Here is a 72,089-nt window from a genome sequence, read left to right as displayed (position 1 = left end):
TCCAACATTCTGGCGCCTCCGTGAGCGCTGGGGCGCCCCGAGGTGAGCGCGCGTTTGTCCCAGGAGGCTGGGCCCGGGTGAGCAGAGACGCGGGGGGGGGGGGTTGGGGAGCGGGTAGCGCGGGCGAGTGGGGGCCGCGGCCGCGTGGAGTCGGGCGCTTTGGAGCCTTTTCCTCCGCGGAGCGCGCGTGGGGGGCGGGGCAGGGCCGTTGGGGAGAACGTCCCGGCCTTTTCAGGGTGTCCCAGGCGCGGCTGCCCGGCCCTGACCCCGGACGCTGCCGGCGTCTTCCCCGGGCGGGGGGACGGTGTCCCCAAGGCGGGGGCCCTGGGGAAGTGCGGGTCCGCCTGTGCGCATGCGTGCTGACTCCTCTGGGCCCCCCAAAAGTCGGGCGGTGAGGGAGGGGAGAGCCGGGCTGCATTTCTGGGGGGGTTATTGCGCCCAGGGCCAGATTCACGGACCCAGGGTGGGCGGGTGACGTCTCGTGGGTTGCCGGGGGAGGCGGTCCCTGTGGGGGAGGGGAGGTCAGCGGGAAACTGGGTTTGCAGGGCGGGGATGGGGGGTGGGGGGTGGGGGGGCATTCCTGGGTCATTAGAGGCTTGTTGTCTGAATTTCCGGGTGCTCTTTGCTTTCCCGCCCCCAGGCGGCGTCCTGCTGGCCACTGCATTCTGGCCTCCCACCTGGATGTGCTCACCCCTGGGGACTGCATCTCTGTTGGGTGTCCATGGAGGGGTGGGCGGGAAGAGGCACCGAGCCATTGCTGGGGTGTCCTGGCAGAACAGTGTTTCGGGGCGTAGTCTCCTTGGAAATCGTGTCCACACTCAGAAGTGACTCATCAGCTTTGAGACTGTTGTTCTTGGCGTGACTGTTGATCAGGCAGTGGGCAGTGTCACGTTTTACTAAGTTATGGTGAACCATCAACCCACGTTCTGCCGCTCATGGACTCGCGGGGCCTCTCCTGCCCCTGCTAGAAGTGTCACACGGCCGTCACCCGCAGTGACTCTCTGGTGTCCCCAGGTAGCTTGTGGGGGGCTCTGGACAGGAGACTCCAGGACCCCGTGCAGCTGCTTCCGTCCTCTGTGCTGGACCCATCGCCCCTCCAAGTGCCGCCTCCAGAGCCCTGGCACATCTGTGAGAGCAGCGACACTGGACCAGTCTCTGGTGAGTGCTGTGTTTGCTTCAGCTCGTGGTGCATTGACTTTATGGGAGTATGTCAACAAACACGAAAATTAGAAACATAGTTTTCTCCAGGGACACATTCCTCACCAGAGAAAGGTGTGGCATAGATCCAGGCACTTCACATTTCCAGCATGTGTGAAGATGGGGCTCTGCCCTGGTGCTCACGCAGCACAGAGTCTGTGCCTGGGTCGCGGTTGATGACGCTGAAGGTGTGGCCTGTGGCTCTTCACCCCGCTGGACAGAAACACTCCCCAGCTCTGCGCTGGTCCAGTGCGGGGTGAGGGAGGAGGGGGAGGATGGGGCTTGAGGACCTGAGTGCAGAATGGGGGTGAAGGAGACGCATGCCTTTTGAAAAGGACAACTGATTTTTTTTCAAGATTTGTTTATTTATTTATACATACACTGGGTACAGTCAGAAGCCAGGAGGGTGAGAGAATTCACCAGAGTCAGAGTGGGGAGCAGAGCAGGCAGAAGGACCGAAGTACACTGCTGAGGGGAGCAGCGGGCAGCAGGAGAGGTCTTCGCGCCATGTGGGACCCTCGCTGGCAATCGAACTGGCGCTGCAGAGGCTGCGGGCAGCTTCACAACCCAACGCTCAACCCCTTGCACCCCCCAGGAGGCTCCAACTAAATTTTTAAGGTTTCTGTGCAGTAGCTAAAATCATACTGTGTCCTACACAACTCTCGGAGACTTTCATGCAGGCATCAGTCTTGGCATGTGTGCCGTTGAGTCCAATGGGGATCCTTACATACCTGTCCCTGCCTTTCTCTCAGGTGGCCTGCAAAGCGAAGGTGCCCAGTAGACTCTTCAGAGTCCTTTTTTCTGGCCGTTGTTTCCACTGCTCCTGCGCATTTCTCCTTGGTGTGGTCTGAATGCATTTCTAGTGACATTCACTACACCCTAAGTTGCTCTCCAGTCCAGTTACACTCTTCAAAAGTTCCTGCCATGTTTGAGAACACCATGTGTGACCTTTGGGAAATATCATTTTTTTAAATTGTTTTAAAGCTTCTTATACTTTTTTCTTATTATTTTACTTATTTTCCCTCCTCGATCTGTCATTGACATGTGTAGCACTAAAAGCCTTCTGCTGAAATAGTTGCCAGTTTTTTCCTACAATCCTAATGGGTCTTGCCCTACCCCTTGTTTCCCCTCTACCAAACCACTCTGGCCCATCTACCGTCTGCCTCCCTCCCTAACTTCTCCACCCATTCCCCTGTTCCCTCTGGTGGTCATCTTTACTTCAAATGACCCTGTTCAAGTTTTATTCAAGTATTTGGGCTGTAAATGTTTTTTGGGTATTTATTTTCCAGAGATGAGTGAAGCTATCTCATATGTGTCTTTACTTTTTGGCTTATTTCACTCAAGAATAGCACCTCCTGGGGCCTCCCTGATGGCACAAGGGGTTGAGATGCAACCGATGGGGCTGTCTGTAGTCTCTGCAGCACAAGTTCCATCCCCCGGCCAGCCAGGGAGCTACCCACATGGTGCAGCGGACCTACTGGCCTGCTGCATCACTCGACAGTGTATTTCGGTCTATCTGCCTGTTCTGTTCCCTGCTCTGTCTCTGGTGAATCCTCTCACCTTCCTCCCCTGCACCTCTGGCCTGTACCCCAGCTCCTGTATGCATAAATATATAAATATTTTTAAAAAAAGAAAAAAACAATATCACCTCCTTGCCCACCCATTTTTTCCTCAGTGTGGCCCTTTGCTCCTTCCTCCCAGCTCTGCAGTGCTCCTCTGTGTGTGCTCCACCTTTCCTGCCCTGCCTCTGCCGAAGGGATGTAGATTGGGCATGACTGGACAGTTGGAAACACAGCTGCTCTGCTCACAAATGGGATAAATCTTTCTGTGTTTGAGTTTTCCCGTGAGGATAATGTATAGAAATATTGCAGATGATATGGAATTTCCGTTTTTATTTCCTTAAGAAACCTCTGCACCCTCATCCACAGGGTCTGTTCCGACTTTCTTGGCCACCAGCCGTGGTTGAGAGCTCCCTTTTCTCTGTGCCCTCTCCAGCGTTGTTCATTCCATTTTTTTTTTTAGTGTTTCACTTTTTTAAATACTATTTTGCATCATTTTCATTTTTGCACAGTGTAATCATTTACATCTTCGTTATAGTCCCCATAAAATTCTCAACCCTCACCCCCCGATTTGTATAAATCCATTCGTTTTCATTTGGGCCTTCTCAAGGGGTGAGGTGGCATCAAAGTGTGCCTTTAATTTACATTTATCTTGAAATAAATTAAGGTGAACATTCCTATTGTCTGTAGGATGTCAGAATTCCCTCTCTAGAGAAGAGTGTATGTAGTTCCTTTGTCCATTTTTTAATTAAGAATTATTCATTTATGCATACAAGAACTGGGGTACAGGCGAGAGGTGTAGAGGGTGAGAGGATTCACCAGAGACAGAGTGGGGGGCAGAACAGGCAGACTTACTGAAACACACTGCTGAGGGGAGCAGTGGGGAGTCAGGAGAGGTCTGCTGCGCCATGCGGGTTGCTCCCTGCCGGCCAGGGATCGAACTTGCGCTGCAGAGGCTTGCGCTGTGGAAAGCTTCATAGGCCGCGTCCCAACCCCTTGCGTCACCAGGGAGGCCCCCCTTTGTCCATTTTTAATTGAGTCATCAGTTGGTTTCTCGCATTGTTTGGAGATGTTATAAATTTTGGAATGAACCCCTTGTCATATGTGTGGCATGCAGATTCTTTTTCTGTTCTGTAGACTGCCTTTCAGTTTTTGGGCTGGTTTCTTTTAAGGTATGAAAGCTTTTAGGTTTAGTGATGTCCCACTTGTTGACTTTTGCTTTTGTTTCCCTGGGTGTTGGGGTTGTGTTCCCTAGAGCACTTTGGGGCAGCTGTCCTTAGTGTGTCCTATGTTTTCTGTCAAGTACATCACCAAATATTTAATCCATTTGGAATTTTATAGATTGATTTATTTATCCATATAAGAGCTGGGGTACAGTCCAGACATGTGGTGGGTGAGAGGATTGACCAGAGACAGAGTGGGGAACAAAACAGGCAGATCTGGTGAAGTACATTACTAAGGGGAACAGCAAGGAGACAGGCGAGGTCAGGTGTGCCGTGTGGGTGAGTTCCCTGACTGGGGATCGAACTCATGCTGCAGAGGCTGTGGATAGCTTCATAGTGCTTTGCCTTAATCCCTTGCTTCACCAGGGAGACTCCATGTTGCTGTATTAAGTCGGTTGGAATTTGTTGAGGATTTTCGCTTCTCTGTTCTTTGTGGTGTTGGTCTATTTTTCCCTTTTATGCTGTCTTTTTTTGGGGGGGGATCAGGGCAATGTTGACCTCATTGTATGTGTTGGTGAGTTTTCCTCCGTCTTCAGTGTTTTGGAAGATGCAAATTTCTTTGTTTTTACTTCTGTCACAGTCTCTCTGATGATTTCTTTTGTGTGTCCCTGAATGCTTGAGTATCTTGTGCTACTGAATGTAGCTAGTCCCTGTGTTCCGATCTGGTCTCCCGTCTTCAGTCTGCACTTCTCCTTAGTGAGTCAGTCAGCTGTGTTTTGCCATTTCTGCCAGTTACACTTGAGCGTGGGCCTCCTGCCCAGGCCTAGTGCCACAGGCTCGGCTCCCACCTTACTGTGCTTGGAGCTGTCCCGATGGCACCTGCTGCTCATGCAACATGCAAACCTCGTCCTGTGTTGTGCCCTCCCGTGTGGAATTAGATCCTTCTCAGCCCAGGTCTCCTGCCACCAGAAAGGGATTTCTCTGTTCCAGAGTTTAGTCTCACCCAATGCAAGTTACTCTTCAGTATTACCTGATATCTTAATGGTTGCTAACAACAGCACCGCATTGCGTGCGTGCATGCGTGTGTGCGTGCATGCGTGCATGTGTGTGAGTGTGTGTGTTCACTTTCTTTCACATTACAGTTCTCATTCTTGGCCAAACCTGATGGATGCATTTTCTCAGTGATGAGGTTGCTCCCTTTTCTGCCTCCGACTGGCCAGGGTGTGGTGACACCTCAGAGTTCAGGGGGAGAAAGTACTCAGGGGTCAGTGGGACATGTTTGAACAAGGGTCATGACACAGACACTCTCTGAGTAAAACCAGGTAGCGCAGATGTTCATCATTTGACCTTTGGTTGTTGGGAGTTTATGTCAGTGATGCTCAATGTACTTTTTAATAAAGAGCTTCAGGTTTCTGTCATTGAGTCTAGAGTATAGTAGGTGTGTTTGCATTTGTCATACGTATGATTCTTGCTGAAGTTACGGTTAATGGTAGTTGTTTTTATTTTGATAGATGTTTATAGAATATTGATAGAATGAATATATTTTGCAACCTAATTTTACCAGCTCTTCTGTCACCTGTGACCATGCAAGTGTTTCATTTTATAAACCTTTGCACTGTGGGGAGCAGCAGTGGCTGCTCTTCTGCCCAGCATGACAGTTGCTTCTTTTTTCTCCCTTTCCTAGAAAACGTGGCCCTCCATTCATTCATTCATTCATATTTTAAAAGATTAATTTATTTATGCAAAAACTGATGTATGGGCCAGAGTTGTGGGAGGGGGGAGGATTCACCAGAGACAGACTGAGGAGCAGAACAGTCAAATCTATTGAAATACTCTGCTGAGGGGATCAGTGGGCGAGTCAGGAGAGGTCTGCCACACCATGTGGGTAGCTCTCTGGCTGGGGATTGAACTTGTGATGCTTTGGCTGCGGGACAGCTCCATAGGTAGTGTCTTTACCTTTGAGCCACCAGGAAAGCCCCTGACCCTTTATTTAAATGTAAAATAAAAAGTCTCCTTTCGCTGTTATTGCATGTGGTGTTCTTTGGCTTTTAGTATCTGACAGTGTTATACAGCCATCACCACCTTCCAGATTTTTTCATTTCCCAGTAATAAAATACTGTACTCATTAAACTCTTGCTCCCAACTGCTCTGTCCCTCAGCCCCTGTGTCCACCATTTACTTTCTGTTTTCAAGAGTTTGACAGCTCAGACCTGTATGAATGGAGTCTTATTACACCTTGTTTACTTGGAGAATCTCTTATTTTATTGCATTGTTAACTGTTTTATCATTTCATAGGTATCGTACAGGAGTGCATTCATATTTTAGTGTGTGTCATTGTTTAGTTCCATTGTGAGGCTCATTAATAATCTCTTATGTGTATTTTCCAAACTTATTTATCCATTAATCCATCACCTGGAGCTTGGGTTGATTTTGCTTTGGGCTGTAATGACTGGTGGTGCAGTGACAGTAGGTGAGCAAACATCTATGCCCGTTCCTGCTGTCCCTGCTATTGGTGAACACCCCGGGGTGGGGGTGGGTCCTCCTGTCATTCTGAGTTCCCTTTTCCCAAGAATCACCTTCCTGTCTTCCCTCCTGGCTGCATCATTTATGCTTGCCACAACAGTGCGCAAGGGAGCCAGGTCCCAATTTTTGCCAGTACTTGTTTTTTTCTTTCTTTTTAAATCATTGTGATCCCAGCGGACGTGAAATCTCATCTCTTGTACTTCTGATTCATTTTTCCTTTGTGACTGATCGTATTGAGAACGTTCATGTGTTAGGACCTGCTTGGGTATGTGATTTGCAGAGCTGTGTATTCCAGTCCTTTACTCATGGCTGCACATTTCCATTTTGAACAGGGTCGAAAGTGCAAGGGGATTGTATTGTCCCATTTCATCATACGGTCCTTTTATGGCATCCTGAGCCCACTCCTGCTGGGAGGTCCCCGTGAGTTTCTGTGCACAGACATGAGCCATCCACCTTCTCTTTACTGTTGTTTTATTTCTCGTATTAGTGTTTTAATCAATGAGCCTGTAAATAAATGCATTTTTGTTTTCCAAGAACTGGGATGTGCCGGGTTTCCTTGCAAGAGTTGCTGTCAGTGCAGCAGGCTCATCGTGTCCTGGATGCTGTTGTGTCTTTGCATTTGTTTAATTCATTGTTTAACCCTCTGGGTTTTTTTATTCCAGCTCAGTCTCTGCCCTTGGTTCCACTATATGTATCGCTTACTGTTTTGTCATTTCACTGGCAGCGTACAGGAGCTACTGTGTGTGTGAACACAGGTGTGTGTTATAGTCTGCTCACTGGGTTTTCCTTTGCAGAGTTGCTTTACTGTGGCTTTCATTAGTTTTCCAAGAATGAATTATAACTAGTTATGACCATTTTTATGTATGTTGTCTTTTTGTTGTTGTTGTTACGTAGCGTCACCCAAACCCATTGTGAATAGGGGACACTGAGCGTCTTTGTTAGTCCTACTCTCACTGGGAATGTTGATGTCACCTGTGGCTGTCAAGGACTTGTTTTGTGTTGAGGAAAAATCCTCTGAATCCATTTTTAGCTAATACAAATGGAAATTTATTTTAATGTGGAGGTGCACAGGATTTACTACATAGCAAAGGAAATGATGGAATAAATTTACGGATTTCTTAAGATATTTGTTTTCTTATACCGTGTATCTTATTTTTCAAAACTCGTTCATTGCTATGATCTATTTTTTTCTTTCTCCAAAAGAAATATTTGTCTCTTAGTTGTTTTTCCTCTTCTTTCAATACCTTTTGTTCTGGTCACCATGTTCTCCCCTACGGTGATGAAAACTATCAATAATATCCTGGAGATTCCCAAATTCTTTCTTTTCTTTAATATTTATTTTATGTATGCATATAAACGTTCGGGTGTAGGCCACAGGTGCAGGGGGTGAGAGGATTCACCAGAGACAGAGTGGGGAACAGAACAGGCAGACTGACTGAAATACACTGCTGAGGGGAGCAGTGGGGAGACAGGAGAGGTCTGCTGTGCCTTAAATTCTTGCTGCAGCAGCTGCCGATAGCTTCATAGTGCTGAGACTTAAACTCTTGTGCCACCAGGGAGGACCTGATTCCCAAATTTCTGTTTTCACCTTAGACTTCCTGATCTATCAGACACATGTCCAGTTGCGTGTGGAATTCCAGTGTCTACCAGCCCGTCATGCAGACAGCATATTAGGAAAACATTCCTCATACCTCAGCCGCCAAGTTATTACCAAGTTCTCCTCCCCTTTGTCCTTCCATTTTAGAAGTGATGACCTGATCTGTCTTCTTCTGACTCTGTCAGCTGAACATCTTTTCTTAAAATTTTATTTTATATATATTTTACATCATTTTTTATTTCTGCACAAGTTATGCATTTTTCATCTTGGTTATAGTCCCCATACATCCCACCCCCCTTATTTTAACCCTAATCTCTCCACCCCCCAATAGTGCATCTCTGGTTTATACTTGCTTGTAGTTGAACATCTCTTACCTTTGCTTTTTCCCACCTCATTGCTTGAACATCCTGGTTTTGGGTTCAGTTTTTGTTTACTGTGAGTTGGAGATAGCAGGCTTTGAGGTCACGGGAGTAAAATATTGGCACAAAGTTGCACATGTTTTTAATTTGTTATGAAGCTCCTTTAGCACATGATTCCGTGTGTGAGTCTGTTACACCTGCCAGCCAGGCTATCAGCTCCTGAAGGAGCCAATTTTATTCATCCTTTTATTCTTAGAATCATAGACACTTCCAAATATATAAGGTAAGCTATAGTTCTACTTGTAGGACCAAAGGGGTGAATGTAGAGGCGAGGCTCTTTCAACTGCAAATTCTATACAGGAGTGAAGACCCACAAAATAAGATGTGTTTGCACTTGCTCTGTCTGACCCAGGCTGCCGGCCCTGAGATGAGAAATGTTCCCTCAGAAGGGACAGTGTCATTTGAAGATGTGGCTGTGAACTTCACGTGGCAGGAGTGGCAGTACCTGAGTGAAGATCAGAGGACCCTGTACCGGGATGTGATGCTGGAGACCTGCAATCACCTGGTGTCCTTAGGTGAGGAAGCTCCAGTGTAACACTCTAGTGCAATGCTGTCTTCTGCACTGACAAGTGTGCACTTGCTTATGAAACTGAGTGTTGGTGAGGTTGAACATGGCAGGCAGTGTACATTGTGGGTGTTTCGGTTTTCGTTTGGAAAGATTCAGATTGGCCTCTTTTGCACAGCTCTTCACACTGCATTTGTTAGTTTTCAAAGACTGAAGTTGAACTTGATCGAAGACCACCACTGTTTCTCATCACAGGGCACTGTGTTACCGATCCTGAGGAGAGCATCAGGTCGGAGCAGGGATTACAGCCGTGGACTGTGGACGATCCCCCAAACAAGGACCTGTCAGGTCAGTCAGTGCTTGCCAGGCCAGGGGGCTGAGAGGAGGCTGGGAGTGTGGCCAGTGATATTGGCCACACTGAGGTGCTTTTTCAGTGTCCAATCTTGGAGAGTGTTTCTGCATATATCAAACTGATTCTTTATTCAGTTTCCAAATACTACTCTCTTGTGAATTACGTCCTGCTCTTTTAAAAATGGCCGTCTATGTTCTTAAACCAGTATGAAGTCCCTGATACATGGGGATGATTCTACAGTAATCACATATTTCTATTCTCTCTCTTAGTGTATTCTCATAAACTGTTTTCTTTAGATTCCTGTTAAGGAATTTTTTTTTATTATTTCTGTATGTTTATGGGGAGGTCACACACGACATAAAAACAGGAGCTGCTATGAACAAAGCAGAAACACAGGTTCCAGCGAGTGCGTTGAGAACACCAGGGTGTTGCTTTCAGAATGATGTGGGAAAAGACTTTAACACTGATAGCCACTGGCTGGATGCAGAACTTTTTTCCTATCAGCAGGAACGTGGGACACAATGATGAGGCGGAGTTTGCTGCATGTATTAGGATTCTGAGCCTTATGTATTTAAATAAGAACTGACAGGTCTCTGCCATGGAGGGATGTGCATGCCTCTGAGAACCTCTGCAGGTGACCGTGGCCAGGGCCGGGATCGAAAGAAAAACTAAGGAAATGGAGAAGCAGAGTCCTTGTGTCTCAGCAGGCCTCTTGCTTAAAGTGCCTGGGCAATGACTGGGTCACTCAGTCCACAGGTTTCCGGGAAAGCCATGGCCTCTGCAGGGCTTGGTTATTCAGAATGTACCTGCAAGAGCTGCACAGGGTCAGTCTAAGAAAGAAGGTGTGTAGGATCTATTTTGGATGAAATGCTTCTGGTTGAAATCAACAAATCTAGTTAAAGGACTATTTTCACCAAATATTTATGATTTACAAAGCAATTATTAAATTAGTTTTACTGCTTTGTTATCTTGGTTTGGCATTAGAAAATCTGTTAATTGGGGCCTCCCTGGAGGCCTAGGGTTTAAGTCTCTTAGTTCTCACTATTATGGCCTCAGTTTGATCCACAGTGAAGTAGCTCACCCACTTTGTCACAGTAGACCTCCCCTGTCTCACCTGCTGCTCCCCTCAGCAGTGTATTTGAGTCAGTCCACCTGTTCTGTTCAAAACACTGTCTCCACGCTCCCCTACAGCACCCCCACTCCTGCACTTCTGGCCTACACCCCAGATCTTCTATGCTAAAATAAAAAATACCAAAAAATCTAGTCTCCCCATAATTTGCTATGGGAAAAAAGCATGAATCAGAAAATCAATACCTGTAAATTGTGTTGTAATACAGGAGCTTTTGTGCCACTTAGTAGTATTCACTCAAAATGCTTAGAGACATGGCCATTTTTATCTCACTTTAGATGTCCATACTGTGGATCACCTGACTCAGGACAGCCCTGCAAATCAGGGCAGACATGTGTGGCAAGTTCTTACCACCAGCAGCAAAATAGCATTCAACGAGAGAACTGACTTAATGGAAAAAAGCAATTTGCTCTCAATTCATTGTTTGAACCATAGTATCAAAAATGAAAACAATTCAGCGATGATGGCTGTGAACTTTACTATACATAGGACCATGATGATCCCTGGTGAGCCTCATGAAGGGCATGCTGGAGAGTACAAGGAGGTCTTTAGTAGAATGAGGGAGCCCATCAAGTATCCTGAGCACCTTAGTCACCAGGTGATTCAGAACTTTCAACAGCCTTTTGAATTTCGTGAACAAGGAAAAGTTGTGAGTGAAGAAACAATATTTACACCTAAAGGAGCCCTTCCAGAAGGGGCTGCCCATAATTGCAATAAGTGCAGGGACACCCGTGATGAGGTACCTTTTGTTGCCCGAGACAGAACCCAAGGAGGACAGACTCCCTGCAGTTGTAATGAAAAGGGGAGAGCTGCGGAGATGACTCCAGTGCATTTGAATCTTCCTAGGTATGTTGAACACGAGCAGCAGGAATGTTGTGAAAGTGGGGCCAGTCTCAGCAACACATTTCACACCTATCCGCGTGAGAGTACCCAGTTAGGAAAGAATAATTTGGGATATAAGAGATATGGTGAAGCGGCCTCTAAAACCTCTGTTCTGACTGAACATCAGAAAAAACAAGCAGACGATCAACCTGATGAGTGTGGGGGCACCGCTGAGATTTCCTTACAGAGGGGATACCAGAGAAATCTCACTGCAGTGAAGTTGTTTGGCTCTAACGATTATGTGAAAACTTACTCATGGAAGACTGCCCTCACTTTACATCCACAATCTCAAACGGGAGTGAAGCGCTACCCATGTCAGGTATGTAAGAAAACTTTCAGGTGGAAATCTGCTTTTAGTGTCCATCAGAGAACTCATATAAGGGAGAAACCCTATGAATGTGAGGCATGCAGGAAAGTGTTCTCCTGTAAGTCAGTTCTTGTTCTACATGAGAGGACTCACACTGGAGAGAAATGCTATGAATGTGAAGGGTGTGGGAAAGCTTTTTCTAGTAAGGCACACCTTATTAGACATCAGAGAATTCACATTGGAGAGAAACCCTATGAATGTGAAGGGTATGGTAAAGCTTTTTCCAGTAAGTCTTACCTCAATGAGCATCAGAGAATTCACACTGGAGAGATCTCTGCCTTATGAATATGAAGAGTGTAGGAAGATTTTCTCCTGCAAATCATCCCTCAGTAACCATCAGAGAATTCACACTGGAGAGAAGCCTTATGAATGTCAAGAGTGTAGGAAGACTTTCCACTGGAGACCATCCCTCATTCACCATCAGAGAAGTCACACTAGAGAGAAACACAATGAATGTCCAGCATGTAGGAAAGTGTTCTCCTGTAAGTTAGTTCTTGCTCTACATAAGAGGACTCACACTGGAGAGAAACCCTATGATTGTGAAGAGTGTGGGAAAGCTTTTTCTAGGAAGTCATTCCTCAGTCTCCATCAGAGAAGTCACACTGGAGAGAAACCCTATGAATGTGAAGAGTGTGGGAAAGCTTTTTCCCGTAAGTCTTACCTCGGGGAGCATCAGAGAATTCACACTGGAGAGAAGCCTTATGAATGTCAAGAGTGTGGTAAGACTTTCCACTGGAAATCATCCCTCAGTAACCATCAGATAAGTCACACTGGAGAGAAGCCTTATGAATGTCAAGAGTGTAGGAAGACTTTCTCCTGGAGATCATCCCTCAGTCACCACCAGAGAGGTCACACTGGTAAGAAACCCTATGATTGTGAAGTGTGTGGGAAAGCTTTTTCCCGTAAGTCAAACCTCATTAGACATAAGAGAAGTCACACTGGAGAGAAACCTTATGATTGTGAAGGGTGTGGGAAAGCTTTTTCCCAAAAGTCAAACCTCATTAGACATCAGAGAAGTCACACTGGAGAGAAACCCTGAGTGTCAAGACTGTGGAAAGACTTTCTGCCAGAAAACATCCCTCAGTAAACATCAGAGAAGTCACACTAGAGAGAAGCATTATGAGTGTCAAGAGTGTGGGAAAATTTTTTTCCAGTAAGCATGCTCTCACTGGACATCAGAGATGTCACTGGACAAAATCCCTATGATTGTGAAGAATGTGGGAAAACTTTTCAGGAAGTCAGCCCTCACTAGGCATGACAAAATCCACACTGGAGGGAAATGCTAAGAATGTGAAGAGTGGGCAGGCAGGCCTCCCCCGGTGGGTGCAGATGTTTGAGCGCAGCACTATGAAGCTGTTCGTGGCCTTTGTGGTGGGAGTTTGATTCCCTGGCCGGCCAGGAACAACCCCGTGGTGCGGCAGACCTCTCCTGTCTGGGCCGCTGCGTGTATTTCAGCAGTGTATTTCGGTCAGTCTGCCTGTTCTGTTCCCCGCTCTGTCTCTGGTGCATCCTCCCACCCTCCCACACATCTGGCCTGTACCCTGATTGTTGTATGCTTGAATAAATAAAAATCTTTAAAAAAAATATTCAAACTTAGGAGCTCAAACCACATCATTCAGTTGAGAGCAATGGGAACTCACATATAGTTTCACTCCTAATTGCGTGGAGTTACCTGGTTCACTCTTCTCCCAAGTTCATGCAGTGATGATGTCTCTGTTCCTGTTGCTGTTGCTTCTAGTATCCTTTTAAATTCCTGGTGATGCTATTCATGTTCATGGTAGCTGTCTATCTACATGGCACACTGCATGTTGTGTGGGTAAGTGATCTCTCTGGGTTTTCTAACTTAGTCGTCACGTTCTGTCCAGTACTCTTAAGTCTCTGTGGTGCCCCCCGATGCTGGAATTGCTCACCACCAAAATGTCCTCCTCTAGAAGGAAATGTTGAAATGTGTGCTCTCGGCTATAGGTTGAGGTCTGCAGCTGTCCTTCACCTACCTTTCATGATGAAAGTTTCTCAGGGCCTCCCTGGTGGCCTTGGGGTTAAGTTTCAGCGCTATTGCCTGCTCTGGCCAGGGTTTCAGCCTTTGCTAGGGAGCCGTCCCACATATGCTAGAGGCCGCAGCAGGTCTCTCCTGTGTCACCCGCTGCTCCCGTTAGCCAGGTATTTCAGTGGTTCTGCCTGTTTGTCGCCACACTCAGTATCTAGTGAATCCTCTCACCCCGAACCTCTGGCCTACTCCCCAGTTCTACAAAATGAGGGAATTTTTTTGGAAGATTACTTCTGCATACAAACAAGAACTGGGGTGCAAGCCAGAGTTATGAGGGGGTGAGAGGATTCTCCACAGAGAGAGTGGGGAGCACAACAGGTGGATCTACCGAAATCCACTGCTGAGGGGTCAGTGGGGAGACAGGAGAGGTCTACTGTGCCATGTGGGTCACCTCCCTGGCCAGGGATCGAATTTGTTCTGCAGTACTGAGAGCAGCTTCATAGTGCTGAGACTTTCACCCCTGCGCCACCAGAGGCTCCTGTATTATTTTTAAAGGAAAGGATTCTTGCCTTTTAATTTTTTTTTATTAAATTGTTGTTCATCTTTGTGCAATATTGAATCGCTTCCCTTCTTTATAATTCTTGCAAATGTCCTGTCCGCACCACCCCTGTGACCCGTCACCCCAGGCCCTGGTGCTCCTCCTTCCCTCCTGGCCCCTCTTCTGCCCTGTCCCCTGCTGGCGTCTCAGCTCCGTCATCTGCCTGCTAGATTTGTCTTTTTCCCCTGACCCTTTCTTCGTCTCCCTGTATTCCTCCTGGAGGTGATGATGTAATCCAGGTCTTTTTCCTTCTGTTTATTCTGAACATAATCCCTTCCGACGTTGCTGGCCGTGCTCTGAATCTGGTCTTTGTCTGAGTCAGTTCATACCTTGGGGTGAGTAGTTGGCGTGGAAGGTCGTGGCCGAGGAAGTCCTTGATGTCACTCTCTCTACCCCTTTCCCCCAGCGGCCCCGGGCACCTCCTGGTGTATTTTTTTGGCGCTGTGGTGATGCCGAGCAGAGAGTTTGAGCAGCAGGCCCGGAGTCTGAGGCCTCGTTGTGCTCTTTCTTCTTTTTTTCTCTTTTGTGTGAAAGTAGTTCTAAGTGGAGCCCAGAGTTCCAGAAGAGCCAGATATTTACTCATAGGAGTAAGGACAAGAAAGCTCCCTGAGCAGAACGGTCCCAAGGGGTGGCCGCTGGGGCCGAGCAGCAGGGGCTCCCATGGCTGTGGCGGGCAGGGAGTGGGGGCTGGTCGTGAGGGTCTCAGCCGCGTGTCTCTTGCTGAGGGGCTTGGCCTAAGGGCTCTCCTGAGGCACCAAAGCCTGCTGAGTTTGCCCCTGTTACTCACCTGCATGTCCACACCTAGCCTCGTTCTGTGGATTTGCAGTTGTGCCCTGTGTCGTCTCCGTGGCATCCTCTCCGCAGGGCTGGGCTCAAGGCCCACCCGTCGGGGATTGTTTCTCTGATCATGGATTTGGGACTTGGGCGCCTGCTCCTCCCTGCCCGCGCCCTCTACACAGCTTCCTCCGTCAGGAACATCTCTACAGCCAGAGCCCCCATCCTGTGTTTCCAAGTCAGTGACTGACGGGGTGTCTGCCCCCTGAGAGCATCCTCCCTGATTCAGGGTGAGGTACATTGGTCCCTTTAAACTACACCTGGCATGTCGGGGCCATGGGCCATATTCCTCAACACGCCATGGGAGGTCGCTGAGGTTTTCATCCCTAGGCTGCAGGCCACTTTCCATAATGCTGCAGGCTCCTAGGTGTCCTCGAGCGCCCATTAAAGATGATATCGGGCCCCTCAGCCTTCACCTCAGACCTGGTCCAAAGAGGCCTGCAGGGTTTTATAAGACAGCGCTCCTCTGCTAGTGCCACGTTTTCTGGAAGTGTTTGTTGCTGTGACATTACCCATGTGGGCTGTTGCAGCAAGGGTCACTCTCTGCTCTGAAGGTGAGGGGTTCAGGTGACTCGTGTCACATCCACCTGCAGGTGTGTTGGGGCGTCCAGGGTGTGGCGGGTGAGGCTTCTGTGGATGGTTGGGTGGCTCAGGTGGGTGGTGATGCTGTCGGCGGAGGCCCGGGAATGGCCTCCACCGTGCTCCGTGGGGACCTTGCCCAGCTCAGCCACATCCTAGGGTCAGGACGTGCAGGATCAGCACAGCCCAGAGACACTGTCCACGCTCCAGCGGTGAGGACACTACAGGAACCCTGAGCTCCAGGGGTAGGGAATGGACCAGGGCGGGGGAGGACTCCCCAGAGACGAGTGGGGAGCAGAACAGGCAGATCCACTGAAATCCACTGCTGAGGGGAGCCGCGGGGAGACAGGAGAGGTACTGTGCCCTGTGGGTCAGCTCCCTGGCTGGGGATGGAGTTCTTGCTGCAGTGGCTGTGGACAGCTGCACGGTATGAGACTTACAGAGCAGGGAGGGTATGGGTCCATTCTTGTGTGGGGCGCTTATCCTTCGGGTATGGGGACAAGAGGTGTGTGCTATGTGCAGGTTTGTGCCATCTCCCTTTGTCGCCCCCACCTCTAAGTTCATCCCCAGGATGAAAGGGAGTGTACCCATAAGACCAAGGTGGATGGCTGGTCTTGGGCTGCGAGGTTCTCTTTCTCTGGAGAAGCAGAACTGCTTGGGAAGAACATGTTCATCTTGGTAATGTAGCCAGGCTAGAAGACAGAGAATTGTTTGACTTTGTTAACAGTTAAGCAATGAGCAGAAAGAATGCAGGTCTATTTTGGGGGTGTATGTGAGCCTTCAGGGACACCCTGGTTTCAGAAATGAGAGTTACACGACAGAGTGAGTGTATGTAATGCCACCAAACTCTGCATTGAAAAACATATGCCTTCCTAAGTACAAATAATGAACTAGAAGAGGAAATTAACAAAGCCATGCCACCTACAATTGCACACGCAAAAAATTAACTGGGAATAAACTTAACAGAGGAGGTAAAAGACTTTTACAAGGAAAACTATCAAACATTGTGGAAAAAATAATAGAAAGCATAGAGAAATGGAAAGAGAGACCCAGCTCATGGGTTGGAAGAATCAACATTGTCCAAAGGGCCATCCAACCCAGAGCCTCTTCTAGATTCACTGCAACCCCAATAAATATCCCAATGGCATTCTTCAAAGGAACAGAACAAAGATTTCTGAGGTTCATATGGAAACACAAAAGACCCCAAATAACCAAAGCTTTCCTGATTAAAAGCAGGGGGAAATGAAGGAGTCACACTTCTGACCTCAAACTAAAGGTAAGGGGCCTCCCTGGTGGCCCAGGGGTTAAACACAGTGCTCTCAAACTACTGACAGCCACTGTGCACAAGTTGGATCCCCAGCCGGCCGGGGAGCTGACTGACATATGCCTCAGACCTCTCCTGACTGGCCTGCTGCACTGCTCAGCAGTTATTTTGTCATTCGGCCTGCTCTGTTCCCTGTTCTGTCTCTGGTGAATCCTTTCAACCCTGGCATCTATGGCCTGTACCCCAGCTCTTGTGTGCATAAATAAATAAATCTTAAGTATTCGTTAAACAAGTATTTTGGAAACCCAAATAATTGAGCTAGAGTTACCTTATCAAATCCTTAGTTATAAATTAATCTGACTTGTGATATTTTGAAGAATACTAATAATATGTGTAAATTCATGAAACAAATCTGTAAAAACTTGGATGTTTGCCAGATTATGTGGAACATTCTGAGAGACAGAAAATACATCCCAAGAGCAGGCCAGGATGAGCTGCTCACCTTCTCACAAGCAGGGATGAGCATCAAGCAGTCTCGGGCGGGGAGAGGCCGCGTTGTTTCCAGCTCGTGTCCTGAGACTTTCCTGGGCTGGGCTGCGATGACCCACATGTCGGCCAAGGTGAGGTGAAGTGTGGACTCTCTCTCCGTCCTGAGGAGAGAGTGATCGGGGCCGTCCTCCTGTGGAGAGCTGGGGTGGAGGACGTGGACGCCGCTTGGGGCGCTTGGGGCGCCGTCTCGCTGTGACTCTGCGCACCCTGCTCCTTGGCCTTTCAGCGTGAGGTGAGGAAACAGTGTGAAGGACACGTGAAGTCTGTGAAAAGGCACCAGCGCTCACCGCGGTCACTGCTGAGTAGCCCGGGAACGTTTTCCCTCTGCAGCGAGCCCTGTGCTGGCTCTGACTGCTCCCGGCCCTCCAGGGAAGCCCTCGGGGAAGCCGGAGCCGCCGCCTCCAGGGGCCTGAGTCCCTAACTGGGGGGGGGGAGTTGGGGGGGTGTTCCTGGGGAGGAGTGGATTCGGGCTGCAGAGGCAACGCGGCCCAGAACCTGTGGTGCAGGGAATGGCCCATGGTGGGTGGAGTCCTCCATGGGGCGCAAATGTCCTCAAGGCGCTCACTGGGGATTCTCTCCACAGCGACCGGCAAGGCCTGCGGAGGAAATGGGGTGACGAGAAGCCACTGGCGGCGGTGGGCGGGGGGACCTGCACCAGCCCGGGCAGATGCGGCCCTGGCACCAACACCCATGGGGGCTCGCGCCTTCGTGGCGCGCTCTGCGGGGGTTGGACCGTCCCGGGTCCCCTGCGGGACCGTCCCCCCCACCTGCGCTCCTGAGTGACCCACGTGTCCTCCCCGCCCGCGACGGTCTCAGCTCCTCCGGAGAGTCAGCCCGGCCAAGGCACGTCCTCCCTGCATGCCGGGGTCCGAGCTGGCGGCGCCTCCTCCAGGTTCTCAATCCTCCCTTGACTCTCCCGGGGCGCTGCTCCTCCAGCCCCACTGGACACAGGGTGTCCCCAGGGGTCGTGCGGGTGGCTGTCCTCAGAGTGTGGAGAGACGTGTGCGTGTGGGGGTTGTTCTGTGTCTGTCACTCACCTCCATCGTCTTCTGGAGGGTGTAACGTTGAAATTGGGAATTTAAAAAGTCATATTGTTGGGGGGGGACCGCAAAGCCCCCAGAATATCAGCTCTAGAAAGGGTCTGCCATCTGCTGCATCAAGAAAAAGCATAAAAGGGGGCCTCCCCAGTGGCACAGCGGTTGAGCGCTGGTTTGTGAAGCTGCCCGCAGCCTCTGCAGCGCCGGTTCGATCCCTGGCTGCTCCCCGGCCACCGGTGAGGGTCCCACATGGCGCGCAGACCTCTACTGCCGCCCGCTGCTCCCCTCAGCAGTGTACTTCAGTCCTGCCTGTTCTGCTCTCCGCTATGGCTCTGGTGAATTCTTTCACCCTCCCGCGCTTCTCACTGTAACCAGTGCTTGTATAAATAAATAAATAAATCTTAAAAAAAAGGAATGAAATTCTGAGACCTGGATGGATTTTGAAAGTCTTATGCTAAGTCAAAGAATTAAGACACAGAACATAACTTCTTATAAGATTCCATTAATTCCAAAAACCCGATGAGGGGTATCTACAGAGAGACAGAGGAGATTGGATTTTGCCAAGCCCAAGGGTTGGTGCAAAAGGGAAGTATCTGCGTATCTGCTAATGGTCTAGAGTTAATTTGGGGGTGATGAAAACTTTCCAAATTTATTTTGGTGATGTTTGCACAACAGTGAAGTTATCATTTATTTGTATGTTTTAACAGGTAACTTTTATGGTATTTGTATTATATCTTTAAAAACTTAAGAAAAATAATGACTATCACCATTAGGTTATGCTAAAACAGCAGTACTATGTAGTGATTTTAAACTTCAAATGAACAAAATTGCTGTAATGTCTGAATGTTTATGTGCTGTTGCTCATTTTGTTCTTCACTTAGGAAACATCCTTCAGGCTACATCATAAAATTTACTAAGAAGCACCCTTTGATAGCTATTATTTCTGTTGCTGAAGTGTCAGAGAATGGAGAGACAGAAGAAGATGTTTTGTTTTGTTTTGTTTTGTTTTGCTAGACCAAAGTCACACTGTGTGTGACCATTGTGCACCTCCACGTTTGCTATCTGGAGTGAACCCACCACCACTGTCTTTCTTCAGGCCACTCTATTTTCAGCTCCCCTGAGTGGGCTTGCTTGCTTCATGACACAGAATCCTCATGTGATGGCTGCCTGGAATGGCTGCCTTTCTTGGCAATGAGACACCATGACATATTTGCAATCAGTGACCAAGGGGCTTAGACTTCAGCATGTCTGTTCATGACATGTTTCACTTGTTCAACACCTTTCTATTGTTCCTCGTGGGTTTGTTTGTATTTCTTTTATTTGCCTATCAGATACTATTTTTGTTTGTGTTAACATTAGTGCAAATTTCAGTTCCATCACAACTATTCCAGTTTGCAGTGAGTTCTCTGTTGTCTGAATTCTTTTCTTTTAAAGATGTATTTATTTATGTATACAAGAGCTGGGGTACAGGCCAGAGACACGGGTGGGGGGACAGAAGAGACAGATCGACTGAAATACACTGCTGAGGGGAGCAGCGGGCGAGGCAGGAGAGGTCTACTGCACCATGTGAGTTCGGGCGAGACAGGAGAGGTCTGCTGCACCATGTGAGTTGCTCCCTCGCTGTCTGGGGATCGAACTCGTGCTGCACAGACTGTGGACAGCTTCATAGTGTGGTGTTAAACCCCTTGCACCGCCAGGGAGGCCCTATTCTTTGAATTCTTATCATGTGCATTAAGTGTTTCACTTCTGTCACAGACCACAAACTACCTAGCACGTGTTAGCTTTGTTGAGCATATACTATGTGCTAAGAACTGCACTAAAAGCTTCCTGTTTTTTCAGCGTATTTAACCATGCAATTTAATCTTGTTTACTTTATTAATAGGCACAACCATTCAGTGAACTTTCATTCTTTTCTGATTGAGTATTTATCTAAATGTCACACAAATTCTATTACAGAAAAGATAGGGCTTGATAAATACTGGTGAATTACTTATTATTTTCTCGTTTCTGTTTTTTTGTCTTTAATTAAGCTACTGAAGAAAACTTACTAAATGTGGTAAAAATATGCTTTGTTCACTCACTGCCACGCCACATCTCAGTAAATTTCAATTATTTATTTTGTAGTTTTTAAATTAATAGACTTTATTTTATGAGTTAATATTTGGAGAAAAATTGAGTGGAAATCTCATAGTTCCCATACATCTCCTCAACCTCCCCAAAAAAGTGTTCCTTCTTATTAATATCTTGCATTGCTGTGGTTCAACTGTTACAATTGATGAGCTATTATTGATACATTATCTTTAAGGTCCATATTTTACATTAGGTTTTACTCTTTCTGTTGTTTATTTTATATCATTTGATAAAGGAATAGCTTACACCAAAATAACTTACACACACATATATGTTTTCAAGGCACAAGTATATGTATATATGTATGTGATAACTTATTTTTTTTGACCACTGAGCTATATAGCTCATTGTCTGAATATACTACAGCTTATCAGTTCATCTGTTAAAGACTATCTTGGTTGCTTCCAAGTTTTAGAAATTATGAATAGAGCCTGTACAAACATTTCTATGCAGGTTTTTCTGAAGGACTACTTTTAAAAATTTATTGAATAAATACCAGTGAGGAAAATTTATGGATCATATGGTAAGAGTATGTTTAGTTTTATAAGAACAAATCAGTTTGTTTAGATACAATTTCAAATCATCTTCCCAAGTGGCTGTGCCATTTTGCAATCCCGTCAATAATGAGGAGTTAATGTCGCTACACAGCCTCACAAGAACTTGGGGTTGTTGTGCTTGGGATTTTAGTTATTTTAATATTAATGTGATATTACAATTCTCTTTTAATTTTAAATTTTCTGATGTCATATTATATTTAAAATATTTCTGTGCACCTGTTTATCATGTGGATACTATGGTGAAGTGTCTCTTCAGATCATTTGTATATTTGGTAATTAGGTTGTATTTTTTAAAAATATTTATTTTATTTATCCATGAAATATCGGGTACAGGCAAGAGGTATGGGGGATGAGAAGATTCACCAGAGACAGAGTGGGGAGCAGAACAGGGGATTGACTGAAATACACTGCTGAGGGGAACAGCTTGCGAGACAGAAGAGGTCTGTGCTACATATGGCTAGCTCCCTGGCCAGGGAACCAACTCAGGCTGCAAAGTTGAGAGCACTGAGGCTTATCCTAGGCCACCAGGGACGCCCTAGGTTGCATGTTTTCCTATTGATTATTTTTTAATAAGAATGTTTTGTATTGGGCCTTCCTGGTGGTGCAGCAGTTGAGTGCTGGGTTGTGAGGCTGCCCGCAGACTCTGCAGCGCTGGTTCGATCCCAGGCAGCTCCCTGGACACCTGAGGAGGGTCCCACATGGTACGCAGACATCTCCTGCCGCCCGCTGCTCCCCTCAGCAGTGTACTTCGGTCCTTCTGCCTGATCTGCTCAATGCTCTGGCTTGGTGAGTTCTCTCACCGTCCCGCATTTCTAACTGTACCCAGTGCTTGTATAAATAAATAAAAATAAATCTTAAAAAAAGAATGTTTTATATTTATACTGCTCTTTTTTTGGCTTTAATACATTTTATTTTATTTTATATGTTTTAATAATAAATTTTATTTTTATATTCCCCATACAATTGCAAACCCCCATTCTGAACCCAATCCCTCCCCTCCCGCTCCCCCACCCCCCATAGAGTGTCTCTGATTCATAGTTTTTTGTTGATTTTGATTTTCACTTTCTTATAGTTATTCATTTTCCTGGTCCCTTATTTAAGTTTTCTAGATTCCTGCTATGAGTGAGACCATCCGGTATTTTTCTTTTTCTTTCTGGCTTATTTCTCTGAGGACGATCCCTTATAGCGCCATCCATGTTGCTGCAAATTGCATGTTTTTATCTTTTTTGAATGCTGAGTAATATTCCATGGTGTATATGTACCACATCTTCTTGATCCAGTCATCTATTTTTGGGCATTAGTGTTGTTTCCAAAGCTTAGCTATTGTAAATAGTGCTGCTATAAACATAGGGGTGCAGGTGTTCTTTGGAATTGATGTTTCTGTGTCCTATGGGTAAATAACTAGTAGTGGAATTGCTGGATCATATGGAAGCTCTATGTTTAGTAGGTCCAGAAATCGCCACACATCTCTCCATAGTGGTTGGACCAGTTTGCACTCCCACCAGCATTGCAGGAGAGTTCCTTTTTCTCCACACCCTCGCCAACATTTGTTGTTGCTAGTTTTTTTTAATATGTGTCATTCTCACTGGTGTAAGATGGTATCTCATGGTAGTTTTGATTTGCATTTCCCTGATTACAAGTGATGTTGAACATTTTTTCATATGCCTGTTGGCCATTTGCATTTCCTCTTCAGAGAAGTTTCTTTTTAGCTCTTCTGCCCATTTTTGATGGGATTATTTTCTTGGTTGTTGTTGAGTCTCATCAGCTCTTTGCAGATTTTTGTGATCAGTCTTTTATCATTAGTGTTGTGTGCAAAAATGTTCTCCCAGTTGGTGGGGTTTCTCTTTGTTTTTGTTCTTATCTCTTTTCCTGTGTCTCTTTTCCTAATTAAGCTCTTTAATTTGATGTAGTCCCAGCTGTTTATTTTTTTCCTTCACTATCACTGCTTTGGGTGATGTGTCTGTAAAGATGTCTTTGATGTGAATATCACATAGTGATTCTCCTATATTTCCTTCTATGTATTTTTATGGTTTCAGGTCTTATGTCTAGTTCTTTAATCCATTTTGAGTTGATTTTTGTGTATGGTGTGAGGTAGTGGTCAAGCTTCATTCTTTTGCATGTAGCGACCCAGTTTTCCCAGCACCATTTATTGAACAAACTTTCTTTGCTCCAATGCATAATCTTTTCTCCTTTGTCAAAGATTAGTTGACCATAAATCTGTGGGTTTATTTCTGGATTTTATATTCAATTCCATTGGTCTGTATGTCTGTTTTGTTCCAATACTATGCAGTTTTGATGATTATGGCTTTGTAGTATATTTTGAAGTCTGGGAGTGTGATGCCTCCATTCCCTTCTTTTTTTTTTTTCAGGAGAGCTTTGGATATTTGGGATTTTTGGTGATTCCATATGAATTTCATCAATAATTGTTCTATTTCTTTGAAGAATGGCATTGAGATTTTGATTGGAATAGCATTGAATCTGTATATTGCTTTTGGTATGATGGCCATTTTAATAATGTTTTTTCTTCCAATCCATGAGCAGGGGATGTCTTTCCATTTCTTTGTGTCTTCATCTATTTCTTTTAACAGTGTTTTATAGTTTTCTTTGTATAGGTCCTTTACCACTTTTGTTAGATTTATTCCCAAATATTTGATTTTTTTTGTTTCAATAATAAAAGGGATTTTTTTTTATTTCTACTTCTTTAGATTTATTGTTTGTGTATAGGAAAGCTACTGACTTTTGTGTGTTGATTTTGTATCCTGCCACTTTACTGAACTGATTGATGAGTTGAATTAGTTTTTATGTGGAGTTATTGGGGTTCTCTATGCATATTATCATATCATCTGCAGATAGTGATAGTTTGACTTCTTCTTTTCCTATTTGGATTCCTTGTATGTCTTTCTCTTGTCTGATTGCTCTGGCTAGGACTTCCAGTATTATATTGATAAGCAGTGGTGAGAGTGGACATCCTTGTCTTGTTCCAGATCTTAATGGAATTGCTTTCAGCTTTTCACCATTGAGAATGATACTGGCTGTTGGCTTGTCATATATGACCTTTATGATGTTGAGGTATGTTCCTTGTATCCCAAGAATTTCAAGGGCTTTTATCATGAATGGGTGTTGCACTTTAGCGAAAGCTTTCTCAGCATCTATTGATATTATCATATGGTTTTTATATTTCTTTTTGTTGAAGTGTTGGATAACATTGATTGGTTTTCGGATGTTGAACCATCCTTGTGTCCCTGGAATGAATCCTACCTGGTCGTGGTGAATTATCTTATGGATACATTTTCAGATTCTGATAGCTAAAATTTTAGTGAGGATTTTTGTATCAGTGTTCATTAGGGAGATTGGCCTGAGTTTTCCTTTTTTGTTTTGTCCTTGTTCAGTTTTGGTATTAGTGTAATGTAGGCTTCATAGAACGTGTTTTGTATTGTCCCTTCCTTCTCAATTTTTTGGAAGAGTTTGTGAAGGATAGGCACTAATTCGTCTCTGAATGTTTGGTAGAATTCATTTGTGAATCCATCAGGTCCTGGGCTTTTGTTTTTGGGGAGGTTTTTGATAAACATTTCAATTTTTCTGTTTGTAATCAGTCTGTTTAGGTGTTCTATTTCTTCTTTATCTAGCTTTGGGTGATTGTAGAGTTGTAGGAATTTGTCCATCTCCTCTACATTGTGGAACTTGTTTCCATATAACTGTTTGTAGTAGTTACTGTTTATTCTTTTGATTTCTGCTGTGTCCGTTGTGATTTCTCCTCTTTCATTGATGATCCTGTTTATTTGTGCTTTCTCCTTTTTTCCTGTTTGAGCCTGGCTAGGGTTTTGTGTATTTTATTGATTTTTTCGAAAAACCAGCTCTTAGTTTCATTGATCTTTTGGATTTTTTTTTTTTTAGTTTCATTTTCATTTATTTCTGCTTTGGTTTTTATTATGTCTTTTCTTTTTCTGGTTTTGGGTTTTTGTTGTTGTTGTTGTTGTTCTTTTTCTAGATCTTTGAGCTTTGAGATTAGGTTGTTTCTTTGAGTTCTTCCTTGTTTCTTGATGTGAGATTCCATTGCTATGTATTTTCCTCTTATTACTGCTTTTGCTGCATACCATACATTTAGGGAATTGGCGTCCTCCTTGTCATTCAATTTAAATAATTTTTTAATTTCTTCTTTGATCTCCTCATTAGTCCAGTGTTCTTCCAGTAGTGTGGTTTTTAATCCGCATGATGTAGGAGAGTTCCTTGCCTTCTTTTTATGGTTTATTTCTAGTTTGATGCCTTCATGGTCAGAAAAGATGGTTGGTATGATTTTAATCTTGTTGTATCTGTTGAAGTGTGTCTTGTGTCCCAGTATGTGATCTATCCTGGAGAATGATCCGTGTGCGCTTGAGAAAAATGTGTACTCCGTTTTTTTTTTTTTTTTTGGGGGGGGTTTAGTGTTCTATAGATGTCTGTTAAGCCCAAGCACTCTAGATCCTTATTTAGAGCTTTAGTGTCTTTACTTATTTTTTGTCTCATTGATCTATCTATTGTTAATAGTGGTGTGTTGAAGTCTCCCACTATGTATGTGTTTTTTCTGATGTCTGTTTTCAGATATGACAATAGTTGTCTGATATACTTTGGTGCTCCTTCGATTGGTGAATATATGTTAATGAGTGTTATTTCTTCTTGAAGTATGTCCCATTGATCATAATATAGTAACCATTGGGGTCTCTTTTTAACTTTTTGAGTTTGAAATCTATTTTATCAGATATAAGTATAGCTGTTCCTGCTTTCTTTTTTGGTCCATTTGCTTGTAGGATTGTTCTCCATCCTTTAACTTTGAGTCTGTTTTTATCTTTTGTAGGTAAATTTGTTTCCTGGAGAGAGCAAAAGGTTGGATTTTGTTTCTTAACCCAGCCTGTGACTCTGTGTCTTTTTATTGAAGAGTTTATAACATTTACATTTAGAGTTAATATTGATGTGTTAGCATCTGTATTTGCCATTGTGTTTGTCTTTCCTTTGATTTTATTTATTTATTCTTTTAATAACTTTTTTTTGGCCCTCTTACATTGTCATTAATCCCTCTGAAGTTCTGGCTTTAGGATTCCTTCTAGTATTTTTTGGAGTGGGGGTGTAGTCATAATGAAATTCCAGAGTATCTCTTTGTCTGCGACTGTCCTCATTCTTTCTTCATAGAGGAAGGAGAGCTTTGTGTGATAGAGTATTCTTGTTTGCAATCTGTTTTCTTGGAGTCGGTTGCCTATGTACCTCCACTCTCTCCTTGCCAGTAGTATTTCTTTGGAGACATTTGATGTCAGCCTGATTGGTTTTCCTTTGTATGATATCTGTTTCTTCCCTCTTGTCAGCTTCATTATTTTTTTCCTTCTCCTGGATTCTTGGGAGCTTTACAATTATGTGCCTTTCTGTATTTTTCTTTTCATCATGGAAGTCTGGTGTTCTTCTTGCTTCTTGTATATCAATTTCCAGCTCCTTCTTCACGTTTGGGAAGTTCTCTTCAATTATCTCCTTGATTATTTTCTTTATTCCTACATCCCTCTCCTCTCCTTCTTGGATTCCTATAACTCTTATATTTCCTTTCCTCATGGAGTCAGATAGTTCCCAAAGTCTTTCTTTGGTCTTTTTCCTTTGTACTTCTCTTTCCTTTTCTGTTTTGGTTCTTTATATTTCTGTGTCTTCAAGAGTACTTATGTTTTCTTCCATTTCATCTATTCTGCTTTCATTGCTTTTCGCAGAATTCTTTAGTGCCTCCATTCATTCTTTGATCTCCTGCATTTCTTTTACTTCCCTAGTTAGGGACTCAATTTCATTCTTATGTTTGTTGATTATTTTTGCCTTATCATTGTTTTCCATTACGACTTCTGTCATTTTTTTAATCATGGCAATTTTAAATTTTCTTTCTGGAAGGCTCAGAAGTTCTTCCAAGTTACTGTCATTGCAGTCTGGGGGGTAATTTTCATTTTGTGGTGTGCTTTTTTTCTGAGGAGTTGCTGGGTTGCATGTGGTTTTTCTTTTCCCTACTGCCTGTTTTCTAATTTGCCGTATGCATTGGGACACTGTGTTGCTGGGATTGGCCGGCATCTTGGGCGAACTTCCCAGCTCACCTCTGGCTCTTCCAGGAGCCATCTGCCGGTTTCAATCAGGCTTTACTGAAGAAAGGTCCCTGTTCTAAAAAGGCAATGAGGTTTCACACTCCTCTGTATGCCTGGTCTGCCCCTGCAGTGGGTTCCCGCTCCCCCTCTGGGCTGGGACTGCAGGCCAGAAGGGGCCTGGCATGGGTGAACTTCCCAGCTCACCTCTGGCTCCTCCGGGAGTCTTCTGCCAATTTCAAGCAGTTTTTTACTGAAGAAACGTCCCTGTTATAAAGTGGTGATGCAGGCACACACTCCCTGTGCAACCAGTCTACACCACATTGGGTTCCCGCTCCTCCTCTGGGCTTGGACTGCAGGCCAGAAGGGGCCTGGTGTGGGCGAACTTTGAGCATTTTTTTTTATATATATTTGGAAAATGCCATTGAAGTTTTTATTGGGATTACACTGAATCTGTAAATTGAATTGGGTCAGATGCACATTTGGTATGTTGATTCTCCCAAACCAAGGGCAGGGAATATCTTTCCATTTCTCTGTTTTTTTTTTTTTTTTTCCATTTCTATTAACAATATCTTACTCTTTTCTTGGCATCTTTACCTCCTTTGTTATATTACTCCATGGTACTTCATCTCATGATTATATGTGGGATTGTTTTCTTAAGTTCTTTTCTAGTTAATTTTGAGCATATAGAAGGCAATTGATTCTTGTGTGTTGTTTTTTTTTTTTTTAAAAGATGTTCTTTTTTTTTTTAAATATTTATTTATTTATTTATACAAGCTATGGGTACAGTCAGAAGCGCGGGAGGGTGAGAGAATTCACCAGAGCCAGAGCGGGGAGCAGAGCAGGCAGAAGGACCGAAGTACACTGCTGAGGAGAGCAGCGGGCGGCAGGAGAGGTCTGCGCGCCATGTGGGACCCTCCTCCGGTGGCCGGGGAGCTGCTGGGGATCGAACCGGCGCCCCAGAGGCCGCGGGCAGCTTCGCAACCCAGCGCTCAACCGCTGCGCCACTGGGGAGGCCCTGTTTTTTTTTTTTTAAGGTTGGTTTATTTATTAAGTTAACACAGTTGACACCATTGTGTGTGTTTGTTTATTTATTTATTTATTTATTTATTTATTTATGCAAGCACTGGGTACAGTGAGATGCGCACAAGGGTGAGAGAACTCACCAGAGCCAGAGCGGGGAACAGAACAGGCAGACTAATGAAGTAAACTGCTGAGGCGAGCAGCGACTGGCAGGAGAGGTCTGTGCACAATGAGGGTCCCTCGTCGGCGGCCGGGGATTGAACTGGCACTGTGGAGGCTACAGGCAGATTTGCAGCCCAATGGTCAACTGCTGCACCACTGGGGAGGCCCTGTTTGTTGATTTTTTACACTTTCAACTACATTGAAGTGGCTTTTTATTTTAATTTGTTTTTCGGTGGAATCTTTTGTTTTCTTAGTGTATATTACATTGTCCACAACAGCTTTAATTGTGCTGAAATGTTTAAATCCATACAACTGAGAGACAGTTAAATGTTTTATTATTTTAAACATTTTAATTATGTTACACAAAACTGACAAATTGTAGGCAATGAATAGTCTCAGTATATGTTTATAATAGTCCGATTCAGCTTCTTCATTCAATACGTGTATTGAATTCTCATTATATCCCATAACCTTCTCTTGATATCCCATGACTTTTATTGACCTGTAAACTATGACAGTAGCTAGAATACATAATAAGTATGTTATCTATCATCAGAAAAAATAAAAATGCCAATGGTTTAAAAGAACAGCTGCAAGTGGTCAACCCAGACGTTCAAAGATGATGTTACCATTTTTTAACCATTCCTGGCTGCCTCCAAACTGACATTGTGCCCACATGGGCCTCACCTGGGCTGAAGGCAAGGTCAGCCTGATTAGCACCCTCAGAGTGTGAATGTCTGAGAATGAGTTAAATGTCTGATATCCAGTTGGAACTGCATATTATCATGAAATATTTTGTGAAATTTTCATATTTATGATACGTAAATCCGATGAGGTTTCTCGTTTGAACTACTACACATGGAAATGCAAACACTCTGAGAACCCCATAATAATGTGGCCAAAAGGACATTGTCCTCAAATTCCCAGAAATTCTAGGAAATTAAATATATGGGGATAAACACACAAGAAAAGTGTGGTGTGATGTTGTGAGTGCCCTTCCTCAACTATCTCTGGAAATATTAGAATATTGCGTAGTCCACTAGCTAGTATTTTTTTTTACCATTATAGCTTCCAAAGCTCCTTTATTGTTTCTTGAAAAACCCTACTCACTAATTTAGTAAACTTTTAGTAATTATACTGCACATAAAATTAACAGCTTTCACAGGCACTGTCTTATATCTGGTGTCCACTGTGTGCTGAGTGTGTTTATGGTAAATGCCGGTGGCACCCACACCAGAGCCTCCAGGAGGGACTCTACTCTGTCATGTGTGGGTCTTTGTTCACAGAAGGTCGTGACCACTCAGTTTCCAACTTGGGCCCTCAGGTCTTCCTTATGCGAGGACGGCCTCACTCACAAAGAACAGGGGCATCTGTCCCACCAATAGCCCCTATTCCCACATGTGACTGCAAGAGTCAGTAACATGAAAGGGGAAGTGACTTAGATACTGGAGATGCTGCCCCAATGAGAGAAATTCTGCTGGTGACTGAGATGAAAACCAACCATCACTCCTTAGCCAAGAGCACAGAAGTGGAGAACAGCAGACAAATGCTGAAGTTAGGTGACCTTCCTTGTACAGAGAATAACAAATTGCAGCTAAGTGTTAAAAAGAGCAACGATCAATGCTAATCGAGTGAATGAGCAGAAGAATATATGAAGTCATCGAAAATAAATCTTAAAAATGAGCATCTATTTTTAAATTATACAATAAAAATATATAAAGAATAGGAAGGGGACAATAATGTGAAAATTTAAAATAAATATGTCATAATAGATTCATGAACTAATCTTCTCCATTACATTTTGGTGAGTCTCCCCTTCATCAGTCTCCCCACAGCTGACTTCATGGCTTGGTTCCTCAGACTGTATATGACGGGATTAAGGGTGGGGGGCACCACAGTGTAGAACATAGAAATGACCGGAGTCTCTGAGGTCGGCTTCAGATAAGCAAAGGATCCAGTGTAGACAAACAGCACCACAACGAGCATGTGGGGAAGGAAGGTGGAGTAGACTTTGGACTTCCCTTCTGTGGATGGGATCTTCCTGACAGCAGAGAAGATATGGACATAGGAAATGACGATAAAAACAAAACAAAAGGAATCCGTCACTACACTAGTGAGAATAGGGACAAGTTCGTTGATTAAATTTCCTGAGCAGGAAGTAGCCAATAACTGGGGGATGTCACAGAAGAACTGGTGGACCACGTTGGACCCACAGTAGGACAAGGAGAAGGTTCCAACTGTGTGCATCACAGCATGGATACCCCCACCCAGCCAGGACACAGCTGTCAGCTGCACACACCTGTCCCTGCACACGATGACCTCATAGTGCAGGGGGTGGCAGATGGCAGCACAGCGGTCATAGCTCATCACCACAAGGATGTGAAACTCTGCAGCCCCTGAAAGAATCAGCACAAAGACCTGGAGGACACAGCCCGAGTAGGAGATGGAGCCGCTGTGCCTCAGAGAGTTGGCAAGGGATTTGGGGACCATGGCTGAGAGGAAGCAGAGGTCCGAGAAGGACAGACTCCTCAGTAAGAATTACATAGGGGTATGGAGGTGCCGGTCCAGGGTGGTGATGAGGACGATGAGCCCGTTCCCCAGCAGGGCGCACAGGTAGACCAGGGATCAGAGCAGCAGGTGCAAGAAGCCCATGGTCCCCTGGGTGGGAAAGCCCAGGAGGATGAATTCTGTCACGGCTGTGAGATTGGTCACCCCTGGAGCTATCATCTATGTAAAAACATCTAGCTGAGTAAAACATGATACCTACAAGGACAGTCACAGGTATGTCCCAGTGGTCACTCTGAGGCTGTGGAATGCAACAGGTCCATGTCTCTCACTCTGTTGAACCTTTTGTGTTCAGCTCCAGAAACATGCTTTTATCACACTGGATCTGGGATCAGGAAAGAGGGACATTTTGGTGATCATAGGATTCTGCTCTGGTTGATCTCATAGCCAGACCAACAGCCCCTCCCCGCCTCCCCAGTACTGTTGCTCCCGCCTCCTGCCCAGGCCCCAGTGTCTCTGTCCAGCACACTTCCGAGAGGTTATGCAAGCTACAGCCCAAGTGGACACGTGACCAAACCCAGCGCCTCCCCACCCTGGAGAGCCTGTCCCTGATCCTTCAGCACAGCCGTGGTCTGGGGAGGCCCCACAGGGACTTGTGTGCAGGGAGATAGGGTGTGCGGGTCCCTGATTTCCTGCTCCCCAGGACCCGACACTGTCCTGGAACTGAATGATCTGGGTTGTGTGTCCCCATGTGGTGTGTCCTGACGCCTCCTCTCTCAGATTCCTGCCCCTGTGGCCTCACTGCTTCCTCCTGGTCCGTCTCCTCATCTCCGTGCCCCTGACTCCCCACATTTGAGGACCCAGAGACCACTTTTCCTGCAGAGTCTCCTCCTGGGTCACACCCACACATCCCTCCTGCAGGATGGGCTCGTCCACCCCGGGTCCCTCCTGGACACTCTGTCCCCCTCAGACTCATGCACGTCTGTGCAGGGAGGAGGCCACTCCAGAGCTGAGCTGGATGGTCTGTGCATGTGGCTTTCCCTGCTGGTCCCACTGCCCCGAGTCCCCCGGGTGCGTGTTTGTTCCTCCCCCCAGACCCGTGCGTGAGTGGGGACGTCTGGACACGTTGCAGCCCTGCCCACACTCCCCCTCCCCAATGTCATCCTTTTCCCCCTCTGTGGGGTGACTGAGGGGCAGACCCTGGGGAGGCAGGATGGTTTTTTTTTTTTAAGATTTATTTATTTATTTATACAAGCACTGGGTACAGTCAGAAGTTCGGGAGGGTGAGAGAATTCACCAGAGCCAGAGCAGGGAACAGAGCAGACAGACTGATGAAACACACTGCTGAGGGGAGCAGCGGGGGCAGCAGGAGAGGTCTGTGTGCCATGTGGGACCCTCGCTGGCGGCCGGGGATCGAACCAGTGCTGCAGAGGCTGCGGGCAGCTTCACAGGCCAGCGCTCCACTGCTGTGCCACCGGGTAGCCCAGCACTGAGACTTTTAACACCTGTACCACCAGTAGGAGAATTTCAATGGGTCTTCTAATAGGAGAATACAAGATTGAACTTCTTGTTAAGGGACAAAGACCTTTCGGATCAGATTTCACATTTTCTACATTTATTATAATGTTGTTTTACCCACAAGCCAGCACACATTTGCTGAAGAGAGTGCTAGGTGACTTTCAGAGATCAAGTGGGTCAGGAGCAGATGAAAAGTAAGAAAATCCCACTTATGTGCATTTCTCTAACCCATGTGGGCAGAACTGACATGGAGGCCCAGTCTGTCTTTACCTTTGCAAATGCTATGAACAATTGGTTGCTGTCTCTTCTCCTTTCATTGGGCCATTATTGTTTTGCTCTAGCTTGTACCCGATATGATGAAGAGATGAAAAGATGCCCGGTGCACCCAATAGTTCTGGGTGGCCTAGTGGAGCTGATTTCTGTTTCTTGGACTTGTTTAGCCCTACACAAGCCATTCCTCTTTTAATTTTTGCATCTATAAAACGCGTTACTCATCTCACAGATGCCAAGAAATTCAAAGACTTTGGTTGTGGGGATCCTGTGTACTCACTTCCACTCTTCTGGTTGAAACGTCTCAGCCAATGAAGGGAATGGTCAGTCCTTCCTGCTCACCACGACTGAGCAAAGCACAATGTATGCTTTCTCATCTCAGGTGTAGTCCCTGTGAGATCCCAGCACCCACTCATCCGCGAGCATCACTGCCGTCCTCTGTGCCCTTCCCACCTGTTCTGTTCCTGCTCCCATATCCCCATTGTAGTGTGTCAGGTTTATAGTCGCCTGTTGGTGTTGATTTTTGCTTTATTATAAATACTTTTTTTTTTTCCTGTTCTCTTATTTGGATCCTCTACGTTCCTGCTATGAGTGAGACCATCTGGTATTTTTCTTTTTCTGTCTGGCTTATTTCATTGAGCATGATCCCTTCCAGCTCCATCCGTGTTGCTGTGAATGGCACAAGTTTATATTTTTGGTTGTGGAGTAATATTCCATTGTGTGTATAGACCACATCTTCTTGATCCAGTTATCGATGAGGGGGCATCCGATGTGGAGAAAAATGAACTCCCCTGCACTGCTGGTGTTAGTATGAACTGGTCCAACCACTATGGAGAGCTGTGTGGAGATCCCTCACACTGATAAAAATGGAGCTTCCATATGATGCAGCAATCCCACTCCTAGGGATCTATCCAAGGGACAAAAACATGTTAATTCGAGAGGACGCCTATACCGCTAGTTTATTGCAGCACTGTTTACAATAGGTAGGCTACGGAAACAACCCAGATTCACATTGTTTAAGAAACTTCCACCCATCTGTGGGAGATTCATTTCAAGTGCAATTCCTACTTGACTTTTGAACCGAAGAATGAGTTTCTTTTGGAGGATGTTGCCCCATTACGAATCCTGAGGGCTGGGAGGCCCCACTTTCTGTCTCCCCTCCCATACCCTCCACAAGGCGGGGTCCTCAATGGAGACACAAACAGGAGCTGTGGGTACCGAGTTCCCAGAACTGGGGTCCTGTGACAAGTACTCCCAAGGACAAACCCCCTTTACAACTGTTTGATTTCACATAAATTTTGGAGATAACTGAGTTCTATCTAGAACATTCTTTCACATACCAGCCATAAAAAAAAAAAAAAAACTAGGATTCATATACTGAATGTCACACAGATATGAGTTTAGAAAAATGACTGCATTATTTTAGGAAAAATATTTTTTAAAGATTTATTTATTTATTTATACAAGCAATGGGTACAGGCAGAAGCGCGTGTGGGTGAGATAATTTACCAGAGCCAGGGCAGGGAGCAGAGCAGGCCGACTGATGAAATACTCTGCCAGGGGAGCAGCTGGCACAGCAGGAGATGTCTGTGTGCCATGGGAGACCCTCGCCAGCAACTGGGGATCAAACCAGCACTGAAGAGACTATGTGCAGCTTTGCAACCCAGTGCTCAACCGTTGCACCACCTGGGAGGCCCAGGAAATATATTTTTGAAGAATAGAAAAATGTTAAAATTTGTCAAAGGTAATCTGAAATGAAAAGTCTTATTTTACTTTAAAATGGTGATGGTAATAGTTAGAGGGAAAATCTAAATAACTGCTGGGTTCATGAATGTAGATGGTGTAATTAATTTAGGAAAACAATGATATCTCACATGCTGGTGTACTGGCTCTTCATCAGTCTCCCCACAGCCGACTTAATGGCTTGGTTCCTCAGACTGTATATGATGGGATTAAAGGTGGGGGGCACCATCATGTAGAACACAGAAATGACCACGTCAGACGTGGACGGGGTCCCTGAGGTCGGCTTCAGATAAGCAAAACTTCCAGTGGAGAGAAACAGCACCACAACTAGCAGGTGGAGAAGGCAGGTGGAGTAGACTTTGGCCTTCCCTTCTGTGGATGGGATCTTCCTCACAGCAGAGAAGATGTGGACATAGAAAATGATGATGAAAATGAAACAGCTGATACTCCAGGCCACACTAATGAGAATGGGGACAAGTTTGTTCATTAAATTTCCTGAGTAGGAAATAGGCAATAACTGGGGGACGTCACAGAAGAACTGGTGGACCACCACGCTGGACCCACAGTAGGAAAAGTAGAAGGTGCCAGCTGTGTGCATTACAGCATAGAGACCCCCCCCACACAGCCAGGACACAGCTGTCAGCTGCACACACCTGTCCCTCATCATGATGACCTCATAGTGCAGGGGTTGGCAGATGGCAGCATAGCAGTCAAGGCTCATCACCATGAGCAGGTGAAGCTCCACAGTTGTTGAAATAACCAGCACAAAGACCAGGAGGACACAGCCCTGTAAGGAGATGGAGCTGCTGTGCCTCAGAGAGTTGGCAATGGACTTGGGGACCATGGCTGAGAGGAGGCAGAAGTCCGAGGACAGTCTCCTTAGGAAGACATACATGGGGGTGTGGAGGTACCGTCCAGGGTGGTGATTAGGACGATGAGCCAGTTCCCCAGCAGGGCGCACAGGTAGACCAGGGAGAAGAGCAGCGGGTGCAAGAAGCCCATAGTCCCCTGGGTGGGGAACCCCAGGAGGACAAAATCTGTCACGGCCGTGAGATTGGTCACCCCCCTCAGCAGCATTCATCTGTATGAAAAAATAAAGAGGAAGAAACTTTGTCATATCTTCCAATATTGAGCATAAGTGCATTATCAGCATAGAATAATGATTCAATTTATTTAGCCGGTAATCACTCCTTATATGTGCCACGGAGTCTAGTACCCTCATCTGCGTGTGCTGCTGTGTTCAAACTTTCATTTCCATCTCCTGTGAGGGGACATGATCACACTGTCCAATCATGTCCTGAAAATTGGGGAAGGCTTGAAGATTTTATTTGACCCTAAATTCTTTGAACTTTAAGAATTATAATCTCAAACCTCTCAACAAACCCGACTAACTGTCCCTCCCAACTGCCCCAGTCTTGCTGCTCCCCCTCCAGCCCAGGCCCCAGAGTCTCCGCTCAGCACACCTCCCAGAGGTTGTCCAGGACACAGTGCCAGAGGACACGTGACCATGCTCAGCCCCTCCCCAGCCTAGAGAGCCTGTCCCTCCTCCAGCACAGCCCTGGTCTGGGGAGACCCCACAGTGACAGGTGTGCATCCCTGTGTGCTGGTCCCTATTTTCCTGCTCCCCAGGACCCAACACTGTCCTCGAACTGAATGATCTGTGCTCGGCGTCCCCGTGCGGCGTGTCCTGACACTTCTTCTGTCACATTCCTGTCCTTGTGGCCTCACTGCTGCCTCCTGGTCCATCTTCTCATCCACTCATCTCCCTGCCACAGACTCTCCACATCTGAGGACCCAGAGACCACGTTTCCCGCAGAGTCTCTTCCTGGGTCACACACACACATCCCTCCTGCAGGATGGGCTCGTCCATCCCGGGGTCCCTCCCAGCCCCTCTGTCCCCCTCAGATTAATGCACGTCTGTGCAGGAAGGAGGCCGCTCCGGTGCTGAGATGGACATTCTGTGCGTGTGGTTGTCCCTGCCGGTCCCAGGTCCCCTGGTCCGCCGGGTGCAGGTTTGTTCCTCACCCCAGGCCCATGGGTGAGTGGGGACGTCTGGACACAGGGCAGCCCTGCCCGCTCTCCTCCTCCTCCCCAATCTCATCCTGTGCCCCCTCTGTGGGGTGACGGAGGGGCAGGCCTTGTGTAGGGCAGGATTATTTTCGAGTATATAGTATACAAAATAATTGCAACACATTGGTGTGAATAATTCCAAAAATGTAATAAAAACAAAGAAATAAATCAGGATACAATATGGTCAAAGATGTTATATTTTAAGTGATTTAAATACATATTTCAAATAATGAAATATTTTTGACCTATGTCCTTTCCTGTGTCTGTTAAATAATGTGTCTTCTTCATTTTGCCATCTCACAGCCCTGAATGTTGGAGTTAGGAAATAATCACAGTTCGTGCCCATAAATACACAGGAGTCTGCACCCATCTTCTTTTCGTGCCAGGGCCATGGCATGTTCATAAATATTGAGTCATATTTATTGAATTGGGCTGCCGTGGGGGTGCAGGGGTCAGTCTCATTTCTGTGAGGCTGTCACCGGGCCCTGCAGCACCAGTCCATCCCCCGCCAGGGAGCTGCTCCACACAGCACAGCAGACATCTCCTGACTCCCCACTGCTCCCCTCAGCAGTGTGTTTCAGTGGATCCTCCTGTTCCGCTCCCCACTCTGTCTCTGGGGAATCCACTCATCCCCGCACCTCTGGCCTGTACCCCAGTTCTTGTATGCATAAATAAATAAACCTTAAAAAAATAAAACTTATTGAATGTCTACTCGACTCTTCTGTCTGCCATCATATTTAAGCTTAAAAAGAATAACTTTCTGAATTTTAACAATAAGTATTATTTTCAACTTCCTCTGGGATTCCTTCATTACAATCTAATTCCATTAATTTTGTGATTTTATGTGTTACCCAGAACACACTCTTGTGCTGATGTTAAAATCACAGACATAGAGCAGTAATTGTCACATATACCATGAATGAAAATCTTTAATTAGATACATGTACTAAAAGTCATTATATTATTGAGTTCTTATAATAAAGGTGAATATATTTTCTCTCACTGAGACTCATCAAACATGATGAGGAAGTGGGACATTGAGAAACTTGTGCACATCCAGAACATATTAGTTTTAATTATTTATAAATGAATATTTAATAACTGTTCTTTCTCACATCTAAAATGAAGGTTGAAATCTAAAACCTTTCAATTCTAAATGATTTCTATACTGAAAACTGCTTAAGAAGGGAATATCTGCAGTCTGGGTGCCATGTCGAGTCTGTCCTGAGGTTGTCCCCATGGCATGGACAGAGGGCGTCCTGGCCTCTCAGTCCAGGATCAGGGCTCGAGGGGACACCTCTGAGCACTCACAGGATGTTGCACCCCATCCTGCGCCACCTTATGTACAGAGCAGTGCCTCAGGGCTGGGTTATTTGAGCTCTGGAGCTGGTGTCCGCGTGTTGGACACGGTCCAGTTTCCAGCCCTCAGGGACCTTCCTCCAGATGGAAAGTGCAGTGTTTACTTGACTGTGTTAATTGGAGCGTCCTGCAGTGGATCTCAGCAAGTAATTATCACACTCGGTGTGCAGATGTGATTTTGTGTCTGGCTCACACCTCCCTGGACGTGAATTGACAAATCCTCATGTCCAGGTTCCATTTCCCACCTGTCGGGTCCGCTGTGGTGGGCACCATCAGTCATAACAGTGTCCTGAGTCCCTGTCTACACAGCTGGATAGTCGACCACCACCCACTGTGTGCCCTTCACAGAGAGGCCCTGGGGATGGGATGAGCATGAGGCGATGCACAAAGGCCTGAGGCAGGAGGGAAGGGACAGGGAGAGAGACAGGAGGGGGAGTGGGGCGGAAAGACAATGGATGTCCTGCAGAAGTTAGTGACCATGGGGATCACCAGCCCTTCGAAAGAGAAGCTTTACTCTTCTCTGAAATTGTGTATCCTGCAGTTCTTTTCCACCACAGCACCTGTAACACTTCACTTAAATTAGAACTGTTATTATATTTGAATGATTTTGCTTTTAACATTAACAAAATGGAGTAGAATATTAGGGTTTCTGCACATGGTGTCATATACATAGGTTTGCTGCATGGCGATGGTGATGTCACCCATGGAAACAGGCATTTATCTGTTTGAGTCTATTCTTCTATAGGGTGTGGGGCAGGACCTGGCTTCTTTCTGCTGTGTGTGTCTGTCTGCTTTTCCCAGCACCATTTCCCGTTCCAGTGCCTGCTCTAGCTCCTCTGTCGTAGAGTCACTGTCCATCCTGATGAGGGTGGATTCCTGGGCCCTCATTGTATTCCAGAAGTCTGTATGTCTGTTTTTGTCCCAATACCATGCTGTTTTAAGTATTATAGCTTTATTGTATGTACTGGAGTCTGGAATGTGCTGCCTCCCCCATTCTTCCTCATTTTTGTCAGGATGTTTTGGTTGTTGTATATACAGTTCAGTAATGTTTGTTTTATGTCTTTGGAGAATGCTATTGAAGGTCTTATTGGGATTGCATTGAATCTGTAAATTGCTTTGGGTCAGATGGGCATTTGGTAATGTTGATTCTTCCAAGCCAAGTGCAGGGAATATCTTTCCATTTCTTTGTTTTTTTTCTATTTCTTTTAACAATGCCTTACTCTTTTCTTGTATCTTCACCTCAGTCATTTTTACTCCATGTTACTTAGTCTTGTGATTATAAGTGGGATTGTTTTCTTCTCTTCTAGTTCATTTTTTGCATATAAGAAGGCAATTGATTTTTTTGTGTCAATTTTGTAAGCTTCCAACTACACTAAATTGACATATTGATTTAATTTGTGTTTTTTCCCAGTAGAATCTTTAGTGTTCTTAGTGTATATTATGTTGTCTACAACAGCTTTAAGTGTGCTTATAGTTTAAATTCATACAACCTTGAAGCAGTGAATGTTTTATTAATTTAAAAATTTTAAATGTTATACAAAATTGACAAAATACAGGCAATTAAATAAATAGGAATAAACACATGTGTAAAGTGTGGTGTGATGTTTTGAGTGCCATTCCTCAACTATTCCTGGAAATATTATAATATGATTTAGTCCTCTAGCTATTATTTTGTTTTTACCATTTTACCTTCCTATGTTCTCTCATTGGTTCTTAAAATACCCTACTCAATATATTTTAGTAATTTTTTAGTGATTATACTGCACGTGAAATTAACAGCTTTCAAGTCACTGTCTTTTTTCTGGTGTCCACTGTGCTGAATGTGTACATGGTAAATGCTGGCAGCACCCAAACCAGAGCTTCCATGAGGGTCTCCACCACATTATGTGTGGTCCTTATCAACAGAAGGTCGTGACTACTCAGATTATAAGTAGGGACCCAACACCTTATTTGTGCTATGAAGGCCTCACTCACTAAGTAAAGAGGCCACAGTTAGGAGCTGATCCCATGTGTGACCGCAAGGGTCAGTGACAGGAAAGGGGAAGTGCCTTAGATACTGGAGAGGCTGCCCCAGTGAGAGAACTTCTGCTGACAACTGAGATGAAAACCAACCATTGCATCTCTTGGCCGGGAGCTACAGAAATGGAAAACAACAGAAAGATGCTGAACTTTAATTATCCCAGTACACACAGAATATCAGTACACACAGTACACACACCATATCAAAGAAAATATAAGTACTAAAAACAGCAAAATACAAGGCTATAGAAGTATATGAAGTCATGGGCCTCCCCGGTGGCACAGCGGTTGAGCGCTGGGTTGTGAAGCTGCCCGCAGCCTCTGCAGCACCAGTTCGATCCCCAGCTGCTGCCCGGCCACTGGAGGAGGGTCCCACATGGCACGCAGATCTCTCCTGCTGCCCGCTGCTCCCCTCAGCAGTGTGCTTCGGTCCTTCTGCCTGCTCTGCTCCCCACTCTGGCTCTGGTGAATTCTCTCACCCTCCCATGCTTCTGACTGTACCCAGTGCTTGTATAAATAATAAATGAATAAAACTTTAAAAAAATATTAAAAATAAGCATATGAAATCATCTTAAATATAATTAAAAATTTGCATATATTTTAAATTATACAATGGAATTATATGTAATTATAAGAATATAAAGAAGAATATAATATGAAGATTTACAATGTGTCCAGTAATGGAGTCATGGACTCATTTTCTGTATTACATTTTTGTAAGTACTCCCTTCATCAGTCTCCCCACAGCAGACAAAATGGCTTGGTTCCTCAGACTGTATATGATGGAATTAAAGGTGGGGGGCACCACCGTGTAGAACATAGAAATAATCAGGTCAGACATGGAAGGAGTATCTGATGTGAGCTTCATATAAGCAAAGAATGCCATGCAGAGAAACAACACCACAACCAGCAGGTGGGAAAGGCAGGTAGAGAAGACTTTGGCCTTACCTTCTGTGGATGGGATCTTCCTGACAGCAGAGAAGATGCAGACATAGGAAATTATGATGAATATAAAATAGCAGATAGTCAACACTGACATAATGGCAATGGGGACAAGTTCGTTGCTTAAATTTCCTGAGCAGGAAATAGCCAATAACTGGGGGACGTCACAGAAGAACTGGTGGACCACGTTGAAACAGCAGTAGGACAAGGAGAAGGTTCTAGCTGTGTGCATCACAGCAAGGAGACCCCCACCCAGCCTGGACACAGCTGTCAGCTGCACACACCTGTCCCTGCTCATGATGATGTCATAGTGCAGGGGTGGCAGATGGCAGCATAGCAATCAACACTCATCACCATGAGCAGGGTCAGTTCGACACCTGCTGATATAATCATCATGAAGAGCTGAACCACACAGCCAGGGAAGGAGATGGAGCTGCTGTACCTCAGAGAGTTGGCAATGGACTTGGGGACCGTGGCTGAGATGAGGCAGAGGTCTGAGAAGGAAAGAATCCTCAGGAAGAAGTACATGGAGGTGTGGAGGTGCTGTTCCAGGGTGGTGATGAGGACGATGAGCCCGTTCCCCAGCAGGGCACACAGGTAGACCAGGGAGAAGAATATCGGATGCCAGAAGCCCATGTTCCCCTGGGTGGGGAACCCCAGGAGGACCAATTCTGTAAAGATCGTGAGATTCATCCCCCCTGGAGCCATCATCTGTTATCAAAGAGAAAAGAGGAAGAAATCATCAAACATTCCATATTGAACATAAATTGGTTCTAAGCATAGGATAATGATTCAATCTATTTACCAGGTAATTAATCCTTCTAGGTCCTCAGAATCTAGTATCCTCATCTGCTTGTGCTGCTGTATTCAGCCTCTGTTTCTAACTCATATGTCATTATGTTGTCCAACTTGTCTCTGAAATTTTGTAAAGAGAAGAAACTTCCAATTCTCCCCTATAAACTTGAACAAATTAGAATCTCATATGTATCAACAAACCCGACCAACAGGCCCTCTCCACCGCTCCAGTCCTACAGCTTCCACCTCCAGCCCAGGTCCCAGCGTCACCGCCCAGCACACCTCCCAGAGATTGTCCAGGGCACAGCCCTAGAGGACACCTGACCATGCCCAGCCCCTCCGCACCCTGGAGAGCCTGTCTCTGCTCCTCCATCACAGCCCTGGTCTGGGGAGGCCCCACACAGATGGGTGAGCAGGGAGATGGGGTGTGTGGGATCCCATTTTCCTGCTCCCCAGGACCCGACACTGTCCTGGAACTGAATGATCTGGGCTCAGCATCCCCTTGCGGCATGTCCTGACACCTCCTCTGTCAGATTCTGCCCCTGTGGCCTCACTGCTGCCTCCTGGTCCATCCCCTCATCTCCTCATCTCCCTGCCCCTGACACCCCACATCTGAGGACAAAGAGACCATGTTTCCCACAGTCTCCTCCTGAGTCATATTCACACGTCCCTCCTGCAGCATGGGCTTGTCCACCTCCGGATCCCTCCCTGGCCCCTCTGTCCCCCTCAGACTCATGCACATCTGTTCAGGGAGGAGGCCGCTCCAGGGCTGAGCCAGACGGTCTGTGCATGTGGCTGTCCCTGTCACACCCGGTTCCAGGGAACCGGGTCCCCCGTGTGCGGGTTTGTTCCTCCCCCCAGGCCCGTGCATGAGTGGGGACATCTGGACACGGGGCAGCCCTGCCCACTCTCCCCCTCCCCAACCTCTTCCTCTTCCCCCTCCATGGTCATGATGTTCCCAATGATGGTAGAGTTTTAATGGAGAATGTAGGATATAAATTGATGGAAATACATTAGTGGAATAATTCTAAATAGATTAATAAGAACAGAAAAAATACAGAAGTATACCCCATGGTCAAATCTGTAGACATCTTTTAAAAGACTTAAAGGACATATTATACTAATGGTGTAAGTACTGTGACTTTATTTATAATATATCTAACAATACCTGAGTGTGGAATTGGGGAAAAACCCAAGTGAATGTCCATAAAAGTCAGATGTCCATGCCACCCTCACTTTAGTTTCAGAGCCATGAAAGAGTCAAAAATATTGTAATGAAAATTGAATTTCTACTTCATACCCATAATAATATTAGGAACAAAAATGAATAACAAATTGAAGTTTAGCAATAAGGATTTTGAAATTCATCTTAGTTACAAAATAATCATCATTATGATTTATATAACACTTAATACACACTGATGGAACGCTAAGATCAGTCATAAGACATTGTCAGGCTGATCATAGAAATCTTCCCATATAAGTAATAAATTAAAATGACATAATTTGTGGAAGGTCCTCAAATAACAATGTTTTCTCTCACCGAGTCTCACCCAGGCTGACAGGGCAGTGGGACATGACAACTTGGGCCCCGTCAGCATTAGTTGCCACGATTTACAAAGTGAATAGTTTAACTACGGCACATTCTCTAGTCTAAAATGAAGCTTGGTCTGAAAACCCTCAAGTGTGAGTCGATTCTTCCCTGCAAATGGTTGGAGGCAGATACCTGCAGTCTGGGGGGGGGGAAGTTCCCACTGCCATGTCGAGTGTGTCCTGAGGTTGTCCTCATGGCAGGAGAGAGGGAGTCCCGGCCTCTCACTCCCTGGTCGGGGCTCGTGGGGAGCCTCTGAGCACTCACAGGATGTTCCACCCCATCCTGCACTGCCTCATGGACAGAGGAGGGCTTCAGGGCTGGGCTATTTGAGCTCTGTAGCTGGCATCCACATGTTGGACACTGTCCAGATTCCAGCCCTGAGGGACCGACACATACTTTTTTTTTTTTTTACCATCTTAATTGATGTCCTGTAGCACATTCAGTGATCATTAGTGCTCTGAGTGTGTCAGAGGCGATTTCCTTAGTTTTTACACCTGTGGACAGGACCTGGTCACCCCTCAACCAATCACCTACCCTGACCACCAAGGAGACTTGGGTGTGGCTCGGTTGTCAGAGCCAGGGCAAGCCCAGTCCACAGGGATCTGGGAAAGTTGCCGCCACCCACTGTGCGCCATCCTGGGCCTGGCAGGTGGGGACAGGCAGTGTGGAGGCAGGAGGGGGAGGGAGGAAAACCAGGACGAAATTCCCACAGCAGCAAGAAGGGGAAGCGCCTGTATTTTCTCACACAGGAATTTATTCCGTCTTTAAGAAATGCTTTTATTTAAAAATGTCATTTACTCTCAGTGCCGGTGACTCTGTCATCACGTTTGAACTGTTGCCGTGTGTGAGGGAAGCTTGTGTTTATCTTCCAAGTGGGGGCAGCCCCGAGGCGGCGCTGTCCAGTGAGCCCCCGGGGTGGTCTGTGTCCAGTGAGACCCCGGGGTGGTCTGTGTCTCAGCACTGACACAGCACGGGGAAGGGGGGCCTCTCCCAGTTGTGGGTCTCCCCCAGAGTCCTCACAGGCCCCACCAGGTCAGGCACAGACAGTGGGGGGTACTGGCAGTGGAGAAGGGGCATGGACAGTCCAGGCCCACAGGTTGTCCCACCCATGTCCACAGCTTCTGCCAGGCCAAGTCCACAGCTGCCCAGCAAGATGGCACCACCAGAGGAAGGCAGAACCAGAGGCCTGGTGTGGGTGGTGATGGAGCCCATCCTGGTGTGGGGGTGCGTGTGGACATTGCTCCTGAGGCCCTATGGCAGCCCTGGCTCCTGAACCACCCTGACAGCCTGTCCACCCCCTTCCGGGCCCAACCACCTGAGGCCTCGCACCAACCAGCAGTTTCTGAGGGGCCGGCACCCATGCCGGTGGACCTGGGTTCAGCATAGCCCAGCTAGACCAGCCCAGGATGCAGCGTCCATCCCAGCCCTGTGTCCACTGTGGGCGGGGGGCTGTGCCACTGTGTCTGTGAACCGAGGCTAGACCAACCTGAACAGCATCCCAGACCTACCTGTGCCTTTCTCTCCTTTCCCTGAAACCCCAATCTGTGGCACCATAGTCCCCAGGACTAGCTCCCCGGGGAACAGGCCCGGCAGCTCAGCAGGGCCTGAAGCCATGGAGAAGCCAGGGCTCTGGCGGCCATCACTCCTCCAAGTCTGATGATGTCCCCTGGGATTTGGACAAAGGACAGTTAGTGCTTGTCCGAGACAGGACACCCAGGGCAACTGCACCCAGGACTGGGTGGACCCGGCTGCCCATGGGAGGGTCAGCTTCCTCCTGCAGGACCATGAGTTTATGGGTAACAAAGTCAGTTTCCTCGGTCCAGCAGAGAGTTCCCAACAGACCAGGGAACTGAGGGGTCCCATGGAATGGCCCTGAGACCTGGCAGATGGGGATCTTGCGATGGTCACTAGCAGGGCCCAGCCCATCTACAACTGCAAGGGCTGATGGAAATTGCAAGGATACAGGGTGTTCCCCCTGACACTTGTTTGAGATCCAGGCCACAAAGACCTGGGGTCCCAACTCAGGAAGCCCCAAATTTAAAGATTAAACCTGCCTCATCTTCCTCCTCCACAGTCACCGGCCTCGGAATCGGATATCTTGCAGGAGGATAATAAGTAAATCCACATTTTCTACTTACACCACCATTCCCAGTGAGGCCTCTTCCAGCCTCCCCAGTTCCCCTCACAGTTCTGTCAACCATGTTATGAGAAAATATAAAATAAGAGTGTCATGATGAAGTCACGACCTTAACCTTCCCATTACTCCTTGGTGAGTCCCACACTCATCAGTTTCCTCACAGCTGACTTCATGGCTTGGTTCTTCAGAATATATGACGGGATTAAAGGTGGGGGACACTGTCGTGTAGAACATAGAAATGACCAGGAAAGACATGGACGGGGTCTCTGAGGTCGGCTTCAGATAAGCAAAGCATCCAGTGGAGAGAAACAGCACCACAACCAGCAGTTGGGGAAAGAAGGTGGAGTAGACTTTGGCCTTCCCTACTGTGGATGGGATCTTACTGACAGCAGAGAAGATGTGGACATAGGAATTGACGATGAAAATGAAAGAACAGATACTCAACACCGCAGTGATGAGAATGGGGACAACTTTGCTCATTACATTTCCTGAGCAGGAAAGAGCCAATAACTGGGGGATGTCACAGAAGAACTAGTGGAACACGTTGGACCCACAGAAGGACAAGGAGAAGGTTCAAGCTGTGTGCATCACAGCATAGAGACCTCCCACTCAGCCAGGACACAGCTGTCAGCTGCACACACCTGTCCCTGCTCATGATGACATCATAGTGCAGGGGGTGGCAGACAGCATCATAGCGGTCAAGGTTCATCACCATCAGCAGGTGAAGCTCCGCAGTTGCTGAAATAACCAGCACAAAGAACTGGAGGACACAGCCAGTGAAGGAGATGGAGCTGCTGTGCCTCAGAGAATTGGCAATGGACTTGGGGACCGTGGCTGAGATGAGGCAGAGGTCCAAGAAGGACAGAATTCTCGGGAAGAAGTACATGGGGGTGTCGATGTGCCGGTCCAGCGTGGTGATGAGGACGATGAGCCCGTTCCCCAGCAGGGTGCACAGGTAGACCAGGGAGAAGAGCAGCAGGTGCAAGACGCCCATGGTCCCGTGGGTGGGGAACCCCAGGAGGACGAATTCTGTCACAGCTGTGAGATTGGTCACCCCTGGATCCATCATCTGCATAGAAGAAGAAAGTGGAAAAAAGCCTCTGTCTCCCAATATTGAAAATATAAGGGGTTATCAATATACGTCAATAATTCAATGTATTTTCTACACAATTATTACTTCTCTGTTCTGTGGATTCTAATGTTGTCATCTGTGTATACAGTTACATTCAACCCATTTATTTCCTTCTATTGTGTATGTGCCATTATTATATTGTCCAAATATGTCCACCCAAAATTTTGGAAGACTGAAATTTCAACTGTCCCCTACAAAACTTGAATAAATTAGAATCTCGTATCTGTCAAAAAAACTCAACAGACAACACTCCCACGCTCCCCCCCACCCCAGCCCCAGTCCTGCTTCTTCTGCTCCTGCCCAGGCCCCACTGTCTCCGCCCAGCACACCTCCCAGAGGTTGTCCAGGGCATAGCCCCAGAGGACACTTGACCATGCCCAGCCCCTCCCCACCCTGGAAAGCCTGCCCCTCCTCCTCCAGCACAGCCCTGGTCTGGGGAGGCCCCACACAGATGGGTGCGCAGGGAGATGGGTTGCACGGGTCCCTATTTTCCTGCTCCCCAGGACCCGACACTGCCCTGGAACTGAACGATCTGTGCTCGGCATCCCTGTGTGGCGTGTCCTGATGCCTCCTCTGTCAGATTACTGCCCCAGTGGCCTCACTGCTGCCTCCTGGTCCATCCCCTCATCTCCTTATCTCCCTGCCCCTGACTCACCACATCTGAGGACCCAGAGACCACGTTTCCCACAGAGTCTCATCCTGGATCACACCCACACCTCCCTCCTGCGGGATAGGCTTTTCCACCCCCGAGTCCCTCCCTGGCCCCTCTGTCCCCCTCAGACTCATGCACATCTGTGCAGGGAGGAGGCGGCTCCGGGGCTGAGCTAGACGTTCTGTGCGTGTGGCTGTCCCTGCCGGTCCCAGGGCCCTGAGTCCCCCAGATGCGGGTTTGTACCTCCTCCCAGGCCTGTGCGTGAGTGGGGACATCTGGATACGGGGCAGCCCTGCCCGCTCCCCTCCTTCCTGTCCCCAATCTCATCCTCTCCCCCCTCTGTGGGGTGACGGAGGGGCAGGCCCTGGGGTGCAGTGCTTTTAAGGAAAATGCAGGGATTAAACATGTGGATATACATTTGTGCAAACAATTAAAAATAGTTTTATAAATATAATAAACTAAATCAGTTGCCAAAGTTGTCTAGTTGTAGAAATCTTTTGATTACAGTTAATATAATGATTGAATATGTTTTCATTAAATCCCTTCCTGGCTTTTTAAAAAAACTGTTACTTCTTCATCTCACAATATCACTGACAATCTCTTAGTGATGGAGTTGGGAAAAAATCCCAAGTTAATGTCCATAAATAGTCAGATGTCCCTGCCACCCTCACTTTATTGTCAGAGCCATGAAACTCTCCCCAATGTTGCTGTAAAAAGTTATTGACTTTCAGGACCTCCCTGGTGGCACAAGGGGTTAGACACCACATTGTGAAGCAATCCACAGCCTCTGCAGCACAAGTTCAATCCCTGCTGGCCACAGAGCAATCAATATAGCGAGGCAGACCTCTCCTGTCATGCCCGCTCCATCACCCTCCACTGACCCTGCCACGGGGACCCCGGTGTGCCCCGTCGTCAAAGCCACGGAAGAGCCACGTCCAATGGGAGCTGGAAAGTCACTATCGCCCACTGTGTGCCCCTCATGGGGACCTGGGGAATGAGTGTGTGGGGGATCGGGAAATGTGGAGGCAGGAGTGAGGAGGTAGAGGAGGAAAACCATTTTATTCTCAGCACCTATAAATGTAACAAAACATGAATTGTCGTGTTTGACTGAATTTTGTCTTTATCTTAAATTTGGGTCAGTCCCAAGGCTGGGCTCTGTCTTGACCTGTCCACATGCTGGTCTTTGGCTTGTGGCCTGAACAAGCAGTCAGGAGACCTCCTCCCAGGTGCAGGTGCAGGTTCTCACCCTTGTGCTCAGAGCCCTACCAGGCCTCCCACGAAATATAACAGGGGGTATTTCCAGGACTGTCCTGGTGTTAGGGGGAAAGGTCTGCCCTGTAACACTGCGTCCCATGCACTGTCCTGTCCCATGTCCACAGTGTCTACCAGGCCAAGCCGACAGTAGCTCCAGGAAGATGGCACTGGTTCTAGAAGGAGGCTGAACTGGAGAACCAAGGGTGGTGCAGAGGACCCAGCTCCAGAGCTGTCAGGTGCTTGTGGGCCTGCTCCCAACACCCCACCTCAGCCCCATCTCTTGGACCCCCTGTAAGCCTCTACCCACCCTCTTCAAGGGCCCTCTGCCAGCCCTGAGGACCACTGAAGAAACCAATAATTTCTAGACATAAGGGTCCACACATTCTGTACCTATAGGTGCACCAGTGGGAGTCAGTCTGGTTCCCATTTAGAATTAGCTCAGCCTTCAGCATGTGTCCCACAGCCCTGCGTCCACCTACCCTAGTTGGCCACATGGGCTGACTGTAGCCACAAAAGATAGTTTTCTAACCCTGAAGGTGTCCACCAGAAGTATAAGCTAGTACATGGTCACTACTGGCCACTAGTGATGGTCACCACCATTCACCAGGAGTGCTGGGCAGCACTGATCAAGATCACTAGTGGCCACAGGGTCACTGCTGGTCCCCCAGAGTTGGTATTGCAGATACTGTGTGTCCACAGCTCCTTGAGAGTGTCTGGCAAAACACCAACACTGAGGCACAGGCTGGACCTCTGTGCTGCTCTCAGCCCAAGGAGACGCAGGACCAAGATGAGAGGCCCAGTGTCTGGAAAACCCTTCAGCTCCTCTTCCTGCACCAGCAGTGCGTCCTCACCCTGATGCCCAGAAGAGCCTCCTCCCGCCTTCAGAGGCTGCAAAGTCCGTGGTCAGCACACAACCCCTTGTATCTTCTCCAGGCTGCCTCGCCACAAGTCTGATTGGCCCATGATTCAATCCTGCAAGTGATTGGTCCTTTCAGCACCCATCAGCTCATAGCTCACAGCTGATTGGTCCATCCAGGATCAGGAAGTGCATAAAGTGCATAAAGCTCGGCACCTGGATGCACCTCTGGAGTCCCGCTGCCCAGCCGGCCTTCCCTCCCTCAGTGAGTGTCCATGGCCCTGACCTTCTCTCCCTCAGGTGAGTGTCCACCAGCCCCACCCATCTCTCCCTCGGGTGAGTGTCCACATCCCTGCCCTCTTTCTATCGGGTGAGTGTCCACGGCATCGCCCTCAGCCTCAACCCTAGGCCCACTGACCAGGTTGGCCATGACCCATCTGTCAAGCCATGCTGTGGGAACACGTGGGCTGCAGGTCCCAGCACCCAGATGGGGTCCCTGACTGTGTGAACCCAGGACAGACCCCCACACTGCCCACTGCTTGGTGGTGCATAAATGTGGTGATGAATGATTTCTAGAACATTCCCACTGTGCCGCATCCATTGTGTGCAACCAGAGCTGGATTCGGTCTGTGAACATCATGCTGGTGCAGGGTTGGCAGAGGGTGACATCTTGGGGTGCTACAGCATGTGTAGAACATGAGGGAAGCAATATCTGCAAAGAAATCCTAATGCAAGAAGTCTGGGCTTGGGCCTCCCTGGTGGCTCAGCAGTTGAGCTCTGGGTTGCGAAGCTGCCCGCATCCTCTGCAGCGCCAGTTCGATCCCTGGCTACCCGGTGAGGGTCCCACATGGCCCGCAGACCTCTCCTGCTGCCCGATGCTCCCCTCAGCAGTGTACTTCTGTCCTTCTGCCTGTTCTGCTCCCCACTCTGGCTCTGGTGAATTCTCTCACCCTCCCGTGCTTCTGACTATACCCAGTGCTTGTATAAATAAATAAATAAATCTTAAAAATAAAATATGGCCCACATGGCCCGCAGACCTCTCCTGCTTCCCGCTGCTCCCCTCAGCAGTGTACTTTGGTCCTTCTGCCTGTTCTGCTCCCCACTCTGGCTCTGGTGAATTCTCTCACCCTCCCGTACTTCTGACTATACCCAGTGCTTGTATAAATAAATAAATAAATCTTAAAAAAAATATGAACATACATATTAAAAAAAAATAAAAGAAGTCTGGGCTTTATAAATGATGGCAAGGGAGAGTTAGAGGGGAGAACGGAATAAATGAGGGGTTGTAGTTGTAGATTGTGGTATCTCACTTGTTGGTGTACTGGGCATTCATCAGTTTCCCACAGCTGACTCATGGCTTGGTTCCTCAGACTGTATATGATGGGATTAAAGGTGTGGGGCATCACCGTGTAGAATATAGAAATAACCAGGTCAGACATGGACGGTGTCCCTGAGGTCGGCTTCAGATAAGCAAAGCATCCAGTGGAGAGAAACAGCACCACAACCAGCAGGTGGGGAAGGCAGGTGGAGTAGACTTTGGCCTACCCTTCTGTGGATGGGATCTTCCTGACAGCAGAGAAGATGTGGACATAGGAAATTATGATGGAAATGAAACAACCCATATCCAATGTCATACTAATGAGAATGGGGACAAGTTCGTTGATTAAATTTCCTGAGCAGGAAATAGCCAATAACTGGGGGACGTCACAGAAGAACTGATGGACCATGTTGGACCCACAGTAGGACAAGGAGAAGGTTCCAGCTGTGTGCATGACAGCATAGAGACCCCCACCCAGCCAGGACACAGCTGTCAGCTGCACATACCTGTACCTGCTCAATTAGCACCCTGAGTGTGTCAGTCATTTCTCTTGGTTTTGACCCCTGTGAGGACACTGGACTGTGGTTCCTCCTCCTCAGGCTCCATCGGCCTCCATGGACCAGCTGTGGGGGACCAGGGTGCTGGTCCCATCATTAAAGCCATTGATGGGTCTGCATGGTGGGTGGGGCCCAGGACCAGCTCAGGCTCATGGGGACCATTACCCGCGATGACCTCCCCAGACTCGAGGCATTGGACTTTAACCTCAGGTTGTGGCAGGTGGTCCCTGAGGACCGGCCCTCCTTCCAGCCCAGGAGCCCACATGCCCTCCAGAGTTCGTATCACAGACCATACCTGGGCTGGGCATGGATATCCTCGCTGGGATGGGAGGCTCCCACCTGCAGGGAGGGGGCCTCCTCCATGCTCTATGGGGCCAGAGTTCCTTGAGGGAGAGGACACCTCCTTTGCTCCTGATCAGCAGAGGGTATGACTGCAGGGACACGACCAGGAGACAACTCCGGGCTGGTGTCTGTTTAGGGGCTTGGGAAGAAGGTTTTGGGAGACTGGGGGAGAGGCAGCCAGGGCTGCTGCTCCCAGGTATAGTGGGTAACCTGTGTCATCACTGAATGTTCTGGTCATGATTTGAGAAAAGTATAGTTAGTCCTTCCTGCTCATCCTGCTGAAAAAAGCTTCTCAACATCTGGGAGCACATCCCTATATTTAATCTCTCCGGACACAGACTTGTGCCTGTCCACCGTGTGGACCCTGGTATCTAGCACATGCTGAGGGAAAGTGACATGACGGAAATTGTGGGCTGAGTGTGAGGAGCTGAAGCATCATCATCGGCAGCATGCCGAGGTCCCAGGAAGCAGCAGGACACAATCTGCCCAGCTTATTAGACGTTAACGCTGAATAATGACACGATCACGCCCTGGACTCCGCTGGCCACGCTGGATGAGCCCATCCCGGGATGGGAACAAACACATCCGTGTCGGGGTCAGGATGCACCAGTGAAGCTTGGATCAGGGCCTGGAGCCTGAATTCACCTGCCCGCGACTCTGAAGGCTCTGGCACATCCACCTTAGAGACTGTCTGCATAGGCCTTGGCCCGTGTATGGACTGGGGTGCTGCTTCCTGTTGTGGTTGGGACAGTCGCCCTTGTCAGGGGTGTGGGGTGCACATGGCTTCTCCCTGCACAGGGCCTGTGCTCACAGCAGTTTCTGAGGCCCAAGAGTGCTCTAGTGTGGTGGGGCCACTTGTCCATGAGCCCTCGGCGCCCTTCTCCTTGGAGTGTGTCCTCACAGCATTCTGGGCTGGGAGTTGTGGCAGACCACGTGCACCTGTGGTCACAGCCGCACCATCCACTGTGGCCGGTGCTGCCCCGCCCCAAGTGCTGGCCACAGGGCAGTGAATATGGAATGTGGGTCCACGCTCAGTGGGTACCACCCAGCTGTGAAAGGATGAAATCATGTCATTTTTGACAGCATGGCTGGATCCTCAGTTGGTTTTGAGAAGTGGAATGAGCCAGAGAGTGAGACACAGATGCGGATGGTCTCACTCCTCAATGGAACTGAAATACAGAGAAGCTCCATCATCAAATGCAGCAAAAGCAGATGTTGGGCTTAGTGAAAAAATGTGCTGTTACGTGAGGGAACAAAGAGAAGCAAGGGTACAGGCATGGAAGAAGAGGAGGCGCTAACGGGGTGTTGTGTGGACTGTGGGGACACTGTGTCTATAGAGTGGGAAATTAACCCCCAAATTAAAGCAACAAACCCTGTGAATAAAGCATTTCTTGGATGGTGGCACGTTGTAAACTCGCATAACCTCACGTGACATCACTGATGACATGAACTCTCCGGCTCAACAGAGATGTAGAAGTTTGGTCCATAGGAAAATAGAAAATTTTAAAGAGATCTGACCAGGGCCTAATGTAAGTGTCCCCAGTGAAGAAATCTTTGCTCAAAGATATTCTTTGAAATGACAATAATTTAAGAGATTTTCTAACACATTTTTATTCTGAAATTTCAATTGACTCATATCCTGTGGTTAAAAGAACATTTTTTTTAAGATTTATTTATTTTTATATAAGAGCCGGGGTACAGGGCAGAGGTGTAGGTGTGCGGGGGGGGGGGGCAGAGGATTCACCAGAGACAGAGAGGGGAGCAGAACAGGCAGACTGAGGAAACACACTGCTGAGAGGAGCAGCAGGCATAGCAGGAGAGGTCTGCATGCCCTGTTGGATTCTCTCCAGCCGGCCAGGATGAAACCCGCACTGCAGAGGCTGCGGGCAGCTTCTCAACACTGCACTCAACAGCTGCACCACCAGGGAGGCCCCACAAACATTTTTTTTAAGAAAAGTTCTCATGGGCATCAGAAGGAAGTGCAGGGGCACACAGTGAACTGCTCCCTGAGAAACGCGTGAGGGAAGAACATCACCCCCATCTCATGTTCTCAGGGTAGATAAGCAGTGTGAGACCTGGCATCTACAACACAGAAGCTGCCAGAGAATATAAATATTGCCATGGTTTACTATAATAGTCTAAAAAGATAACATAGTTCATAAATTTGAAAAACAGTGAACTTAAGTGTTATCTAAAAGAATGCCAAGAAGACGACCTGGCACAGGACATTAAGATACAATTTGGAAAACTAAGGAAACCTGAAAATAAACAATAACAACAAAGGTCTTTTTTTTTTAAGATTTATTTATTTTTACACAAGAGCTGGGGTACAGGCCAAGGTGTGTGAAAGTGAGAGGATTCACCAGAGACAGATCTGGGAACAGAGCAGGCAGTCGACCGAAATAAACTGCTAAGAGGAGCACCAGGCAGGACTGGAGAGGTCTGACACACCATGTGGGAATTCCCAGCCAGGAATTGAACCCGTGCTGCAGAGGCTGCAGACAGCTTCACAGAACTGCGCTTACCCTGCTATACCACCAAGGAGGCCCCAACAACAAAGGTCTTAACATTAAATTTTGAAGTAAAAATGCAGTGAGTCAAAAAAACATTCATCTAGGGCAATCCCTGGTGGCGCAGAGGTTGAGCGCTGGGTTGCGAAGCTGCCCGCGGCCTCTGTGGCAACGGTTCGATCCCCAGCTGCTCACCGGCCACTGGAGGAGGGTCCCACATGGCGCGCAGACCTCTCCTGCCGCCCGCTGCTCCCCTTAGCAGTGTACTTTGGTCCTTCTGCCTGCTCTGCTCCCCGCTCTGGCTCTGGTCAATTCTCTCACCCTCCCGCACTTCTGACTGTACCCAGTGCATGTATAAACAAAACAAACAAACAAACAAACAAACAAATAATTAAATAAAACATGCCTCTATTACAAAAATCATCTACTTTAAAACAAAACAACAAAACACTGCATCACAGAAGTACAGTGTGACAGGATCAAGTCAGAAATCACAGAAAATGACAGTCACATACATGACAGGTTTCAGCCCCAGACTCTAATTCCCGGGTCATCCGTCCAACTCCCACATCTGGCAGATTAATGTCAAGTGTAGTTGCAATAAGACCTGTGAGCAGAAACCAGAAAGTCTCTTAGAGGAAGATGTCCCGTTAGGAAGAGTGAGGGGTGGGGGCCCCACTCAGCTCTCTCGCCTCCCTTCCAAAAGGATGGTCCTCAGTAGAGACACACACAGGCTGTGGGGACCGAGTGCCCAGGACCACGGTCCAGTGACCAGTGCTCCCAGGAAAAAAGAACTTGCATCTTGTCATTCTTAGTAACTGTTGGTGACCTCTGAGTTCTGACTTCTTCTGAGTCAGAATTGTGTGACTTCTTACAAACAACATCACATTGTTTTTAACATGACCTGGAATTCAGGTTATGAGCTTCACATGGGGAAGTGTTTTGTTAAAGTCTGCATTAATTTACAGAACTAGACTCTAAGGAAGAATAAGAGAATATAAATTTCTGACAAGAAGAGTAAGAGAAAAGTCTATTTGTAAATGAGGACATGTAAGACAGTAGAGGGGAAAACTGAATAAATGAGGCTTATAATGGAGATAGTGATATCTCACTTGATGGACAATTGGCAATTCATCAGTCTCCCCACAGTCAACTTCATGGCTTGATTTCTCAAACTGTATATGAGGGGATTAAATATGGGTGGCACCACCGTGTAGAACATAGAAATAACCAGGTCAGACATGGACGGTGTCCCTGAGGTCGGCTTCAGATAAGCAAAGCATCCAGTGGAGAGAAACAGCACCACAACCAGCAGGTGGGGAAGGCAGGTGGAGTAGACTGTGGCCTTCCCTTCTGTGCATGGGATCTTCCTGACAGCAGAGAAGATGTGGACATAGGAAATGATGATGAAAATAAAATAGAAAGTACTCGACAACACACTAATGAGAATGGGGACAAGTTCATTCACCAGATTTTCTGAGCAGGAAATAGCCATCAACTGGGGGATGTCACAGAAGAACTGGTGGACCACGTTGGATCCACAGTAGGACAAGGAGAAGGTTCCAGCTGTGTGCATCACAGCATACAGACCCCCACCCAGCCAGAACACAACTGTCAGCTGCACACACCTGTCCCTGCTCATGAGAACCTCATAGTGCAGGGGGTGGCAGATGGCAGCATAGCGGTCAACGCTCATCACCGTGAGCAGTTGCATCTCTGAACCTGCTGAAATAATCATTATGAAGAGCTGGACCACACATCCCGGGAAGGAGATGGAGCTGCTGTGCCTCAGAGAGTTGGCAATGGTCTTGGGGACAGTGGCGGAGATGAGGCAGAGCTCCAAGAATGACAGACTCCTCAGGAAGAAGTACACGGGGGTGTGGAGGTGCTGGTCCAGGGTCGTGATGACTATGATGAGCCCGTTCCCCAAGAGGGCACACACGTAGAACAAGGAGAAGAGCAGCGGGTGCAAGAAGCCCATGGTCCCCTGGGTGGGGAACCCCAGGAGGATAAACTCTGTCACGGCCATGAGATTGGTCAGTCCTGGAGCCATCATCTGTGAAAAAGAACACAGGAAGAAAATTAAATCTTCCAATATTGAACATAAAGAGGCTTATAAGGATAATAATTCAATCTATTTATCAGGTAATTACTCCTTCTAGGTGTCTGGCGAATAATACCCTCATCTGCATGTCCTGTTCTTTTCCACATTTTTTTAAGACTTTTTTTTTAATAGAGGCATGTTTTATTTATTTATTTATTTGTTTGTGTGTTTGTTTGTTTGTTTGTGTATACATGCACTGGGTACAGTCAGAAGCATGGGAGGGTGAGAGAACCAGATCGGGGAGCAGACCAGGCAGAAGGACCGAAGTACACTACTGAGGGGAGCAGCGGGCGGCAGGAGAGGTCTGCGCGCCATGTGGGACCCTCCTCAGGTGGCCGGGGAGCAGCTGGGGATCGAACTGGTGCCGCAGAGGCCGCGGGCAGATTTGCAACCCAGCACTCAACCGTTGTGCCACCGGGGAGGCCCTATTCAACCTTTTATTTCCATGTCATGTGTCACTACGTTGTGAAACTTCTCTGAAATTTGGTAAAGAGCAGAAAATTTCAACTCTCCCCTACAAACTTAAACAAATTTGAATCTCATGCCTCTCATAGAACCTGACTGACAGTCCCTCCCATTTATTCCCCAGGCCCGGGGTTACCATCTCCTGCCCAGGTCCCAGAGTCTCTGCCCAGCACACCTCCCAGAGGTTGTCCAGGGCATAGCACCAGAGGACACATGACCATGCCCAGCCCCTCCCAACCGTGGAGAGCCTGTCCTGCTCCTCCAGCACAGCCCTGGTCTGGAGAGGCCCCACAGGTACGGGTGTGCAGGGAGATAAGGTATCATTTCCCATTAAAGGACCTTCCTCCCATCTCTAGTTATTATAAACTGTGTCTCTTGCAGAGTCTCCTTCTGGGTCACACCCACACGTCCCTCCTGCAGGATGGGCTCATACACCCCCGGGTCCCTCCCCAGCCCCTCTGTCCCCCTCAGATTCCTGCACATCTGTGCAAGGAGGAGGCCGCTCCGGGGCTGAGCCAGACGGTCTGTGCGTGTGGCTGTCCCTGCTGGTCCCAGGGCCCTGGGTCCCCCGGGTGTGGGTTTGTTCCTCCCCCCAGGCCCGTGTGTGAGTGGGGACGTCTGACACTGGGCAGCCATGCCCTCTCTCCTCCTTCCCCAATTTCTTCCTCTCCCCCCTCTGTGGGGTGACGGAGGGGCAGGCCCTGGGAATGCAGAACTTTTTTATTTATTTATTTATTATTTATTTATACAAGACCTGGGTACAGTCAGAAGCATGGGAGGGTGAGAGAATTCACCAGAGCCAGAGCGGGGAGCAGAGCAGGCAGAAGGACTGAAGTACACTGCTGAGGGGAGCAGTGGGCGGCAGGAGAGGTCTGCGCGCCATGCAGGACCCTCCTCCGGTGGCCGGGGAGTAGCCGGGTTTGAACCAGCACTGCAGAGGCTACAGGCAGCTTTGCAACCCAGCGCTCAACCGCTGCGCCACTGGGGAGGCCCTAAGGAGAATGTGAGACATAACCTTGTGGATATGCATCAGTAGGAACAATTAAAAATAGTTTAATAAATAAATGAGGACACAAAGTCGTCTAGATATACAATTATTTTCATAGATTTAAAATAATTATTGGGCATCCCTGGTGGTGTAGCAGGTTGAGCGCATCACTTTGAAGCTGTCAGCAGCCTCTGCAGTGCGAGTTCGATTCCTGGGAGGCCAGGGAGCTACCCTCATCGTGCAGCAGACCTCTCCTGTCTCCCCACTGTTCCCCTCAGCAGTGCCTTCGGTCTATCTGCCTGTTCTGCTCCCCCCTCTGTCTCTGGTGAATTTTCTCACCCTCCAGCGCCTCTGGTTTATACCCCAGTTCTTGAATAAATAAAATAAATATTTAAATATAATAAAATAAATGTTTATGATAAGATAAATATTGATATACTTTTGTTAAAATAGCAATCCCTAAGTGATGGAGTGGGGAACAATCCCAAATTTGTGTCCTACATAGTCATATGTCCCTGCTACCCTCATTTTAATTTCAGGGCTGTGAAAGCTTTTGAATTTCTACTTGACTCTTACATGTCACATATTTAGGGCACCAAAGCATAACATTAACAATAAGTATTATTTTAAATTTCATCTTATATTTGTTTTTCATTGAAATATAGTTCCATTAGTTGTTTCAATTTTATTTAATACTAAATATACACTCCGAGTGCTGAAAGTTAAAAGCAGTTCCTACGCAGTAGTGTCATCTGACATAATGCAAAATATTCTCTATGATATATGTATTAAAGAGACTAAAGAAAAAGACATTTTCTCTCATGGAAATGTATCCCATAAATATACTGTGGTGTGAAGTTAAACTCTTTGGGAAACTTAAGAACGTGTCCATTTTCTTTATTGAATAAATACTTTAAGGTGCTTTCTGAAAACAGAAATGAAGCTTGAAATTAAAGTGTCCAATCTGAATGGATTCTCCTTGGAAAACTGTTTAAGAACTGAATACCTGCAGTCTGGGGGGGAAGTTCCTGGGCTGCCATGTCAAGTCTCTGTCCTGAGGTTTTCCCCATGGCTGGACAGACGGCATCCCGGTCTCTCACTCCATGGTCGGGGCTCATGGGGCCACCTCTGAGTACTCACAGAATGTTCCACCTGGTCCTGCGCCACCTCATGGACAGAGCAGGGCCTCAGGGCTGGGCTATTTGAGCTCTGGAGCTGGTGTCTGCATGTTGGACACTGTCCAGATTCCAGCCCTCAGGGTCCTTCCTCCCGAGGGACAAGTGCATTGTGTTGTTGTTGATGGTCTTAATTGGTGTCGTCCTGTAGCAATTTCAGTGACCATTAGTGCACAGAGTGTGCCGGAAGAAATTTCGTCAGCAGTTAACACATCCATGGAAATGAATTTAATTGTCCTCCAGGCTCCATCACCTTCCACTGACGCTACCATGGGGACCCGGGTGTGGCCCTGTCGTCAAAGCCACAGAAGAGCTATGACCAATGGGAGCTGGAAAGTCACCATCACCCACTGTGCGCCCTTCATGTGGACCTGGGAAATGGGTGTGTGGGGGAGGAGGAAACGTGGAGGGAGGAGGGGGGCGGGAGAGGAGGAAAACAAAGAAAAACATGAATTTGTTAATGGCACCCCAAACTACTGTAGTTAAATACCATTTTATTCTCAGCACTAATAGATGCAAAAAAATTGCATTGTCATATTTGACTGAATTGTGTTTTTCTCTTACAGTTCAGGTCAGCCCCCAGGCTGGGCTCTGTCTTGACCTGTCCACATGCTGGTCTGTGGCTTGGGGCCTGAACCAGGGAAGTGGGGAGACCTCCTCCCGGGTGCAGGTTCTCACCTGTGTGCTCAGAGCCCTACTAGGGTGGGGGGAGAACACAGCTCCGGAGCTGTCAGGTGCTCGAGGGCGCTGATCCTAAGACCCCACCTCAGCCCCATCTCTTGGCCCCCCTGAAAGCCTCTCCCCCACCCCAGCCAGAAGAGGGCCACTTAAAATACCAGCGGTTTAGAGACACAAGGGACCACACACTCTGCAACTATGGGTGGCCTTGGGGGTCACCTGAGCGCTGTTCAAAATTACCTCAGCCTTCAGCGCCTGCCCCGGCCCCGCGTCCACCTGCCCCGCTGGCCAGCGGCTGCCGTGCAGGTGCCGGCGTCTTGCCCGATGGAGCCCAGAAGCGGGCGCAGCCCTGGGCGCGCGGCCAGCTCTGGCCAGCGGTCGTGGTCACCCCCGGTCATCGCGCGGCCCGGCGCACGGGTCAGGGGCTCGCGTGCGAGGTCCCTCCTGGCCCGGGGCGGCATCAGAGCCGGAGTGTACCCCGCTCCGGGGGTCGGACAGCGCCCCACTCTGAGGCGCAGGCCGGGCCTCGGGCTGCCTCGGCCAGCGGGGTCGCAGGACAGGACCGAGCCCACGCCTGGACGGGCGTCAGCTTCTCTGCCCGCCCCTGCTGCGGCCACAGCGCCTCTTCCCCTCAGCCTCCGCATCCCCGTCCCAGACCCGGGTGCGCGGTCCCCCCTCTCCTCAGAGCCCGCCGGCTCCGCCTTAGGCCACTGCCCCGCCCCCTCCCGGGCTCCTCCCCTCAGCCGCCGGGGCGGAGCCTCTGGGCTGCCCCGCCCCCGAGCCCCAGCGGACCACGTTGCATCCCTGTGTCTGATTGGGCCAGGCCCGTTCACCCCGGTGCCTGTTTGGTCCACGCCCCGCCCCGGAAGTGCTGCTCTCCATAAAAGGGCCCTGAGGCACTGTGGCCAGAGCAGCTTGCGGGGGAGCCCAGGAGGGGGGTCGCATCCTATCCCTCATGCGGGCAGCTCTGGGAGTGGGGTTCAGAGGTGCCAGACTTTCCCTGGCACCCCGGGCTCGGCCCTACCGCTCGCTCCCGGGCCCAGCTCAAAGCCTGGACCTGCCTCAACCTGTTCTGCTGCCTGGAGACCCCGGCCACGCCCTCCTCTCCTCAGGGGAGTGTCCATGGCCCCGCCCCTCTCTCCTCGGGGGAGTGTCCATGGCCCTGCCCCTCTCTCCCTCGGGTGAGGGTCCACTGGCCCCGCCCTTCACTCCCTCAGGCGAGTGTCCACGGGGTGCCCCACTTCTCTCCTTGGGTGAGTGTCCACGGCCTGCCCCTCTCTCCCTCTGGTGAGTGTCCACGGGCCCCACCCTTCTCTCCCTCAGGTGAGTATCCACCGGCCCCACCCTCAACCTCTGCCACCCCAGGGGCCCCGGTGACCAGGGCCTGCCACTGGACCCTGCCGGGCACCAGGGACAAGGGCTGGCTGTGGTTGTGCCAGGTCCATTTCCAGCCACGTGAGAGCTGCCTATGTCCACACTCACGGCCAGCTGGTCCCTGACCCCGTAGCCCTTTGCCAGGCGGTCCCACCCCTTGGTCCCCGAGGTCAGAGAAGGGAACACGAAGGAAAAAACGGGAGCCCCAATCGAAGTGTTGTGCATAGATGAGTGAATAAATAATGTGGGTCCACACACAGTGGAAAACTACACAGCTATTAAAAAGGTGAACTAGTGCCTTTAGGGACCAAAGGTGGACCTTGAGGTGCTTATGCTAGTGAATTGAGTCAAAAAATGAAAGACACTGGCTGTTCTCACCCATCTGTGGAAAATAATATAAAAATAAAGTAACTAAGGAAATACAGTGGCAAACAGCAAAAGGAAATGTTGGACTGCGTGCAAAAAATTGCTCATTACCAGAGGGAACAGGGGAGGAGTGTAGGAGTGTGGACAGTCACTGCCGGGCATACAGTAGATTCTGAGTGGACACTTAAGTATATGGGGGAGTGAAAAGTGGCCCATGGTGAAAACAGTAAAATGTGAAAATGAGTGTCCTCCTTTGATAAGAACAAATAACAAATTAATGTGACATTGTGATGAAACACTCATGGTAATGATCCCTTCTCAGCAGACACTCACTGCATTTGTTCAAAGGAGAAATAGAAAATGAACAGGAATCTGACCAGGGAATGACATCATATCCCAAGGGGATGGGGACTCTGACCTCATACTATCACTGAAATGACTATTACTTTGATTTTCTAACTCATGTTTCATTCTGAATTTGAATGGACTAGTCAGGTATTGTGATTAACTACATTTTATTGTTATAAAAATAGTTTCATGGACAAATATGTGGTAATTGGGCAGGAGAGTTTGGAGACACAGTGAGCTGCTCCCAGAGAGTAGGAACATCACCCCTTGCTCAAGTACTCAGTTTTAGGGAAACAGTAATAGAACAGCCATACCATATGTGCAATGCAGATGTGTAGAATTATAAAAAAAAATAGCAAATATCACCCAGCTTTAGTTTGCATAATGTTTTATATAAAACAAAAATAACACAGTTCCCAAGTACAAGAAATGTGAACTTAAGTGTAATATACAAGAAGGTCGAGAAGAAGGCCTGCTATAGGATCAAGAACAATCTGGAAAACTAAGGGATCCTAAACACAACAACAAATTAAAAATTAAAAGTTTTAAGTAAAAACATAATTCTTCAAAAATAATTCATACAACTTTACTTTTGAAAACACCACATAGAGGGGTGCAGTCACGTTGGCATCCATACAGGCATCATAGAAATTAACATTTCATCCATTCCAGGTTTCACTCATAGATTCCTACTAATGAATGAAGCTTCTATCCTTCCGCCTCTGGCAGTGTCAGGTGTGGTTTCCTGCTGTAGGGGCCTTGCTGCCCCAGCCAAGTAATACACTGGCAAGCAGCTAAGAAAAAGGTCCTCACACCGTGAGGCCGAAGTTCAAAGAGCCTCACACCCTGGAGCTGAAGAAAAAGTGCCTCACACTTTGGGGCCAAAGACTTTTAAAGAGCCTCACACCGTGGGGCTGAAGACATAACATCCGTTTGTTTTTTGTTCTTGGTCATATAAGAAAAACTTCTCGGAAAGTACACTGGGCAATACAGTATACCTTTAAGAGTATTATAAGCACATGGCACGGAGAATTACCTGCTTAAATATGAAGCACTAAATCTGGCCTGCCTGATAATGGGAAAGAGTTTGTTATACATGAGCATGACTGACAAACAACCCAGGACAACATTTATAGTAAGTCCTTCTTTTGCTTTTTTAAGAAGTTTCCTTTTTTTTTAAGAAGTTTCTTGGGAAAGTTTTTAAATGAAGGTAACTGTGTTAAGGAGATTCTAGGTAGAAAAGTTCTGAGAGCTGAGCAGCAGCTGGCCTCTGGCTGAAGGCCGTATGCATAGAAGAGTCTCTGGATGCTTAGGCTTTGGCGGATAGGGGAGAACTGGCGGCTCCTGACTGTCTTAGGAAATTGTCGAGGTGGAATAATGAGTTTTAGTGTAAGGCTTAGTTTTCTATCTATTAACCTTGAAGGTTGCTTTCTCGCAGAAGGCACATAGCAACAAAAAGTCTAAGGGATGCACTGATTATTTCTGCTTTGTGTCTATGCACATGATCATGTCATCCCACGGCTTGCTAAAAATGTATAAATAAGGAACCTGGTGAGCCCCTCGGGAGAAGATACTTGCACCTCATTGAGTGTCAGTGTTCATTCACTACCTCATCCCCTTCCCCTCAGTCCTTAAGTTTTCGCCTACACTGTCCCATCCTTTCAGGAACCCCTGACACGACATTTTGTCGAGGTTGGTCCCTGGCAGTTTCCTTTTGTCCTTTGAGCAGAAACATGAATTTCACTTAGAGGAAGATTCCCCATTGGGAAAGAGGAATGGGGAGAACCCACACACTGTGCGCCCCTCCCCTCCACAGGGACAGGTGCCCTCACTGTCAGTACCTCAGTGAGCAGATCATGCCTCGTGCTGACCAGGGCGGGTGCATGTGGTGCATGCGTGTGACGGTCTCCGTGACCTGCCATGCCCGGGAGCCGCTGTCACCACCTCCACGCGACCATCCCACGGTGCAACATGTGGCCGCGGGGGAGGCTGGGCTGAGACTCTTCCTGCGCGATGTCCTCCGCCATTTCCAGGCCGTTTAAATCAATCTCTTGGCGACGTTGCGGGGACAGAGGCGTCACTGCGGCCCTTTCCTGTCGGTGGGCATGACCATGAAAACGGCTTCTCCAGGGAGGTGAGAAACACCCGCGTTACCATCATCCTGAAAGGCTAATTAATCTTAACATTGTGCAGCCATCCCAGGCCGGGCAGGTCATGGTCAGTTCTCACACAAGAAAAGATACTTTTGTGGCCTTGGTAGAGTTTTCAGTCCTGTAACGCTGACCCAAGGGCTGACCGGCTCTCCCACAGCATTCCTCTGGCCTCTCCCAACCTCTGGGTATCACAGTGATGCTGCCCTCATCCCTGTGTCCCTTGGCTCAGGGTCCCCATTAACATGTGTGTGTGTGTCAGTGTTCTGGGCCCCGGTGTCCACATCCCAGATACATGTGCAAGACACAGAGTGGGACCCCGTTTTGGGGATGGCGTGTCTGAGGCTCAAATGCTCTCTAGGGTGTGGGGTCACTTGTCCATGCGCCCTCGATGCCCTTCTCCTTGGAGTGTGTCCTCACAGCACTCTGGGCTGGGAGTCGTGGCAGACCACGTGCTCCTGTGGTCACAGCCTCACTGTCCACCATGGCCAGTCCTGGTCCTCCTCAAGTGCCGGCCACAGGGCAGTGAATACAGAATGTGGGTCCACGCTCAGTGGGTACCACACAGCTGTGAAAGGATGAAATCATGTCATTTTCGACAGCATGGCTGGATCCTCAGGTGGTTTTGAGAAGTGAAATGAGCCAGAGAGTGAGACACAGATGCAGATGGTCTCTGTGGAACCAAAATACAGAGAAGCTCCATCACCAAATGCAGCAAAAGCAGTTGTTGGGCTTAGTGAAAAAATGTGTTGTTACTTGAGGAACAGAGAGAAGCAAGGGGATGGGCATGGAAGAAGAGGAGGCACTAACGGAGTGTTGTGTGGACTGCGGGGGGCACTGTGCCTACAGAGTGGGAAATTAACCCCCAAATTAAAGCAACAAACCCCATGAATAAAGCATTTCTTGGATGGTGGCAAGTTGTAAACTCGTGTAACCTCACGTGACGTCACTGATGACATCAACTCTCTGGCTCAACAGAGATGTAGAAGTTTCGTCCAAAGGAAAATAGAAAATTTTAAAGAGATCTGACCAGAGCCTAATATAAGTCTCCCCAGGGAAGAAATCTTTGCTCAAAGGCATTCTTTGAAATGAAAATAGACAATAATTTAAGAGATTTTCTAACACATTTTTATTCTGAAATTTCAATGGACTCAAGTCCGTGGTTAACAAATATTTTTAAAGAAAAGTTCTCATGGACTTAGCATGTTATGATCAGTAGGAAGTGCAGGGGACACTGTGACCTGCTCCCTGAGAATAGGCTTGAGGGAGGATCAACACCCCAGCTCATGATCTCATGGGACATAAGGGGTTGTGAGACCCCGGGGTCTACATCACGGAAGCTGCTGGAGAATAAAAATTTCCAAATAGTGTCATGCTGACCTTTACATAGTGCTCTCCACATGACATAATAATTAGCAGGTTCCAAAGTAGAAGGGAAGGGAAGGACATATTATCTACCCAAGGGTTGAAAGAAGTCCTGGTGTGAGACTCAAAATACAAATGGGAAAACTAAGGGAACCTGAAGGTAAACACATAGACAAATGTATAAAAAATAATACATTTTAAAAGTAGAAATGTAGTTCCTCAGTAAAATTCGTACACTTTTTACTTTTGTGATAGTTCATCAATCAGTGTAGTCCTGTTAGATCAAATCAGATATCATAGAAATTAATATTCACATCAGATGTGGGCTGATGTGGACTCTGATTCCCCAAGGATGCTTCCATCCGCACATCCGCACATCCCCGGCAGATTCAGGAGTAGATCTCTTAGTCTTTTGAACAGAAACATGAATGTCTCTTAGAGGAAAATGCTTCTTTAGGAATCATGAGGGTTGGGAGTTCCACTCAACTGTCTCCCCTCCCCTCCACAAGGATGGAGCCCTCAATGGAGACAGACACGGGCTGTGGGAACCAAGTGCCCAAGACTGGGGTCCTATGGCCCATGTTCTCCTGAGGACAGACCCCCCACATTTACCACTGCTTCGTTATATGTGAGTTCACACACTGATGTGTGAGTTCTAGAACATTCTGCACCAAATGCATTGTAGCAGTGAGCTGGATACAGTTTATAAACGTCACACAGGTAGAGGTTGGGCAAAGGATTACATTTGGGGGAAACTATAGCTTATCAAAAAATATGAGAAAATATATTTATGACAAAGGAGAAATCCTAATGCAAGAAGTTGATACATTGTAAGTAATGACATGAAAGAGTTAGAGGGAAAAAACAATAAATGAGGTGCTAAAATTGTAGATTGTGATATCTCAGATCTTAGCATATTGGCCATTTATCAGTCTCCCCACAGCTGACTTCATGGCCTGGTTCCTCAGACTATATATGACGGGATTAAAGGTGGGGGGCACCATCGTGTAAAACATAGAAATGACCAGGTCAGACGTGGACGGGGTCTCTGAGGTTGGCTTCAGATAAGCAAAGCATCCAGTGGAGTTAAACAGCACCACAACCAGCAGGTGGGGAAGGCAGGTGGAGTAGACTTTTGTCTTACCTTCTGTGGATGGGATCTTCCTGACAGCAGAGAAGATGTGGACATAGGAAATGATGAAAATGAAAGAGCAAATACCCAATCCTGCACTAATGAGAATGGGGACAAGTTTGTTCATTATATTTTCTGAGCAGGAAATAGCCAGTAACTGGGGGATGTCACAGAAGAACTGGTGGACCACACTGGACCCACAGTAGGACAAAGAGAAGGTTCTAGCTGTGAGGATCACTGCATAGAGACCCGCACCCAGCCAGGACACAGCTGTCAGCTGCACACACCTGTCCCTGCTCATGGTGACTTCATAGTGCAGGGGTGGCAGATGGCAGCATAGTGGTCATAGCTCATCACCGTGATCAGGGTCATCTCTGTACCTGCTGACATAACCATCATGAAGACCTGGAGGACACAGCCCAGGAAGGAGATGGAGCTGCTGTGCCTCAGAGAGCTGTCAATGGACTTGGGAACCGTGGTTGTGATGAGGCAGAGATCCGAGAAGGAGAGATTCCTCAGGAAGAAATACATGGGGGTGTGGAGGTGCCGGTCCAAGGTGATGATGAGGACGATGAGCCCATTCCCCAGCAGGGCACACAGGTAGACCAGGAAGAAGAGCAGCAGGTGCAGGAAGCCCATGGTCCCCTGGGTGGGGAACCCCAGGAGTACAAATTCTGTCACGGCCGTGAGATTGGTCACCCCTGGAGCCATCATCTGTATAAAAAATAACATTGTCATATCTTCCATTATTGAACACAAAATGGGTTATCACCATAAAACAATCATGCAATCTACATTTTATCGTTATGTGAGCAAATTTATATTTTTACTCATGTGAATGCACTATTGATGTATTGTCCAAGCATATGTCCATTTATTTGTGAAGAAATGAAATTTTAAACAACCTTGAAATAACCTGAATATCAGGTCTCTCAGTGAACTGAATTGACAGACCACCTGTGCACAGGCCCCAGCGTCTCCGCCCAGCACACCTCCCAGAGGTTGTCCAGGGCACAGCCCCAGTGGATTTTAAGGAGGATTTTTAGGAGGATATAGTAATATAAAATTGTTGCCACACATTGGTGGGAATAAATCCAAAAATTAATAAAAATAAAATAAATCTGGGTTCGTGTTGGGGAAAAATGTTGATATCTGTCGCGTGACCTTAAAAAGACATTTAAAATAGATAAAATAACTTGACATATCTCCCCCATGCCCTGTGTAAATACTGTGACTCATTTTACATTACACTGACAATCCCTGAGTGTGGAGTTGGGGAAAAATCCCAAGTCCACGTCCATAAATAGGCAGATATTGGCGCCACTGTTACGTTAGCGCCAGAGCCCTGAAGGGGTCAACAGTGTCACTGACAAGTTACTGAATTTCTACCTGACTCACATCTGTCATCATGTTCAGGATAGAAGGCATAACATTCTGAATTGAACAATAAGTGTATTTTTTAATTCTCTCTGGAATGTCTTCATCACCATCCAATTCTATTAATTGTTGTGATTTTATTCAGTGCCCAGAACACATTGAGTGTGCTGATGCTCATCCCAGGTGTGCAGCAGAAATCGTCACGTCTCCCATGTATCAAAACCTATGCTCAATGTATTAAAAGTCAGTATCTTTGACCATCATAAATTACAAGAGAATGGGTTTTCTCTCCCTGAGTCTCACCCAGGCTGACAGGGCAGTGGGACATGACAACTTGGGCCCCGTCAGCATTAGTTGTCGTGATTTACAAAGTGAATAGTTTAACTGTGGGGCTTTCTCCGGTCTAAAATGAAGCCTGATCTGAAAACCCTCGAGTGTGCTTGGATCTCCCATGCAAATACCTGAAGTCTGGGGGAGAAGTTCCTGCTACCGTGTCGAGCCTCTCCGATGAGGTTGTCCCCATGGTAGGACAGAGGGCATCCCGGCCTCTCACTCCATGGTCGGGGCTCGTGGGGAGCCTCTGCACTCACAGGATGTTGCACCCCATCCTGCGCCGCCTCATGGACAGAGCAGGACCTCAGGGCTGGGCTATTTGAGCTCTGGAGCTGGTGTCCGCGTGTTGGACACTGTCCAGATTCCAGCCCTCAGGGACCTTCCTCCAGAGGAACAAGCACACTTGTTCAGGTCACTGTCTTAATTGGTGTCGTCCTGTGGCACATCCCAGTGATCATTAGTGCCCTGAGTGTGTCAGAGGCGATTTACTTTGTTTATACACCTGTAGTACAAGAGCTGGTCCCCCTCAGCCACATCACCTCCCTGACCACCTTGGGGAGCAGGGTTACCCCATCATCGGAGATAGGACAAACCACGTCCACAGGGAAAAGGAAAGTCACTGCCAACCCCATGCGCCCTCCTGGGCCTGGCAGGTGGGGGAGGCAGTGGCGGGGGCAGGAGGGGCAATGTGGGGGACAGGGTGAGCAGGACAATGAGCAGACACTCCGACTGGGACGAGACGGGGCACAAGGTGGACCCCAAAGCTGGAGTTGTTGGCGCCACAGCAACTCTCCCTGTCCCGACGCTCCTGCCAGCCCCTCTAGTGCCTGATATTCTGACTTGCTGCTGACTTCCCATGGGCGTCGCCTTCACGTGGACAATCCTGCCCGGGTGTGCGGGGTGCACATGGCCGGACTAGAGACCCCTGGGGGCCTGACAGCAAGGACGGCAGGGTGCCGGGTGGGTCTGGCTCCACCTCGGGTGCCAGAGTCTGGGCCAGTAGCCCGGAGGAACCGTGGGCAGCCATGCGGAGCGAGGACAGGGCTAAGGAGGGCTGAGGCATGCAGGGTGCGAGGAGCCTCCTCCAGAGGAGCAGCCTGCGGCAATCTCTCTCTGGCGTCAGCGCCAAGTGGACAGTGGTCAGCCCAGAGCTTGACGCACCTGGGGTAGTGTGCGAGGCTGGGAGGGGAGGGATTCGGAGTGACCAAAGTCCGTTTCCTCCCTTGACGGGAGTGACCCCTTCATGAGTGGTCCCAGCTGGGCTTGCAGACAGGAGGACACACAGGACAAACCCCAGAACCTCCCCGATGGGTGTTTGCCTTTGCCTGAAATGTGGATATTTGTGCCCAAGGGACTCTGTGAGGTGGACGCGACCCCGAGGACAGTGTGGGGCGGGGGGTGTGATGGAGCGTCTGCTCAGAGCCTGGTGCTGGCCAAGGCTGGGGTGAGAGACATGCACTGCCGAGCATGGATGGGCCATGGCTGCAGACGTGAGGGCGCCCGGTGCTTCTCCCAACTCCAGGGATCCCCATGGGTGCCTTTAGGGGGACAGACACTGTGACCCCGTCTGCGCACCAGTGCTCCCTCATGACCCCCCTCGTCCTCATGGTAAACATATGACCGCCCCTGGGGGATCCTGCCTCTGGGAACCCCAATGATCTTGACCCCACACCGGCTGGGAGACAACTCTGCCTTTCCCCTGCTCTGCCTGCGTGGCAGGGGAAGGCAGGGTCAGCGCCAGACAGGGTGTCATTTTGGCCTCAGGGAGAAGGTCGTGGGGGGCTGGAGGGGCTGGGGTGCTGCTCACACATGTTGTAGGGGATCCCATGTCCTCACTAAATCGTTCTAGTTGAAAATCCTCAGCCCATGAAGAAAATGGTCAGTCCTTCCTGCTCACCTCGGCTGAGAAAAGCTCCTCAGCCCAGGATCACATCCCCCACACTTAAGTCTCTAAGGACACAGACTCGAGTTTATCCACCATGTGGACCCTGGAGTCCAGCACACACTGAGAGAAGGGGTCATGATGCAAAGTGTGGGCTGAGTGTGAGTAGGACCTGAACAAAAACATCCGTGCGGGGGTTCAGGATGGGCCAGCGAGCTCAGAGCAGGGTCTGGAGCATGAATCCACCTGCCTGTGACTCTGCAGGCACCAGGCGACCTCCTTAGAGACTGTCTGCCTCGGCCTTGGCCCACGTCTCAACTGTGGTGCTGCTCTCTGTTGTGGTGGGCACAGACGTGTGTGGATGGACACTTGCCCTTGCCAGGAGTGTGTGGTGCATGTGGCTTCTCCCCGCGCAGGGCCTGTGCTCACAGCAGTTTCTGAGGCCCAGGAGCGCTCTAGTGTGGGGGACCACTTGTTTATTACCCATGGGGTTCCCTATCCTTGAATTGTGGAGGCAGGAGGGTGTTCACATGGGTGTTCTGTGGAGTGTGAGGGGGCACCGCACACACAGATGGACAACAATAGAGCCCCAAAACAGATAGCAAAGACGTAACAAATGGCAATTATTACCATGATCCCATGTCACCCCACTCGGGAGGTCAAATCCTCTTCTCAACAGAGTCTAGAGGCTTCACTCAAAGCCAAAACAGAAAGTGTGTAAAGGCCGTGTCCCGAGAGTGATGGAGGCCCAGGGGGTTGACACCTGCCATCAGGGTCTTTCATGGAAGGATGAACAACTTGGGTGACTTCCCCACACAGATTTTATTCTGAAATCTCAATGGACTCAGTCTGGTCATTAACATGCATGTTATAAGAGAAATATTGTCTGGACTAATTCTGTTATGATCCCTCAGGCGTGTTTGGAGACACCATGTCCCACTGCAGAGAGGACGCTTGAGGGAGGAGCCTCCCCCAGCTCATGCTCAGGGTGGGTGAGCAGCCTGGAGGCCCTGGCGTTTACAGCACAGAAGCTGCCAGAGAATAAAAATTTACAAATATTGCTGTGCTTTAGTTTACATGATGTAGAAAGTGACATAATCCCAGACGTACCAGAAAGTGGAGAAGAAGACCTGGTGCAGGACAACCACAAACAACCAGGAAAACTACGGGAACCCCTAAAAATAAACACAACAATGAATGTGTTAAGCATTATAATATTTATTTTTTTATTTTTTTATTTTTTTTAATAGAGGCATGTTTATATATTTATTTATTTGTTTGTTTTTGTTTTGTTTATACATGCACTGGGTACAGTCAGAAGTGTGGGAGGGTGAGAGAATTCACCAGAGCCAGAGCAGGGAGCAGAGGAGGCAGAAGGACCGAAGTACACTGCTGAGGGGAGCAGCGGGCGGCAGGAGAGGTCTCCGTGCCATGTGGGACCCTCCTCCGGTGGCCGGGGAGCAGCCGGGGATCGAACCGGCGCTGCGGGCAGCTTCGCAACCCAGCGCTCAACCGCTGCACCACCGGGGAGGTCCGCATTATAATATTTAAAGAATGAAACATAGTTCTTCAAAAATAATTCACATAAAAAATACCACACCCCAAAGTTGCTGAAACCAGATCAGACACCATGTAAATGAACATCAAGTACAGGTTCAGTCACAGATTAAGATTCTTTCGGAAACGTCCATCCATCTACGGAGATTCATGTCAAGTTTAAATTCTACTTGACCTTTGAGCAGAAACATGAATGTCTCTCAGAGGAAGTTGCCCCATCAGGAATCGGGGGGTTGGGGCCCACCAGGTGTCTCCCACCCTCCACAGGGATGGGCCTCAGGGGAGACACACACACAGGCTGTGGGAACCGAGCCCCAGGACTGGGGTGCCGTGACCTTGTGCTCCCGGGGACAGAACCCTGACCACTGCTGGATTTCATGAAAATGTTGGGGATGTGTGAGTTCTAGAACATGCTTTCACATACCAGCCGTAACATTTAAAGACAGAATTCATATCATGTATATCACATGGATGGGTGTTATGGAAATGGATGCATTGATTTAGGAAATAGAAATTAGAAGACTAGAACAATGTTAAAATTTGTCCAAGGAAATCTGTAATGAAAAGTGTTATTGTTCTTTGATAAGGTGACATAATGGAGGTAAAATCTAAATAAATGAGGAGTCCATAAATGTAGATTAGGTAATTAGTTAATGAAAACAATGATACCTCACATGCTGGTGTACTGACCCTTCAACAGTCTCCCCACAGCCGAATACATGGCTTGGTTCCTCA

At 47.7% G+C, this 72,089-nt stretch overlaps 1 pseudogene across 1 annotated transcript; it reads right to left on the bottom strand.

Moving 5' to 3' along the window:
* Positions 1-15,675: 15,675 nt before the first annotated feature.
* On the bottom strand, positions 15,676-66,844 carry LOC311175184 (olfactory receptor 14A16-like; annotated as a pseudogene). Its single transcript has 4 exons — positions 66,586-66,844; positions 55,689-55,782; positions 50,644-51,157; positions 15,676-15,846 (listed from the first exon to the last, which is right to left on the bottom strand). The product of its transcript is annotated as an olfactory receptor 14A16-like (transcript).
* Positions 66,845-72,089: the final 5,245 nt, after the last annotated feature.

Source organism: Talpa europaea (assembly GCF_964194135.1).
Source record: "Talpa europaea genome assembly, chromosome: 8".
NCBI lineage: Eukaryota > Metazoa > Chordata > Mammalia > Eulipotyphla > Talpidae > Talpa > Talpa europaea.
This window is presented reverse-complemented; position numbering and strand designations above follow the sequence as displayed.